This window comes from Topomyia yanbarensis, chromosome 3, assembly GCF_030247195.1.
Source record: "Topomyia yanbarensis strain Yona2022 chromosome 3, ASM3024719v1, whole genome shotgun sequence".
Classification (NCBI taxonomy): domain Eukaryota; kingdom Metazoa; phylum Arthropoda; class Insecta; order Diptera; family Culicidae; genus Topomyia; species Topomyia yanbarensis.
Window position 1 is genome coordinate 315,875,286 of NC_080672.1, and position 72,089 is coordinate 315,947,374.

The 72,089-nt window shown below is 39.1% G+C and overlaps 2 protein-coding genes across 7 annotated transcripts in view; both read right to left on the reverse strand.

Moving 5' to 3' along the window:
- Positions 1–7,742: 7,742 nt before the first annotated feature.
- LOC131691378 (G-protein coupled receptor Mth2-like) lies at positions 7,743–50,628 on the reverse strand. Of its 2 annotated transcripts, none has more exons than XM_058977713.1 (5): positions 49,875–50,628; positions 49,657–49,807; positions 8,562–8,984; positions 8,139–8,499; positions 7,743–8,075 (listed from the first exon to the last, which is right to left on the reverse strand). In XM_058977713.1, the coding sequence occupies exons 1-5, from the start codon at positions 50,361–50,363 to the stop codon at positions 7,949–7,951; spliced, it is 1,551 nt and encodes a 516-aa protein (XP_058833696.1). In that variant the 5' UTR covers positions 50,364–50,628; the 3' UTR covers positions 7,743–7,948. The 2 variants fall into 2 exon arrangements, with proteins under 2 accessions (XP_058833696.1, XP_058833695.1); XM_058977712.1 differs by lacking the exons at positions 49,657–49,807; positions 49,875–50,628 and adding exons at positions 24,878–25,013; positions 25,083–26,133.
- An 18,459-nt stretch (positions 50,629–69,087) lies between these two features.
- LOC131694128 (G-protein coupled receptor Mth2-like) overlaps positions 69,088–72,089 on the reverse strand; it is a 175,535-nt gene continuing 172,533 nt past the window's right edge. For 4 of the 5 annotated variants that reach the window (XM_058982569.1, XM_058982566.1, XM_058982568.1 and 1 more), the window contains exon 8: positions 69,088–69,886. In XM_058982569.1, the coding sequence (XP_058838552.1) occupies positions 69,679–69,886 (208 nt within the window). In that variant the 3' untranslated portion in view covers positions 69,088–69,678. The remainder of the gene's footprint in view (positions 69,887–72,089) is intronic. The other variant, XR_009306412.1, reaches the window with a different exon arrangement.

A 72,089-nucleotide genomic window follows, 5' to 3' on the forward strand; every position in this document is an offset into this window, starting at 1 on the left:
ACCGAATCAGAAACACCTGACTAGAATATTGGTAACAATTGATTTTCTATTCCAGAAACGTAGTCGGTATAGTTGAGTAGATCACGAAAAAGGGAAAATTTCCATCCACCAAGCAGCTATTTTAGGCAGTGCCGTCAGTACGAAGCACCCAAAAAACCTGAACAAATATCAGGAGGTTTTGTATACACATAAGTCTCGCGTGTTCATTTTATACCATTCTTTACTTGCTAACCGAACGAGCACCATCGAATCTCGGCAGTGTTGGCACTGAACTCAGTAGAACCGAGTGGAAATTTTTCGCACGCCAATACAACTTGCACCCATTCCCTTGATGTGTGCAAGGTTTATCCTGCGCTTTTCACCCTACTAAGTGCAAGCTTAAACTTTGCATACACAAGTGTGTGAAAAGGCGATGAGTTCGAGCCATTCATAAAATGTTCATACAATGATGTATCGCCTAGCGGGTTTTTTTGCGCACTTTTTGCCTTTCTCATGTAAAGAAAGGCTATGCAATCACTCCAAAGATCGATTTACCAACCGAGGCCCGGAGAACCGAGTGTCATATCCCATTCGATTCAGTTCATCGAGATCGCAAAATGTCTGTGTATGTGTATGTATGTGTGTGTCAAATAATGTCACTCAATTTTCTCAGAGATGGCTGAACCGGTTTGCACATACTCAATTTCAAATGAACGGTATAACGCTCTCATAAGATGCTATTGAATTTTTAGTTGATCGGACTTCCGGTTCCGGAGTTACGGGTTGAAGAGTGTGGTCACACAGCAAATTCTGATATAAACTGGTTACCCTATGATGTCCGAATGATGTAATACATGTTGAAATACGTTCAATATTACTTGGATTAGCGGGTCTAGATCACTAATAACCAATTAAGGTTGGAAAGAGAATGGGCCAAAATCGAAAACGAAAAAAGCAATTTTTTTCCACACCGAGTGTTAGATCTTCATAAAAATCAATCAGCTTATGTAAAATGTTGTAACAGTACTGCTGATTGATTTTTATGAAGATCTAACACTCGGTGAGGAAGAAAACTGCTTTTTTCGTTTTTGATTTTTGCCGATTCTCTCTCCAACCTTGAAGTATTTTTGACCACATTGGTCCCCTATGACGGATCTTGATGCCCCCTGGGAACTCGCCAAGTTCCCGAGCTAATGTCACACCTATTTTCCAGCAAACCCTTAACCGATGTTTACAAACTTGATTTCAAATGAAAGATATAATACTCCCATTGAATGCTATTGAATTTCATTCAGTTCTGACTTTTGGTTCCGGAGTTACAGGTTGGCTATTGCGGTCTTATAGGAATTTTTCATATAAACTGGTACAATCGTAATACCTCATACGTTTAAAATCTATTGAAATGAACATCAAATTACTTCGATTCGCAGGCCTAGATTACTGATGGCGAATCAAAAATTATTGGAATGTATTGTCCACTATCGACAATCCCGGAAGTCCCGGGGTTCCAGGCAAATTCCAGATCTAAAGCCACTTCGGTGACGACTGAACCTAATTTCACTAACCTAGCCTCAAACAGAAGGTATAAAATGAAGTTCGATGTTGAACCCTCCATCTACCCCTCCACCTCTTACCTCTCAACCCGGCCCCCCTGTGTTACCCCCACCCTCTCAGACCAACCTCCCACATTCATCCCCTTCATCCACCTCGTATACTAAAATAAGTTAGATGATTCCCGACACATCCTCCCCCTCCTACTAATTATATCCCGTCCCTTCTCCACCATAAAGTTAACATGAAGACAACATTTAACTCACGCTGATTAAGCTATATAAATATTATATGCTTGTTTGTTTCAAGTGTGTCAGTATCGACATGTTGCTTATCAGGTTCGTGACAGTCGTGCACTTATATATGCTCATCAAGTGCAATAAGAATGAAATAGACATTTCCACAATGTTATATTGAACATAATCAGCCATTAAATCATAGTTTGGATAAATTAGAAAGGCACAACTGCACCACTAGGTGGATTAAAATAGGTTTTTTTTTCAATTTTGACGATTTACATTGCGAAACAAAATAAAAAAGAATTTGGGAGCAGAACGAAAAAAATGGCAAAAGTTTGGGGTCCCAGCAAACCTCTGGCGAAGAATTTTTTGAAAAAATTTGGAACGGGGCTTCACAGTTTAAAACCAGTTTTGTAAAATTTTTAAAAATAACATTTTTAGGTGAATTTTTCCAACGAATTGGGCTTGGGAGCAGAAAGATTAAAAAGATGAAAATAATTTAGGGTTCCAACTAAATCGTGAAGAAATTTTTGAAAAAAAATTGGAACGGGATTTCACAGTTTAAAACCAAAGTTTTGCGAAATTTTAAAAAAAGACAAAAAAATTAGGTGCAAATGGGCATCTTTGAACAAATTTTCCCAATGAACTAAGCTTGGGAACAGACCAAATAAAAAGACGGCACGGATTTAGGGTTCCAACTAAATCAAGGCATTCTCTGCCATCTTTTCATTTGTTCTGCTTCCAAGCCCAGTTCATTGGGAAAATTCGATCAGAGATGCCTATTTTCTCCTGCAAAATGTATGTTTTTTAAAAATTTCACGAAACTTTTAAACTGTGGAGTCTTGTTCCATTTTTTTTTAAACTTTACCCATTGATGTAGTTGGAACGCTAAATCCCTGCCATCTTTTGATTTGTTCTGCTCCCAAACCCAGTTCGTTTGGGATTTTTTTTAAATCATAAGGCATTACAATAAAACTTTTCAACATTTTTTCAAAAATTTTTAAGTCCTTGTAACTAAAAATAGTTTAAATTTATTTTTTGCGTTTTTCGTTTGTTTTGACGCTAGATGCGTTAGGCGTAAGTACGTGAGGCATAATGGGCGATTGGCATAATATACGTTAGGCATAATGGATGATTGGCATTATGTACGTTTGGCATAATGGACGATAGGCATAATTCACAAAAATATAAAAGTAAACGCAAGGCTTTAGTTATTATAGAGATTTCGCTTGTTTTTTCTGATCAAAAAAAAATTACGCTTTGCTACACCATACCTTCGCTTAACTTTTTGGGGAGAGACTCCAAAATAAAAAATGCCATGCGAAATATTTAATTTAATATTTAAGTGTAGAGTGTTTTTTTGCTATTTTTATATAGACGAGATGAAGAAAATATCCCTACATTTAACAGTTTTGGTACAACCACATTTCAATCCTCTTAGGTGTATTATCAATACAGTTGCATCCAAATATTTAAAAAAACAAAATAATGAACAGACATTAAGTTTTGCATCCTATGGAAACTGGCAGTTTTATGTGCAGGATCAACATTACGCTACGGATTCTACGTACAGAAATAAACTCTCTCTCATATCATAGTTCCCATAGTTCTATTCGCAATGGCCTCAAGAATACAATCATTGTACTTAAGACTACAGGAGATAATCAATATAGAAGGAGAAATATTCGTATATTCGTTGAGTGAATAATAAAATGCACCAATCGTTCTTTCATGAGCTGTTCATCAAGGTTATATATTTTCTTCTTGGACAATTACACCTTGCATGCACGAAGAACTAATCTAAGTTAATCCTTACATGCCCAACTTTTTTCTAGCGTTCATAAAGTTCAAGAAACACGAAAAACCCGCTTTGAAAGTTTCTTCTTTGGCAGTGCTGGAAGCTGCTCAACACAATTCTCATAGAAATTTTTCAATATTCTATATTCTAGGGAAAGATAGTCAAAGACAGTCCAAATTGATACGTTTTGTCAGTTTTCAATAATAGAAAATAATGAAGATGTATCAAAATTTCAATTATCAACGTTAACTGTAAATATCTCTGGTAGTACTGGTCCAGCAGAGTTATATCAGACTAAAAGGAATAACTTCAGTTCTTAGTTCTGATAGTCCCAGTTACTGGTTGTTTTTGTGAGTAATTTCTGCCTAAATCAACAGTTTTAGCAGTTTAAAAACGTTGTTGTTTTCAAACAACATGAGCATGAAGGGATTGATGTGCGTTATTCATACCCTAATACAAAATAGACTGATTTTAACAAGATTATTTAGCCTATTTTAGAGATGCCTAACGGGGGTACACCCCAGTTCTCCATACACAATTTGGTTTTAATCTGTGAAGCCCCGTTCCAATTGTTTTCAAAAATTTCTTCACCAGGAATTTCCTGGGACCCTAAACTTTCGCTATTTTTTTTTGTTCCGCTCCCCGATCGTTTGTTGAACAGTGTTACAATTCCTTCAAAGATGCACTTTACCATATTTGATGTCTTGTTTCCTGTTGTTCTCTGCTACGAAGCATTCTGCCTCGGTGATGGAGCTCATCGACTCAGCTCGACAAATTGGGACAATGTCTGTATGTGTGTGTGTGTGTGTGTGGGTATGTATGTGTGTGCACTAATGTTATGTAATTATCTCAGTAACCGCTGAACCGATCTTAATGAAATTAGTTTCAAATGAAAGGCCTAACGTTGCCATTTGACACTATTATTTTTTGCGTTTCGATATGTTGTTTACTTTCTGAGTTATGAGTGATTTTTTCAAAACACAAAGTGGTTTTTAGCAAATAACTTTCAAACAAAGCGATCACATCGCGCATACTTTATACAAATAGAAAACTTATGAAAATACCTTTCTAACAAGCTATAAATTGTCAAAATCCGTATTTTGTCTAACACTTTTTAGAAAAACGGTTTTGGAACCCTATATTAAAGGCGTTGTTTACTTATATAAAGGCTCGCACAGAATGAAGCCAAATCTACCAATCGAACATGTCACCGGCTACCTATCGTGCAAAGTAAACAAACATACTTCTTCAGCAATGCCCTCATGCGTGCTCGCAAGGGAAGTATTGTTATTGGCAGTAAAAATATTACAATAATAGGAGTGAAAAACTATTTGTTTATATATTTACCTTTTCCCATTTCTTATATTGCTTACAAAAATCAGCAACGTTAACAAGAACGTGATGAATGCATATTTTAATTGATTCACCGAACCATTGAACGACTATCAGGCTTATTTTCCCTTTTTTGTATAGTTGATAAATTCACAAACGGAACGTTACAAAACACTCTATTATCTAATTGCGAATATTATGACATTCTTCTTCAATGATATTTATGGTAAATGATTTCATGAGTGTTGCCAGGTTTGATGAAACGTTTTCATTACAAGTGACGAGACTCGTGACGTCCCGAAATATTCTCTCCAGCGCGATAAAAAACAAATACGGCTTTGCACCGCTTCGGTTCCTAGGCCTCGGTTATGCATCTAAGCCGCATCGAAACGGTACCCCTTAAACAGAGGTTCCTGAAGGGTATCGGATGGTTACTGGAACCCAGTAAAGTTCAACCGTAAAGGAGCCGGAAATCTAGCTGGTTCTAATTCCTTTTCAGGCACCAGTAACAAAAGCGATTCTAACTAGTCGCTCCAGCACCCCGTTGAATTCTAACGATTTCACCACCTGGGCGCCAGTTTGACGATATAAAATGAACTTTGTTTACTTTCGACAAGTTTTGATTCGATCCAACAACATCCAGCCCTCTTTAGAATGTATCCTGCAATATGGTACACTAGATCGTCAAAAATCTTCAGAATACTCTAACTCCACAAGATCCATCTGAAAAAAGGAAGACATTTTAGGCCAAGACTATGTTTGGTACCACCTGGTTTACTTTTTCTTCCATCTGTTCATTATATTCTTTTTGATCTGATCTGATTTGATTTGTTTGATTTACGGATGCCTTCGGTTAAGTTGATTAACCATTTTATATCGTCCAACTTATAAGATGATGAAGGAATTTCAGATATAAACTAAAGCAACTTCAAGTTATCTTTAAATTGAAGAGCAGTTGGACGTTATTTAAGCAGTATTCTTGCAATAAATTTGCACTAAAATTTCAAGTAATAATTAATTTCATTTTCTAATAAACAATTATTCAGTAAATTAGTATTAAATGTGAAATGCGTGGAATAAAATGATTTGTTAAATAACATTAAAAAATAAAAATCAACGCATAGCCAACCCAAGATACTGCAAAAGTCTTGTTTTGGTATTATAGTATACCATTGGACTTCACTGCAAATGGTTATTATTGTTCTGTCACAGTGACATGGTTTCCGCTTAAAATAACTTGAAAAATCCGCTTAAAGTCCTGCGTTGACTCAAATTCTTTGAATAAATTTAAACACCTTATTCATTGATTAAATAGCATTCAATAAATCAGATGAAATAATGTTTGAAATGGTTTTCGCTGGGATTTTCCGTTTGCCACGATAAAGTTGCTTAATTTTTCATTCAGAATGAATTTATTTTGTGATTTGATCAAAGTCACTCAAAGTTACAGCAAATATTCCGGTTGCCAGAAAAAAATATATAGCCTGTATTCCACGCAGTGTTGCGAATTCCTCTGTACGGGACTCTATATTGTATAAAGACTCTACCCTATATGTGCTAGAAAATAATTATGTATGAAAGAGTTAATTTAATCCATATTATTCATATTATTTATTTTATTATTCCAATTTGTTATGGTTTTATTCATATTATTTATTTTATTTATTTTAATCATTTTATTAAAACTATATTCCCAGTTCACATATTTTATTCAGTTTCTTCATTTTATCAATTTGGTTTAGCCAGTCCTTTTTGTTATTGTATGACAGCTTGTTATATTGAAACAATTTAATTTACTTTCTTAATTTCATAACTTTTTTTAATGCTGTCTAATTTTAATTTGAGCTAATTTGTTTTATTTATTTTATTAATTTGATTTATGTTAATCATTCTATCCATTTTATGAATTACTATTTTTATTTTAAATTTTATTTTGCTTTATTTTTTTCTTTATTTTATTCAGTTTATTCGAAGCGTTATTCGTGCACATCTCACATCTAGTTGCTTGTAAACTTAGCGTGTGATCGGCAAAGTAATGGATAATACAACAGTGATATGTGTAAGAAATGTCTCATCTCACTGATTGGTGGATTAAATCGGTTTTTGGTTAGGGAAATCTCTTTTTGAAAAAATCTGTAATCCTATTTGCGTGATCGGGATTTGAACCCAGATGAGCTACGTACAAAGCAATTGATTGACCAACTACGCTCTGCCCGTCCCCTAATCTAAACGTTGTCCCAAATGGTGTAGTTGTATGTGTGACACTTCTGTAAACACAAGATTTATTTTCACCTTGATCAACTGTTCTACCTTGCGCACTGTAGGTTTAAGACGGGTTTGCGGTCTGTGGTTTACTCATTCCACTCGCAGTTGGGGGCAACGGGCCTTTGCTGTGCTGTAGTTTACTCGTACACGCTATAGCCACAGAGAACAGACATATAAGCTATAATAAACTTTCCCGAAAAACCTGCGTAAACATTTAAATGAAAATACGTTGAAAATCTCCATCGCATACAGGTTCGCATGCGTGACTCACCATTGTATCCAAATTTGCACACAAGTCCCGTATAGCGATTGCTGGGCGATCGAAGCGCCGACCAGTGGCAAGTTGCTACTTGCTGTTATCATTTCAAAGCGACAGTTTTATTTCTTACACAAGTTGAAAACTTTACTTGCATGTCAGTTCTCAGTGCTATAGCGGAGCGCCGCGGGTTTTTTGCAATTTGATTCCGCACACCTTTTACGATACGTAAGACCTATATCATCCAAAATAATTATGGAGCGTTTTGTTTTTTGATACTGTATACATTACGTAAACAATAATTTATTTTATGTAAAGCTTCCGTACGCGAGTATTGTGTGTCTATAAAATTGATGTCATACATTGTAAAAGTTCAAATACAATTGATTGATTTTTAAAGCGATATAACACCTTTCGTGTGCGCCCCTAAAATGAACGTGTACTTAATAATCAATATCGACACAAATGCTTCTGTATTTCAAGCGAGTAACCCGTACTGAAATTCCTAGAATCCATCAGAGCAAGACCTCAAGCATTCACCGGCGGTTGCGTAACCGTAGAATCCTGAATACTGGTAAATTTAGTGGCTCCCGTCGATGAAACCACACTCGCGGATGTAGACTTCCGCCGTCTAAGTTCCTGATGGTTGCCTATTCTGTCAAACATAAGAAACACATCAAAGAATCAATGCTTCCAAAACAATTGAATTCCCACATACCTTTTCACTACCAGCTGTCTCACCTTCTGTTTCCAAACGAAAAGAAAAAAGATAATCACGCCCAGCAAACAGTTGCACACGTCGGACACGTAGAAGAACCAATCGCTGCTTCCTACTGCCCAGGACACGATTTCAAATGTCCACGTTACACCCATTACAATAAACAGCCGCAGATAGAGGCTAAACCTGTGACGGTCCTTTTCGAATTTACTGTGCCGCCTCGAGCCATTCCGCAAAGCCACGTCCGTGGCGTGCTGAATTCGAACGATTCGGATGGCGGTTACCACGAAGAAGTACAAGTTAGCCATCACCAATATTAGAAGCGGGAGGTAGAAGTAAATAAATTCGACCAGTTTATCACCTGAAAAAGAGAAAAAATCATTCTGTGCGTTTGTCAATGTGACATAAAAATAAAATACTTACGGAAGATAAAACAACCGTACTCTCCGAACCGAGGCCTATACTCCTCCACTATTAGCTCGGTATGATCAAAGACCAGCGCAATTATCAAGATCACCGTTGGGCATCCAAAAGCGTACAGTGCGTAGTGAATAAATCGTTTTCGTTCATTTTTTATAACCACTCCACTGCTGAAGGTCCAGAATATGTCGAAACACATCACGTTGAGCCAGAAGAAACTTACCAGAACGGAAAAGTACAGCATGTAGCCCATAACGTTGCACGGAATAAAGGAGCAGTGGAAGTTTATCAGCAGCAGCATCACGTAGGCGAAAGTCAGTGCCAGGATGTAGCATATCAGCGATTTGCCGTGAATGTTGCGGAGCTCCGGTATGCAAGCGTAGATGAACAATGTGGCCAATAGAAAGGGGATGGATAAAATTATTCCTGAAATGGTTAGATATTATTATAGTAAACTAGAGAAAGTCAAGATTCATTTAGGAGAATCAGTCCTAAAGTGGACAGTTTAAGGTTTAACACTGCAATCCTAGAAATAAATTAGATTTTTTTTTCAACGAATCTAGAAATTTCTTCTAACTTGAAAATGTAACCCTAAGCGGAATATATATTTTATTACAAGTACTTCTTGTGGAGTAGTAACGGAATATGTTTAGAAAAAAAACCCTACTGTAACTTCAATTGCCAGCCCCAATTCTCCTAAATCAATACTACGGTTCGCACAGATTCTTTTGGAATTTTTTTACAGGTGTCCTAGAGAAAAAAAATGTAACCATTTGGTTTAAATCTGTGAATCTGAGAGGCCCCTCTGGACAGCTGCAAGATACCACTTATTTTTGCCCAGAAAATCCGTCATATTGCGACTAAATACGGTTCGCTTTGTTGGATAAACATCCTCAGGAAAGTACCGTGGATTTAGGGAAGCAATTATCACCAAAACATTTGTTTTGTAATTTTGTAACCTTCGTCGATACACCACAGGTAGCTTATCAGGCACTGTGGTCGGAAATTGGAAAAGCTGTTTTAATCCACCTAGTGGTGCGATTGTACCTTTTCCATTTATCCAAAGTCCGGGCCAGCGGAACACGTGGGTAGTATGGGTAGTATTACCCACTCGAAAATTACCGAGGGGGGAATTACCCACATGAAAGCTTAGAACAAACCAAAACCTGATGTGTCTCTGAGTTCAGATCAATATGCAAAAAATATTAACGCAATTTTATCTAGACTAAAGATACAAATATTTTTAAAGGCTAGATATACAATTAGTAATTTTTAACAAGAATAATTATTTGATTAAAAATTTCAACAAAGAGAAACACTAGCGGGCTTTAAATAAGTAAGAAAAAAGACATACACTAGAGGGATTGATTCCAACAATAGTAACAGAGACCGTATCAGGGAAAGTGAAGAGTGGCAGACAACAGTGACAAGGAGGAAAAGAAATTAAATTTTCAATTTTTGGCAAACGGGATATCACTGTCAGAACATCATTAACCGAATCGCCGACTGGGTTTTTTGAAGCCACTGGTAACTTTTGGGATCAGATTTCCAGGTAGCTGTTAGCATGACACCCAAACGAGAAAAGGTAATTAAATTTGAATACCTATCGTGTTTAAAAATGAGAGATATATACGAGAGATCGAGGATATTTGACTCATCTCGCGCTGAAACGAGGCCGAAAGGATTCGTTTAACGATGATCAGGCACTAGAACACTAGGCGCACGACCAGACAACATGATTAATGTTGTGATAACAGCCACCGCAAGCGCAGAGACCGTTCTCGATGACGTATAATGATTTGACATGACCCGAGATGTCACACGAAGGAAGCCGAGACCTTCCTCTTTAACCAAGGTTGTTGATACTTTTGTGATTTCTAAATTGTCACTGTCCCACGAAATTTGCCTATTTTCGAGTGTCCTCTGACAAGAAATGTTGAAAAATTCGTTGAAGTTACACGATCTTTCATAAGAACCTCCTTCTAATACCTAAGTGCCCGCCTTCTCATTACCGGGAATGGAGAAATTATGTAAGAACTCAAGCTAATATTTGTATCTGGTTATTCGTCGGGTATTCATTTGGTCTGACCTTTAATCATAGTGTAGAGAATCAAGCTAGTCAAAACGCTTCCACCGGAAGAATTTCTTTTTTTGATTCGATTGTTTCGGATATAGTGGAATCAATCAACTTCAATATCTGGAACCAATCAAAGACTACCCGAACAAATTCTTAAGGTTTCAAACACCATACAGCCCCTTAAAAGGACCATAAATATGGTCTGTGCCAAGTTTCGCAACCAACGAAACACCATAAAATGGGGTCAATACCCCATTAATATGCCAAAATCTGGATATGCATGGGATCTACCGGACCATGATGATGGTGTTTTCAAGAGTTGATCCCATTCAAATCACTATTAACAACACCATGCAGTGGGTGTGAAATTGTACTATGACTATGGGGGTATTATTGGCTTTTCGCTTGCTCGGGTAATCCGATTGAAATAATAGCACGTTTTGATCCCCAAAACGCTACTACATAATGTTTTCTCGGCTCTGGCATATAATGTTACAATTACACCATCAATCTTTACTTCCAGGGCGGGTACGTAGACAAAGTACTTATTCGTATACGCCCAGGTGTTTTTTTATTCATTTCGTTTATTTGATAGGCACAAATGCGTTAGCTTGGCGGTGCTCAATTCTCTTGTTTTTACATTTTGGATATCTCAAGTGGTGTTTTGTTCGATCACGCGATATATCTATGACGTTAAATAGCTTCCCAAGTAACAATTGAGGTTTTATAATAGTTTTATGTAGTATGCTATAAAACTTCAATTATTACTTGGTTTATATTTGGTCCGGAAGAAGACTATCCACGGGCCGGTTGTATTAGATGGATACGGTTTGCATTGAAATGGAAACTTATCGGCATTATTTCGCCATCGGAGAAATATTCAAATCGTCCTCCATTAAGCCTGAAAGGAAGTCGGTCGTCGGAGTTACCTTCAAATTAGCCAATACTATCCTGCTGATCACAGTCATTAGCTGATTATGTTCAATATAATGGTTTAAATGTCTATTAATTTCGTATTATACGTATCTAGCACGTATCCCACGACCACCACGAATGTCCACGCTGACACACTTTAAACAAAAAAGTATAATATTTGCTTAACTTAATCAGCATGAGTTCAATGCTAACTACATGTTATCATATTTTGAAATACTGGGGGAATGGGTTTGGGGTATTCGTCAGAAGGAATGGGGTGGATGAAGGATATGCGAGTGTGAGGGTGGTCAAAGAGGAGGCATGGTGAAAAAGGAAGGTGTAAGAGTAAGGAAGGGAGTGGGGCGGTGCAACACCCAACAGCATTTCACACCTTCCATTTCAGACTTGGTTTGAGAAAATCGGTTCAGTTATAACCAAAGAACCGATGAGACTTCAAATGTGTAATATGCCCCAAAGCCGGGGCTTCCGGAATTGTCGATAGTGTTCAATATATTCAAAGAATATTTGATTGGCCATCTCCGATCTAAACCTGCGAATCAAAGTAATTTGTTGACCCTGTCAATAGATTTTTAGCCTCGGAGGTATTACGATTGTAACGGTTTATATGAGAAATTTCAGTGTGACCACACAAACCAGCCTATAACTCCGGAACCAAGTCAGATCTGAATAAAATTCAATAGCAATCAATAGGAGTGTCATCTCTTTCATTTGAAATTAAGTTGGTAAAAATCGCTCAAGAATCCGCTGGAAAATAGATGTGGCATCAACTTAGGAATTTGACATGTTTCCTTGGGGCATCCTTGGTCAAAGGTACTTTGATTAGTCATTAGTGATCGAGACTTACAAACATTTTAATACGTATCGAATCATTTGGTCAGCATGGTGGTACCAGTTTATATGGGAATATGCTGTGTGGGCGCACTCTTCAACTCGTAGCTCCGGAACCGGAACCCCGATCCACTAAAAATTCAATAGCGGTCGATGAGAAAGTTCTTTCTTTCATTTGTGACTAAGTGCAAATCGGTTCAGCCATCTCTGAGAAACAGAGGAGACACATTCACACACATACATACACATAGATATTTTCAACAATGGTGGACAGGAGTTCAGGGGCTTGACGACCCCATCCCCCTGGACCAACTGCAAGTTTGGAAGTCTTGCTAGGATTTGGTGGGGCAAGGCAATGTTGGGCTCTGCTAAACCTCTCTAAAAAGCCATATAAATACGAAAGCAGCTCCGTCGAAGCAAGTCGGTGCCACTTTTTCTAAGATTTCGTCCAAGACTTTAGCATGAAGCACCCTAACCCAACTGGAGTATCAGTAAGATCCTAATTACGGCATAGTGGCGGCACAACATGGATGTGAATGAAGATTTCATCGAAATTTATCCACGGACCGACAGCCACGCTATTCATGCACGCAGGAATACCGGATGGCAAACCGTAAAAATCGTAAGAGAAAGGAGAAAAAACAGAAAGAAAAGAAGAAAAAGAACCCCTTCAACTGCGCCGACAGAGGTGACGTACGCTGCGATCCTTAAAAGGGTGAGAAAGGAGCCCAAGCTGAAGGAGCTGGAGGAGAACGTAATTAGAACCAGGCGCACTCAGAAAGGGAAGATGCTGTTCGAGGTGAAGAAGGTTAAATTGATGAAGAGCTCGACCTATAGGGAACTTGTGGCAGAAGCGGTGGGAGAAGAAACGAATGTGAGAGCTTTAATTCAGGAAGTAGTGGTCGAGCACAGGAATCTGGATGCGATCACCACGGAAGAAGAAGTGAGGAGCGCACTAATAGAGCAATGTAATCTGGAAAAAGAGCAGATGTCAATTAAGTTGAGGAAGTCACAGCAGCGATACCCTTATCGCCAGCCACAGCCAACCAGCTTATGTCGACCGTTAAGATCAAAGTCGGATGGTCGGTGCGCTCGTTACGATTGATTCCTAGAGTCAATAAACAACCAGAGAAGTGTTTCGGGTGCCTGGATTTCGGCCATCAGGTAAGAAACTGTGAAGGGTCGGACAGATCTGATCTGTGCAGAAAATATGGGAGAAGGTACACATTGCTAGAGACTGCACAAAGCAACCGAAGCACATGCTCTGCACAAAGGAAGGCGGAAAAAACCACATGACGGGAGGCTTTTGATGCCCAGAGTACAAAATGGCGAAGGCAGGCCAATGATCATGGACATAACCCAGCTTATTTCCAATCATTGAGACAGCAGAAACGAAGTGCTACGATGCAATTATTGCAGAGCCGTATCGTGCTCCTCCCGATAACGGTAACTGGATGGTGTATAGTGCAGGGATGGCGGCAATCCAAGTAATGGGCGTTTTCTCCGTCCAAGAGGTGGTGGATAATACACACGAAAGCTTCGTGATCGCCAGGATCAACGGTGTATTCGTCTGCAGCTGATATACTCTCTCAAGATGGACAACAGTCTCGTTAGTCGGACGAACACCGGTTGTTATAGCAACAGTTATAGGAGAGGGAAACTGGAGTGGGGTAGCAGGTTAACCAACGGAAGAGGTTACAGTTTGTTGGAAGCCCTGGCGAAGCTGGATATAAGGCTGTGCAATGAAGGTTCTGCTAGCAAATTCTGTAAAGACGGCCGGGAATCCACCATCGACGTAACATTCTGCAGTGCATCACTGAGGGATAACATGAATTAACGAGTTAGTGAGCAGTGCACACATAGCGACCACCAGGCGATCCACTATACCATTGTGTGGCATCTTGGGATTTCCGAGTGAATATTTGTACCAGTGTAGAACATAAGGAACGGGATGGAAAATGTGAACGGTGAACTCAGAAGAGTGCAAGCATTGCGTGTGTGTAGACGTGTTGTGCGATACGGACGAGAATAATAAAAGAGAACCGTTTGTGAAGTGCATAGTTAAGTGTAATCTCCGAAACTTCCCCTTTTCACATTGGCGACGAGAATAAAAATGTAAGTATTTTATATTCCACGAAGCTTGAATAAATAGAAAATTTCTGTCGAAACGAAATGACGGGCATTATTTGCATTTTTACATCGCGATTGTAAATGGTAGAGCGAAACGGGGCCCCTGCAGAGAGTAGATTTAAAGTGGAAAAACATGCCGATCTAAATTCGTAAATTTTTTTATCAGCCGGGATAAAATATATTTCATGTTATGTTCATGTGTTTATTTTGCTTTCTGTACCTACGTGGATCGTGTGTTGCGATGAAAACAATGTGTAGTTAACAAAACAAAGTGAAACAGCAAGAACAAATTGCTTAGTTCGTATTAGAATTAGGTTATGTATGAGTGATGCATAATTCAATGGCAAAACATGCGGAGATGGTCAGGTAGGTAAAATAAAATAGAGCTGGGCGATTGACATGCACTGAAATAAAATATGCAATATGATGTTTTATTTGAATTTCATCACGAATAATATTTTATTAAAATTTTGAATAAAACTACGTTTTCTATTAATGGGAAAAGGTAAATTTTACGTGATTTAATTATGTTATCAGGGAAGAAATGACATGTAGTGTACTAACAGAGAGGGAAGGTTCGCCGTGTGTACTCGGTATTAATAAATTGGAAGGCGGGTTCGCCATTAGCATATAAATAAATAGCGGGATCGCTATTGAACAGAGAGCGGTGTCGCTACAGAACAGACCGGGTTCGCTGTACGTCAAGAGTGGAACAGAAGATGAATTCGTAACGAGCAAGCGTGTTCGTTATTAAACAGAGAGCGGCTTCGCTATAAAATAGGGAGCGAGTTCGCTATAACATAGAGAGCGGAGTCGCTACATGATAAATCGGGCGGTTTCGCCGTGAGTTCGCTAAAATGAAGGAAACTGAAATAAAATGTAGGTGAACTCTTGAAACGCAAGCAGGTTTGATGTATTGAGAAAAAGATGGTGGGATTATCATACACAAACGGGTTCGATATTTACTATTCAAGCCAGCGTTAAAAAAAATTGTCGAGCTGAAGAAAAATCATCCTAACATGAATTTAGAAGTTGCCTCATAACTGACAGTTATCATGACGCAAAAAAAGAAGAATATGACAACGTTAGTACGAACGTAGTTTCGACATTTCTAATTATACAAATGATGCCGTCTTACGTGATTTTCTTAAATTGAGACTACAGCAAAAGTTTCATTTATGTCTTTTTCATTTTATTGGACAGGGCTGGCAGCGATAGCCGAATTAAACCTTTCCTGTCTTCAATTGAATCCTCGCAACTTCCTTTGGTTTGGTCAAAATGGAAAAGAGATTTGGAGTCCTTTTTCGAATCGGAAAAAATTGAGTCCCAGTACGAAAAAAGATCGAAATTACTGTATTTGGGTGGTTCCGATTTGAGGGACATTTATGATAATTTGCCGGAAATTTCGAATGTGCACCATGTTTTGAAAGATCCACCGTATTACGATGTGGCCATTGCCAAGCTAGACGCCCATTTTGAACCATTTCGTCGGCAAATATATGAGCGCCATCAGTTCAGACAAATTTACCAAAACACATCTGAACGCTTTTCTGATTTCGTTTTGAGACTACGGGCACAGGTGAAACGCTGTGAATACGATAAACCAGATGAAATGATCATAGACCAGATTGTTGAGAAATGTGCGTCTAGTAAATTGAAACAGAAAATGTTGAAGAGAGATATGAGTTTGGAGGACGTTGAAGCTCTAGGCACAAGCCTAGAGGAAAGTGAGAAAAAGGTCAAAGAGTTCGGAGGTATAACAACAAGAGGTGATATTCAGAAAGTAAACAGTTGGGGGTCTTCCAACGTGCAAATCAAAATGTGAATCAATGGGGTCTGGTCACGTCGAACAGGTCAATTGAGGGCACAAAGCCAAACAGAAATACGACATCTCAGCGATATGGTTTTCGTTCCGAACCTGTCTGTTTTGCATGTGGAAGACGTGGACATGTAAAGGGATCGAAGGTTTGTCCAGCCAGACAGGCAGCTTGTATGCGATGCAAGAATATTGGACATTTTGCGAGACAGTGTCTTAAACGTCCAAATGCAGGGCAACCTATGGGACATCCAGCTAAGCGTGTAAGATGGATTCAAGGGCCAAACGAGAAGGACAAAGGAGATGGGTTCATTTTTTATGCGATGGGGAATAATATCTTCCAATTCACTGTTGGCGGTATTAAAATTCCAATGACGATTGATTCAGGAGCGGCGGCCAATATTATTAATCAGGAGACTTGGGATACAATGAAGCGAGCGGGTGTTCATGTATGGAACATGACTGCCCGGGTAGATAAACATTTTACATGTTATGCTTCAGAGACACCCATGAAAATCGTAGGAAGTTTCATGTCAATTATCGAAGGCGGTGGTAGAAAAACTGCAGCACAGTTCTATGTGGCTGAAAAGGGACAACAATGTCTACTTGGAGATGACACAGCGAAACATCTTCAAGTACTTAAAGTGGGCTTCGACATTGGAAACGTTTCAAACAAACCACTCAAAGAGTTCCCCAAGTTTAAGGGCGTAGTGGTAGAAATTCCTATAGATCAAACGGTACAACCAGTACAACAAGCTTACCGCCGTGCACCTTACGCTCTGGAAAATAAGGTAGAGGAGAAGCTGAGAGTATTGTTGGCGCAAGGTATTATAGAAAAAGTGAAAGGGCCGTCTCAATGGGTTTCGCCGATGGTGCCAATTTTAAAAGAATCGGGAGACCTGCGCTTATGTATTGACATGAGACGAGCTAACCAAGCAGTGCTACGAGAAACACACCCCTTACCCTTGGTTGATGAGCTCCTAGGATCTGTCAACGGAGCGATGGTTTTCTCTAAGATAAACATTAAAGATGCGTATCATCAAATTGAAATTTCCGAGAAGTCAAGACCGATAACTACATTTGTAACGAAGAACGGACTATACAGGTAAATATCGCTTAGAGCATTAGATCTGATTTTTTTTGTTTACTGAAGCTATGGAGATAGTAAATAAGCAGTTTTTGGAATTCTAAATTAAAACTAAATAAATACAGCAACAGAGTTTATTGTACTTTTTATTTTTCTCGTTATCTTCACTTTTGTATTTATAACGGAACAGATTCAAGAGGCTCATGTTTGGCATCAGCTGTGCTCCTGAAATATTTCAGAAAACAATCGAAAATATTCTGGCAGGTTTGCAAAGCATCATTGTATATCTAGATGATGTCGTTCTTTACGGGGCAACAAAAAAAGAACATAGCGAACGACTTCAAGCACTTCGAAATCGCTTAGATGAATATGGGATACTGCTCAATCACGAAAAATGTATTTACGATGTGGAAGAAGTTACAGTTCTTGGGCATGTTTTGAATAAAAACGGGATAAGGCCCACGGAGCATCGAATGGCAGCCATCAAATGTTTTCGAGAGCCCAAATGTGTTTCAGAGCTAAGAAGCTTTTTAGGATTGATAACATATGTGGGTCGTTTCATACCGCATTTGGCAGCGAAAACTGAGCCACTTAGGCAATTATTGCGAGGTGATGTGGTATTTCATTGGGAAAATGTGCATCGTAAAGCATTTAATGAAATCAAGGAAGCCATTTCGGACATCGGATATTTGGGATTTTTTAGTAAAAACGACTTAACAAAGTTGATCGCGGATGCCAGTCCTGATGGTTTGGGAGCGGTATTGTTACAAGAAAATACTATTGGAGAGACTAGAATTATTGCATTTGCAAGCAAAGCCTTAACAGACCTCGAAAAGAAATATTTCCAAACTGAACGCGAGGCACTGGCACTTGTATGGGGTGTAGAGAAATTTCGGCTTTATTTGCTCGGAAGACATTTTCAGCCGATTACGGACTGCAAAGCGTTAAAATTTCTATTCAATTCGAAATCTCGTCCATGTCCTCGTATTGAACGGTGGGTTCTCCGTCTACAATCATACGATTATGAGATCATACATGAGCCAGGAGCCAGTAATCTAGCGGACGCACTATCTCGTTTATCATTAAGTACACCAAAAGCATTCGATTCTTCAGGCGAAGCGTACATCCACCGCTTGCTGGAGTATTCAGTGCCCAAAGCAGTGACTCTAGCAGATGTTATTGAGTTTTCACGCGAAGATGCGATCCTCCAAGAGCTTCACAAGGCTTTGGACATGGATACATGGGATGAGCGTGTTAAGGGTTACAAACAGTTTAATTCCGAGCTGCATGTCGTGGAGGGTGTTATTATGCGAGGAGATCGACTAATCATTCCAGAAAAACTACAACAAAAAGTCATCCTCTGTGCTCATGAAGGCCATCCAGGGATGAGTACCATGAAAAGAAGATTGCGGCAGAAAGTGTGGTGGCCAAAAATTCATGAACAAGTTGAGAAGTGCGTCAAAGAATGCAAGGCTTGTACTATGGTATCGACTACAGGTCCCCCGGAACCGATGAAGCGCTCGAGGATGCCAACTAGAGCTTGGTCGGATGTAGCAGTAGATTTTCTAGGACCACTTCCCAGTGGTCATAATCCATTGGTGATGATTGATTATTTCAGTCGTTTTGTGGAGGTGATTGTGATGAAGAAAATAACCGCTGACCTCACCATCCAAGGGTTATTTGAAACATTAGTCGTTTCGGTATCCCGGAAGTACTTCGTTCTGACAACGGTCTCCAATTCACAAGTGAAACCCTCAGGGAATTTTGCAATGAATACGGTATTGTACAACAGAAAACTACTCCTTACTGGCCACAAGCTAACGGGGAGGTCGAAAGGATGAACAGCACTATCTTAAAACGGTTGCGTATTAGTCAGGAATTTGATTCATCTGATTGGAAGTGGGACTTAAGGAACTTCTTGCTCATGTACAACTCAACACCCCATTCAATCACAGGCATCGCTCCGTCGGCATTAATGTTCGGACGAATACTGAGGGACAAACTACCGAGCGTACAGGAATCAACAGAGAGACTAACTGAAAGCATCAGAGATCGGGATTGGGAGAAAAAGGTTGCAGCAGCCGAGTCCGCAGATATAAAACGTCGAGAGAAAGTAAATGAGTTGAAAGAAGGCGATCCCGTACTGGCTAAAAGAATACAGAAAGAAAATAAACTTGCTAGTAATTTTGGTCATGAACAGTTCCAGATAATCAAAAGAACCGGGACAGATGTTGAGCTTAAGTCGTTGGAAACAGGGAAGACGTACCACAGAAATGTTTCGCATCTCAAACAAATTACTAGAGAACCGAATTCACAAGAATATAGCTCATCGAATGTTGAAGGAGCACTGGATATGGCCGAATTTCCTGTATCATCGGATCAGACAATAAAATCACGTGAACGCAGAGAACAGAGGGTACCCAGCTATCTACAAGATTATGTCACTACGGTTGAGTCTAAGGATAAGTAAGGGGGGAGTGTGGCATCTTGGGATTTCTGAGTGAATATTTGTACCAGTGTAGAACATAAGGAACGGAATGGAAAATGTGAACGGTGAACTCAGAAGAGTGCAAGCATTGCGTGTGTGTAGACGTGTTGTGCGATACGGACGAGAATAATAAAAGAGAACCGTTTGTGAAGTGCGTAGTTAAGTGTAATCTCCGAAACTTCCCCTTTTCACACATTGGTCGGAAGAATTGCATCGTAACGCGGAGATTGAGGACTGGCAAGCGGAAATAGGATCTTTTTGTGAAAGCACTTCGTGCTGACAGCCTCGCTCAAATTTCGAATGTCGATAAGCTGTCGGAAACATCAGCGAGGACATGTGATGTAATATTGCCGAGGAAAATGGAGCCTAAGAACTGCCGGTGTCCGGTGTAGTGGTGGAACGAAAGGATCACCATCCTTCGTGCTGCCTGCTTAAAATTCAAAAGACGCGTTCAGATAGCAAGATCTGAGACAGTCAGAGAAGAAGGTAAGGTAACATTCTGGGTCGCTAGGGCCGCTCTTAAATGCGAGGTAGTGTTTAGTAAGTCCATCTGCTACAAGGAGTTGTGCAGAGAAATAGACGCTAACACCGGGGGCAGCGCTTATTGTGCCGTGATGGCTAAGATGAAGGATCCAACGACGCCAGCTGAAATGTGCGCTGACAAATTTGAAATTCATCGTGGAGGGTCCTTTCCCGAAGTACCTTCACCGTAACTTAACGCAAGCGGTGGAAAAGCTGGTTACAAACGAGTCTCCAAAGACGAGCTCTTTACAGTGGCAAAAAGGCTAAAAGCAATGAAAGCTTTCGGTCCGGACGGTATCTCTAACGTAGCACTGAATACCGCTATTCTGGCGTTTTCGGACATACTCAGGATTGTTCTACAGGAACTCCTGGATTTCCAGGATTAATGGAAGATCTAAAAGCTGGCGTTACTGCCAAAACCAGGGAAGCCACCAGGGGATCCAGCATCGTATCGGCCTGTATGCCTGCTGGATACTTGGTCCTCAACAGGACCGTCAGGTCGGGTTCCGGAAAGGGATGGATGCCATCGGAGTCATCGCGAGCGCCGAGAAAGCATCACAGAAAAAGAGAAGTGGGAAATCGCTACTGCGCCGTGACGTCAAGAGCGCGTCCAACAGCGCCAGTTGGGTGGCGATCGCCGTAGCGCTGAACAGAATGCGGGTTCCGGACTATTTGTGCAAGGTTCTGAAAAGTTTGCTTTCCGAACCGAGTACTGGTCTACGGAACGAACATGGGGCAGGACGGCGGGACTACCTCAGGGCTCCATACTCAGTCCAACGCTCTGAAACATAATAAACAACGGGGTGATGACACTGGAACTACCCAGGGGAGCCGAGATCGTCGGCTTTGCAGATGATGTTGTCCTGACGATAACCGGCGACACCCTTGAGGAGGTGAAGATGTTGACGGCAGAGACAATAGGCATCGTGGAAACCTGGATGGCTGACGTCAAGTTGCAGCTGGCTAACCACAAAACCGAGGTAGTGCTTGCCAAAAACCGAAAAAAAATCCAACGTGTCGTGAGAAGCATCAGCGGACACTCAATTACATTGGTACGTACCCAAAACCACCTGGGTGTGATGGTCGACAATCGGTTAAATTACAACAGCCACGCCGTCTATGAACGCTGCGAGGACATCGGAGGCGTAAGATGCAGCACGAAACGTCTCCTGGCTGATGTCCCATCCTCAATACTGAGGTATGGCGTAACGACCTGTGCTGCTGCACTGAACTCAAAGCGGAACCGAACGAGGTTGACGAGCACGTTTCGCCTAATGGCTCTTCCATGTAGCAAGTGCGTACAGAACGATAATTTCGGAGGCAGTATGCGTTATTGTCGGGATAACTACATCACTCTGGTTCAGGACGTGGAATGCTACCAGCGGAGGAATACACGCAAGGAGACCCTTCAGAACAGACTCATTGGCTAAGTGGCAGAAAAAGTGGGATAACACGGAGAAGGAAGGTGGACCCTCCGACTCATTCGAAATGTGTCGGTGTGGATGCGTAGGAATCATGGAGAGGTGAAATTCCATTTTTGTCCGGATATGGATATTTCCAGTTGGACCTGCATCGGCTTGGACATGTTTCGTCACCTCTCTGCCCCGAGGAAGTGAACGTGCAAGCAACACCCGAACACGTGGTCTTAGAATGCCCTAGGTTCGAAGAAGCTCGAAGGGGGATGCCCTAGGTGACAGTCGACAATATCGTCGAAGAGATGTACCACGATGAGCGTATCTGGGATGCGGTTAACAGAACTGCAGAGGAAGTGGCCAAGGGACCAACAAAGCAACGCCGCTGACTAGAGAGCCGCCGTAAAACAACAAATCGGGTTCGGGAAAAATTCCGCCGCCTAGGAACTCTCTGCCGGAGTAGACTAGGTATATCGCCGGGGAGTATTCCGAGTAGACCGCGTCGAACAGCCAGCAACGGATCGTTGGGCGCCAGTAAATCGGAAGCTATGCGCCACTCAGAATCGTTGGACAAACCTTGGCACCTATTGGCTGGCCCGTTTAGTAGCCTAGGTTTACCGCCAGGGTCTAGATCGAGTAGATTGGGACGTTTCATGATTTTCCATCGGGAGCCAAAACGAACCGATTATCTTCCATGGCTGCTAGATGGGGGTTGAAAGATAGCGTGGGGATGAGGGCACTTGACCCGCTGCTGCTGCTACTTCCTGAGGCGATCCGTTCGCCACGCCGTCCGAAATGCGAATTAGCTTCGATTGGAACAGCACCGCTGTTTATACCAATCGAAGTGGGGAGAGAACTCGACTCGCTCACTGCGCTAGCCACTGGGAGAATGGAGAGAAACTCGACCCGCTGCTGCTGCTGTTTCTTCGACACGTTCGCTTCAGCGTCTGTTGCAAGAATCTCTCTGCTGGGTGGCGCAGTTAATTTATGTGTTTTAAGATCTCCACGTCGCACAGTGATCACCTTCCATGCAAAAGTCGGACAAAACCCAAAAGTGGCCCAAATTCGATGAAAACTTCACATCAAGATAATTTTGGGACGCTGAATTCAAATTTGAAGATAATTTTTTGTTTGTTTTTTATTACCTCAAAATTTTGGCACTTACGGTTGTTGGAAAATTCAACATTTACGAATATAAAGTGTTCTATATCCGAAAATACATTTTCAAAAAATTAAGTGTCGTTAATTTTTTAGCAGAATACACATTTTTTATAATTGTTGGTAATGATAAGACACATCAATAAATTATATTACGAACCCTGGGTAATCAAAGGCTGCCATGCGTCTACTTCAGACATATCATGAAAAATCACATACATATTTCATACCTCGGGGCAGAAATTTTCGGAAAGTACACTAATTTTCAACTATCATGAACAACAAGTAATCCTTCCGAACTGTTTCAAAAAAAGTACAGCCACTTTGAACATCATAAGTTTAATTTATTACACGATTTATTATTTGTTCTTCATGTCTGAGCGAGAAGAAAGGCTTCTATCAACTAAATCGAATGGCAACTATAAGTCCAGCGAATAACCTTTCTAATGAAACCAGGTCGATCCTAATCGGAATCTTAACTAAAAAGATATATTCATTTTAATAACTTAGGTTTGAAATCAGTTTTTCTCAGAATTCATCATCTATTTCACCTTTGAAGCTCTGTAAAAAATCGAACTTTCGTCCTCAGGGTTTAATATTTTGAGAAGGCTCTATTTAACCTGTTAAGAAATAGGGAAAAATGTCAAATTATGAAAAATCAAAAATAAAATTTTGAGATTTTGTCCGGCTAGGCGACACTGTGCACACATACGACCAGTAAGAAATAACCAAAACGAAAGAAATGAATTACATTATATGATTGTGGGTGGGAGTAAATTTAACGAAAGTTTAATATTCATCTTCATAAAGTTGTTTTTTTTATTTATTTTATCTTATTCTCTACAGGACGAAGGGAGGTGGCTCACGAAAATAAGCATCGGGATTGGGATCGAGATAAATCCATAGCCGAGCAATGCATAGTAGGGTAGATACAATTGACTGGTAGCTAATTGGCTCACGAAACAGACATCGGTACTGAGATTAATTCCCCCGCCGGGGAATTTGTAGTCGGTAAATACGGTAGCTGGTAGCCAAACGGCTCAAGAAAGCGGGATTCGGTGTCGGGAGAAATTCTTCTATCGTGGAACTCTCAGTCAGGGTAGGGTGAATTCACTGCCGGGGACTATTCGAGTATGTCGTGATTAGACTGAGAGCTGAGTGATTCACGGGAAAAGGAAAAGGCGCAGCCATTTCATGGAGAAATTGCGGCTCCGAAATACCCGCGGAAAACTCGTGAGAAAAAGAAAGATTTGCGAACAATCGGTTAGTTTTACCCCAAAACCCCCCTTAACCGTTTCATTATTGAAAATTGGTAGGTTACAATACAAAATGTTTAATATCTCCACGGTTCGTGAATGGATTTTAACAATCTATCGGTTCAGCCATTGCGGAGATCATTACATGACTTTAATGTACTGTACATACATACAGGCACACACCCTTACAAAAATTTTCCCAATTTGTTGAGACAAGTCGAGTGGTAATGAGACTCGGTCTTCCGGGCCTCGCAAAATTTTGAGTGAATCTTATAATTTTGTTGTAAGAAATGTAAAAAACCCGCTTTGGAAAGGGGCTGGTGTTTAAATGATGTTTAGGCCATTAACTATCTAACGTATATTGCGTAAATTGCAAAATAATCTATTTCCTTGCGATGCAGTTGAAATGTTTCATAATCAAGCTGATGTTTCCTCATTACAAGACTACCTGCTTAATTGTCAGCTTAGCCGGTAATTCGATCCATCCGAAATACCACATTGAAATAAGGATCAAAACCCACTTGGTCTGTAGTTCCCGGAAGAACTTTCTGAACACAATACCAATAAAGTAACTGAAATGACGTATCAATCATAAACCTTAGCACCTACCGATGGAGTATGTCACTTTCGCTTGTTCGATTAGGGGACACAAGTATGGAACGGCCGTACCGACGTAGTCTGATATCGCTAAACAGTATTCGTCTTGTGGTATGCTAATATCTTCCACCATTTGTATTGTCCCATGCTAGGAAAGGAAATTCAAACAATTAGCGATATTTTCCACACTGTTCCTACCAGTTCCAGTGGCCCTTACGTCATCCATGTACCATTCCTCCAATTCCCCAGGAAGCACCCCAGGGCAGGGTTTGTGATGCACGAATCCAAAGTTTGTTTCATCCAGCAGATTGGCAACACGCATACCACTTACGGAACTAATGTTCGCCCACACCTTAAATGGTAATCCACTGACGGCCTCATTACAGATTGTTCTTTCGCCATCACTGGAAAACCACTCGCCCACCGGACAGCACAGACGTACGCAATTTGTAAGTTGACAAATGCATCCTCGATAATAACGGGGAACTTCCACAATTTCATCGTAGCTCACGTAGTCGTAGTTTATTAGAGCGTAATGTTCCGGTCCGTATTTGAGACCACCGTAGAGAATATTCTGCTGGCCGTCTCGTACTCCACCACTAATGTTCACTGAGTCACGAAATTCACAGCGAAGTTGGCCATCGCTATAAACAGCATCGACTGCTATGATTAAAGCGAGGAGACTAACTGATAAGAACGAACCATTCGTCATCGCACTAAGTAAGTACCACACCATGCGACCGCTCCACTCAAAAAACACTTCGCGTCTACTGAGCCAGTTGCGTATTTGAGCAAAACTTTTGTTTCTGTCCACCCCATAGAAAATGGTATCCAAATTTTGATCCAAAAATATCGCCCAACACCCGCCGGCTATCAATAGGGGTAATCGTACACAAACACGCGCCAGCTCTTGGAACTCCTCCGTTTGGGTAAACCTAATTGCTTTAGCACCTGCGGCCAATCATCTTCATGGCATCGGAATAGCTGCTACCCGCTGCTACGCGCCGATCGGATATGGATATTTATTTATTAACACTTTTTGTGTTCGAAACGCAAGCTCCGACGGTTTATGTTTACACGACCGTCATCGAGGAACGCGATTCACGAACCGCAACCGACCTCCCCTCCAGGCGTGGATTGTAATCGTTCGATTGCGCGGACTAGCCGATGTGCATTTCCCCGAATAATAACCGGGCGATGCAAGAATAGGAGTGCTAACCCTTCACGTTAGCTCAAGCATCCCCAAACGAAAATTGACTTTAACGGTGCGTGGCTGTATTTGGACTGGACGATACAATGTACTGCTAGTACGGGGAAGTGTGTCGTCGCGTTGAATGTGAGCTACTCGCAAAGATAAGCCTTATTCTGGGTAGGGCTCGTATCGTATGGTGTGTTGATACTAGCCCACCACCGTTAAGCAGAAGCATGTGCGAGAGAGTTTTGCTAGTATCATGATATGTTGTGGAAATATGTTTTGAACGCGGCGCGCTGGGATGGGGTTTTAGAAAGCCAAATTTCTGTCAATCTGGGTATTATCTTGGACTTAAAAATCACACTTTATCATACGGGAAATGATATAAAATAATTTCATACAAATCTGACAAAGTAACTAATTTAGCGTTTTAAACAGACTTTGCAGCCGATTACTAGCGTTCAGGGCAATTATGGTTTGCTTTTGCTATTTGTACCTTTCAATAGAAATCACTATTCGGGAAAATGAACTCTAAAATTGTTGGACGACAGTATTAGTTTTTTGGAGGTGAAACTCTTGGATGCTAATATTTCGCGATTTTACTTACCAAATCCTCTGTATAAAAAGACGAAAAAAGCTATTATCTCCGTTCGAAATAGAATAAAAATCTGGTAAAACTTATTTTCTGCAGAAAAAATCACTTTTCGTCTCACCCAGAATAGAAGCTAAAAAATCACAGCTCCATGCCTTATTACTTATCCATCCAACAAACAGTACAATATATTTAGAGATGGCCAGGTTCGGATTTTTGAACCCGAAACTGGGACCCGACCCGAACCCGACGGTTCTTTCGAAATTGGAATTTTCGGGGTCGGGATTTTGAACAAATCAAACTCAAAAATAATACAATTTCTTCTCTTCAAATTCGCAAGCTGCCCGAATTATTGAATTTTTTGAACGAGCATTCATAAGTAAGCATTCAACAATAAGTGTTTCACATCTAAATTCTCTTTATTTATTTTTTATGATAAACCAAGTCAAAATAAATTTTTCGAAAGATATTGGTTCACTATGGAATATGACTTTCGTCATGCTTTGAAGACGATACTTACGCCGCGTAGCGTAGTTGGTAAACCGATTGCCTAGTACGCAGCTCATCTGGGTTCGAGTCCCAACCCCACACATAGGGTTAGAGATTTTTTTAAGAGATTTTCCTAACCTGAAGAGGCGAATGACCTTTAGGTTAAAAACTCTATAATCAAAATAAAAAAATCGCAGGTATTCGAACAGTTTTCAAAGGTGTCGCGAGTGCTCCACATAGCAGTAGGTATCTTATGATACATATTGAATTAAAATTGTTCATAAAGATTTAACTGTGTATATTGTTACACTGAAAAAAACTAAGCACATTCATGTGGGAATCTATTAAATTATTTCAATCCACAAACACATGAAATGCACACGGTTGCCATTTGAATACCCATTCAAGGGTGGACAATATGGATTTCAAATGGAATTCATGCGAACATTGTGTGAAAAACATAGTGGCGTAGCCAGGGGGAAGGGGGGGGGGGGTGGTTTGGGAGTTGAACCCCCTCTCCCCCAAACCAAAACTAATTGAATTGAAAAAAAAAATATTGGGGGTGTAAACTGGTCAAATCTTTTATTTTTAAGATTTAAATAATAATTTTGGAAGTACTACGATGGGATGCATAAGAAAAACGGAATGCGGAGACGGCGTATGAACAACGAATTGCAACAGTAGCTTGGAGAACCACCCATTGTTCGCTCAGCGAAGTTTAGGCGGCTGCATTTTTTCAGAATGGTGAACAACTCAATAAAATTGTTCTAGAAACTAATCGTTCTCAACACGTTGCATTCAAAATCACTAAGCATGCGTTGATCTCCCATCAGTAAGCTCCAGGTCTAATGAGCGATTTGTAGAAGATTAACTTCATCCGGTGTCGTACATTCGTCGATCGAAGGGTTTTTCGAAGCCCAAAGTAACAATGTTCACCTGCTAGAATACGTTTCTAAATTTCTCTGTTGGTGTCATTTATTTTTTATTCAAATCGTTTATTTGATAAGGCACGTTGCGTTAGCTTAAAGGTGCCAATTTTGTTTTGTTTTACATTTTAAATTGCTTAAAACTAGGGGATTACACATTAATTTTTTTAAAATGAAACTAATGCGATTTTATAGCTATCTTATATATCTACACAAGGGGATAATATTGTTTTCGTAAGATTAGGGGGGTCATTTAGTTTTTGTGGCAACATGGTTTGACATTTTTATCAGTGAGATTATTGGAGCAAATAATGTTTAATTAAGGGGGACAATTTTTTACGACTAACTTAAAACTAGGCATAACTAGAGGGCATGATTGAATTTTGTAAAGATTCGTAATTATAGTTATTTTTGTGGGTAGTAGAGTTGGGCAATTTCAACGAGATTATATAATATAATAGTTAAAACTAGAAGAGACAAGAAGAGCTAAATGCTTCGTGATGATATTGGGGGGGGTAGGGGTGTTACTTCTGGGTATAAGAGTCAGGGGAGGGAGGGTAGACAAAGATGGCAGGGAGAGAAAATTATTTCAGTTTCAGGCATCGTGAGATCAACGGATGGATTACAAACTCGGGTGGCCTTCATCAGGGGAATCATGTACTGGGACGCCGGGTGGTCCTCCTCAAGATGGCAGGGGTTTTCCCAGACGATTTCGTAGTATGGCTCAGATGTGGATCGGCTACATTTCGAGTTAAGCGTGTTATGTTCGTTCCGTAGGTCCCGTGTTTGTTGGCTCATTCGATACAGATGGTTTGATACAGGTGGAAGAGCGTTCTGAGAATGATAAGGAGATAACAAGGGGCAGTTAGACTTGTATATTGATGGTTTTCACAAAGGTGTATATAAGGGACATATAGAGAACATCGCGGCTTGCCAGCACATCTCGAACCGGGACGTTGGTTGGTCTTCCTCGGGCCCGCAGGGTATCCATTAGCCGAGACCTAGCGGAACTGTACTCGGTGCACGCCCAGACAATGTGCTCGATGTCGTGATAGCCGTCGCCACAAGCGCAGATACCACTATCCACGAGCCCAATACGCCGGAGATGTGCATCCAGCGTGTAATGGTTTGCCATGAGTCGGGACATCACACGAATGAAGTCACGACCCACATCCATCCCCTTGAACCAAGGTTTCGTCGATACCTTAGGGATTATCGAATGTAGCCACCTTCCCAGCTCTCCACTGCTCCACGAAGTTTGCCAACTTTCGAGGGTTCTCTGATGAGTAATACTGAAAAATTCGCTGAAGCAAATTGGTCTTTCGTAAACGTCTCCTTCTAAGGCACCCACCTTAGCTAAGGAGTCTGCCTTCTCATTGCCCGGAATGGAGCAATGAGAAGGGACCCATACCAAGGTAATCTGGAAAGAGTTGTCAGATAAAGCACTCAGTAGCTCCCGTATTTTCCCCAAAAAATACGAGGAGTGCTTGCCTTGTTTCATCGAGCGAATAGCGTCAATGGAACTGAGGCTATCCGAAACGATGAAGTAATGGTCTGCGGGTAATGTTTCAATGACTCCAAGGGTATACTGAATGGCAGCTAGTTCTGCGGCGTAAACTGAAGCAGGGTCACTGAGTTTGTAGGAGGCGGTGAACTTTTGATTGAAAATACCGAAGCCAGTGGATCCTTCGAGGTTTGATCCGTCAGTATAAAACATCTTAGAACAGTCGACTTCTCGGAATTTATTATAAAAAATGTTTGGAACCACTTGTGGGCGTATGTGGTCCGGAATTCCACTAATCTCGTCTTTCATGGATGTGTCGAAGAAAACAGTAGATTCAGAAGTATTTATGAAATGCACACGGTTGGGATTGTAAGAAGAAGGGTTAATATTCTGCGCCATGTAGTCAAAGTACAGGGACATGAAACGGGTCTGAGAATTGAGCTCAACAAGCCTTTCGAAATTTTCAATCACGACCGGGTTCAAGATATCGCATCGAATGAGCAATCGATATGAGAGTTCCCAAAATCGATTTTTCAACGGGAGAACGCCCGACAGCACTTCGAGACTCATCGTATGGGTCGACTGCATGCACCCTAAGGCGATACGCAAACAACGATACTGAATTCTTTCGAGTTTGATGAAATGTATGTTCGCGGCGGAGCGAAAGCAGAAGCATCCGTATTCCATTACCGACAGTATCGTTGTTTGATACAACCTAATTAGGTCTCCTGGGTGGGCACCCCACCATGTTCCGGTTATTGTACGAAGAAAGTTGATCCTTTGTTGGCATTTCTGTTTCAGATACCGAATATGGCATCCCCAAGTACCTTTCGAGTCGAACCAGACCCCTAGATATTTTACTGTGAAGACCTGAGCGATAGTTTGACCCATTAATAGAAGCTGTAGTTGTGCTGGTTCACGCTTCCTTGAAAATACAACTAGCTCAGTTTTCTCCGTGGAGAATTCGATACCCAGCTTAATAGCCCAAGCAGACAAATTGTCCAGGGTATTCTGTAATGGTCCTTGTAGATCGACAGCTTTGGGTCCCGTAACAGACACCACGCCATCGTCTGCAAGTTGCCTTAACGTGCAGGAATTGTCAAGACATTCATCAATGTCGTTGACAAAGAAATTGTATAAAAGGGGGCTTAGACATGAGCCCTGGGGAAGGCCCATGTAGCTAAATCGTGATGTCGATAAGTCACCATGCGAAAAATGCATGTGCTTTTCCGACAACAAGTTTAGTAAAAAGTTGTTTAAAGTCGCTGAAAGACCATGCTGGTGCAGCTTCTCTGAAAGAATGTTGATCGAAACTGAATCAAAAGCCCCCTTAATATCTAGGAACACTGATGCCATCTGCTCTTTGCTAGCATAGGCCATTTGAATTTCAGTTGAGAGCAACGCAAGACAATCGTTCGTCCCTTTGCCTTTGCGAAAGCCAAATTGTGTATCTGACAGTAAGCCATTTGCTTCGACCCAATTGTCGAGGCGGGATAGGATCATTTTCTCGAACAACTTCCGGATACAGGATAGCATTGCGATCGGACGGTACGAATTGTGGTCGGAGGCTGGTTTTCCTGGTTTTTGGATGGCGATGACCTTCACTTGTCTCCAATCGAGTGGGACAATGTTAGCCTCGAGAAACTTATTAAATAAGTTCAACAAGCGTCTTTTGGCAGAGTCAGGCAGATTCTTCAACAAGTTGAATTTGATTCTGTCTGGCCCCGGAGCTTTATTGTTACACGACAAGAGAGCAAGTGAGAACTCCACCATCGAAAAAGGTGTTTCGTTCGCGCTATCGTGAGGAGACGCGGCGCGGTAAATCTTCTGTGCCGGGGCGGAATCCGGACAAACCTTCTTGGCGAAATCGAATATCCAACGGTTTGAATATTCCACGCTCTCATTAGTACTGTTTCGATTTCGCATACGTCGGGCTGTTCCCCAAAGAGTGCTCATCGATGTTTCTCTCGTTAATCCGTCGACGAACCGGCGCCAATAATCGCGTTTTTTGGCTTTCATCAAACTCTTCATTCGCTTGTCTAACGTCGCGTACTGTCGAAAACTGGCGGGTAACCCGTCGTTCCGGAAGGTCTTAAACGCGGCGGCCTTCTCTGCGTACACGTCTGAGCACTCTTTATCCCACCAGGGATTGGGAGAACGTTTTTGTATGTTCGCGCCGGGTACTGGCCTAGTCTGAGCTTGATTCGCGCTGTCGAGAATCAAGCCAGCCAAAAAGCTGTACTCTTCCTCCGGAGGAAGTTCTTGGGTAGATTCGATGTTGTCGGATATCGCGGCAGCATAGCTCTTCCAATCGATATTTCGTGTGAGGTCATACGAAATATTGATTGATTTCAATGGCCTTGAACCGTTATTGATTGAGACTACAATCGGCAGATGGTCGCTGCCGTGGGGATCAGGAATTACCTTCCACGTGCAATTTAACCGCAGCGATGTTGAGCAAAGGGACAAGTCTAAGGCGCTCGGGCGCGCTGGAGGAGCAGGAATCCGTGTCATTTCACCCGTGTTTAAAATTGTCAAATTGAAGTTATCGCAAAGATCCTGAATTAAGGAAGACCGATTATCATCATAGAGGCAACCCCATGCTGTACCGTGAGAGTTAAAGTCTCCTAAAACTAGTCGCGGTGCTGGCAGGGATTCTAAGATGTCTTGTAGCCGTCGGTGCCCAACCGCGGTGTTGGGGGGAATATATATGGAAGCTATGCAAAGGCTTTTGCCTTTGGTTGTTACTTGACAAGCGACAACTTCAATACCTGTTATCGAGGGAAGGTTAATTCTGTAGAAGGAATAGCACTTTTTGATCCCCAAAAGCACTCCTCCATAGGGGGTGTCTCGATCCAGGCGAATAATATTAAAGTCGTGGAAGTTGAGTTCTATGTCGGAAGTTAACCAAGTTTCACATAATGCAAATGCATCGCAACTCAAATTATTTATTAAAATTTTGAAGGAATCGATTTTCGGGATGATACTTCTGCAATTCCACTGTAGAACAGTGATCAAATCCGTGACCTCGTTCGATGAGTTAGCCATCGAAGGATACAATCGCTGCAAGGAGGGGCCATTTAGCAGTCAACTGCTTCAAAAATGTTCTCACTGTAGGGAGAAATGCTAACATAAGACTTTTAATAGGATCAGTAATATTGAAAGTTTTTATTATCCAGTCCACTATGTCCGAGAGTTTTATAATTCCAGTGCTGTGATTACTCTCGAACTGAAACAAAGGAACACTTGGGATTTTTGATGTTCCTGGAAGTGCTGGGAACTCCTTCTCTGAGCTTAATCCTCCGAGACCAGGAGCTAATTGCTTCGGTTTGGTTGCAACACTTCCAATAGATGTGACTTTCGGAGCCCCCTCAAGGGACACCTTCTGGCCTTTACAAGGAACTTTACGAGAGGAAGTGTTCCTCCTCTTCCTATAAATTCTAGGCACCCTAGTAGATGTTCCCTCTTGTGGGTTACCAGCCTCGCCCTCGTCAGGAGGCAAGTGAGTATAGATGTTTGCTGAGGATGGTGGCGTAGCATTCTTTAACATTTCTGCGAAAGAATGTTTGGATCGTCCCGCAAGGGAACGTTTCAGTTTATCCCCGCGTAGTTTGTACGCGGGACATGCCGAGATATCATGCAGACTCTCCGCACAGTAAGGACACTTTTCGGCTTGCCTACTGCACGAATCATCTAGATGATTCTCCCCGCATTTTCCACAGCGGGCCTTATTGCTACAATGGGTGGCTGTGTGACCCAGTTGTTTACACTTTGTGCAATTCATGACCCGCGGCACAAACAGACGCACAGGCAGACGAACCTTGTGCAAGAGGACGAAATTTGGCAAAGCGGTACCAGCGAAGGTCACCCGATAAGAGTTTGATTGGGGGTACGTTTTTGAAACATCCCCCGCAACTACTACTGAGTGCAAACGTTTGCACTCAAGTATTTTAACTGGCTGAAGTAAGCGGTCTCTGAATCGGCCAACCCCGTACTTCAGCAGATCCTCGCACGTCAAACTCTCATCGGTTACGACGCCTTCGGATTGTACTCTTACAGCCGGAATATACACGTTATAATCCCGCGTAAAGTGCTCACAGCAAGCAATATCGTTTGCCTGCTTTGAGTTGGCTAGCAACACCCTTATCTTGTCCGAGCGGACCTTTGAAATTTCGGTCACAGCCGAGAACCGTTCCGTCAGGTCTCTAGAAATCTGAAGAAGATTCAGTGATTTAGTCTTGGGCCGAAAGAAGACCACAAATGGACCAGTTGAGAGTTCTGGATAGCATTTGGGCCGGGGGGGAGCCTTAGAAGTTGAACCCGATTCAACTTCCATTTGACCATCCGGAGAGGGAACCATAGAAAACGTCAACGCACGGGGTCAGCGCCCGCGCAGACGGAAGAAAGCAATAAATGTGTTACAAAAGACAAAAACCACTTAGCTTTAAACTGGTGTCCAACGACGAACCGATCCAGCTTATACAGCTGGCTATTGTTTAATCCTCACACGCGAACAAAAGACTGAGGACCGAACCGAACTGGCAAAATAACCTTGAATGCGGATTAAAACTATTCTTTATCGCCTCACACAGCACTACGGACTAGAAAAAAACAACCTCTGTCTCGATGGAGAGCTCGAAAACGAATCTGTTGGTGTCATTATTGGCGTTTACTGGATGAGCTCAAATACACGAGCTCACCCAGTAAACGAAATGGCGACTAAGCGGGTTAAACATGCCGACGAGCGGTAGGAAACATTGTTCTAGGCAACCCGCTGTACCTCTATAACAATCCGCCCTAATTGTGTGGGTATCAACCAACTCGATATCATCGCCATCGCTTCAACCGTCAGTCGGATGTACGTTCCCACCATCGTCTCAAGATTGTGTGCCACAATATTGACGTTGCCGGCGAAGTTAAAAAGCTGAGCAGACTTCCGGAAAACCGTATCAATCCTAGCTCCCTTTCCGAGTTCAAAAGGACTCGAAAGTATTTCTAATACTCATTACATATCACTCGATCTATTTTCGCTGGTCCGGAAATCCGTATTTGGGAATTATATGCTAGTTTTCTCAACGAACTCGCTTGCTAACGGTGGTTGGCGGCGACAAGGAATTTGGGAGAACACCTTCAGCAATATGATTGCTCGATAACTATTTGCAGTAATCCCGCTTAACATCCTTTTTAAAGATGGGACATACTACTTCCTCCATCCAATCTTCCGGTAAAATCTGTTTCTCCCAGATCTTTAAAACCACCCAGTGGAGTGCTCTACCCAACGCCTCTCTTCCGTGTTTCAACAGCTCACATGGCAGTTGATCATTGCCAGCTGCTTTATCAGTCCTCAACCCGCTCATCACCTCATGAATCTTCGGTATATCTTGCATTGGGAGTCTGTCATCGGCTGCGCATGTCCCCAGATTGATTCTTGAGATACTCTCATCGTCTACTTCTCTTTCCATGTTCGTCATAATACACTTATCGATCAGCTCACACTCGTTCGTGAGAAGGTCTCCATTAGTATCTCTTTATATGTCAGCCTGTGGCACATAGCCTTGACTTGAGCGATTTACCTACTCGTAGAATTTTCATAACTCTGTACAGATGCTCCATCGCCTCGGTATCCCGATCTTCCTGTAGGCGATTTCGAATCTATATTCACACTGTGGGTGGTGCGCACATTTGTGATGCTGGAGAAAAATTTTCCGATCATTAGAACGTGGTCGATTTGGTTCTCAGTTTGTTAATCAGGTGATCTCAGAGGTGAGGCTCATGTCGCTGATGAGGAGCTTCACATTCTGCCGCGGGCTCAAAATGCGCGTAAAATGCATCGATGCTGCAGTTGTATAAATGGCCTTCGATCTACACACATTTTTTCTCTGATCGTCTGGTACTTCATTACACGTTGGCGCATCTTGCCCAGCACTAAAAAGCTGATTCCCAACTTGTTTGTTGTGCCTTGGCTCCAATAGAATGTAATCGCGCGATGCCCGCTTTTCCACACATTCTGTCCTGCCATGCAAAGTTCCTACAATGATACGTCCTTGAAGTTGCGAGTTTTCAGCTCATTGTGTAGGATTCGTTCGAACCCAGGGAAGCAAAAAGACTTACAGCTCGATATGCCAAGTTAACAATCGTAGTCCTGTTTTTGTTACGTGGGCTTTGATCGATTATTCCGATCCGCCTTATCCTCCTGATTCTCCGTAACGTGGTGTTTTCCGGGCAACTTATTGGGTTTGACACAACCTCCTGTCTCCTTGGACAGCCGCGCGGGGTTTCTTTGCCACCTCACGTATTCAGTTCTGTGTACGGTAGGATTATAACGCACATGCAAAATGCACCTTCTCATTTAGCTTTTACTGCACAAGACGGTAGTCGATGCCGGGCTACAGATTAAATGTCATCAATAGACGCACAGGAAATCATGAGATAGGAGCTTGTTAACACTGTGAAGTATTCACCATTTGATGACCAACCTTCGAAGTTGATGGTTTCGAAGTTTTGTGATGTTGACCGTAAGATATATTCCATTTTAGAACTCTATGAAGATATGAAAGGTATTCTTTTTGCCTTTCTCATATAAAGAAAGTCTATGCAATCACTGTAAAAATCGACTTTTTAACCGAGGCCCGGAGAGCCGAGTGTCATACACCATTCGATTCATTTCGTCGAGATCGGCAAATGTCTCTGTGTGTGTATGTATGTGCGTGTGTGTATGTGTGTGTGTGTGTCATTTAAACTCACACAATTTTCTCAGAGATGGCTGAACCGATTTTCGCAAACTTAGTTTCATCTGAAAGGTATAACGCTCCCATAAGCTTCTATTGAATTTTTAGTTGATCCGACTTCCGGTTCGGGAGTTACGGGTTGAAGAGTGCGGTCACACAGCAAATTCCCATATAAACTGGTACCACCATGATGTTCAGATGATGTAAAACATATTAAAATTGATGTAACATTACTCTAGTTTGCGGGTCTGGATCACTAATGATGAATCAAAGCAGCTTTGACCACATTGGCCACCTATGACAGTTCATGGCGCCCCTGGGGAACCCGCCAAGTTCCTAAGCTAATATCGCACCCATTCCCAAACGAATTCTCTACCGATTTTTACAAACTTGATTTCAAATGAAAGATACAGTAATACCATTGACTGCTGCTGAATTTCATTCGGTTCTGACTCTTGCTTCCGGAGTTACAGGGATGTTAGTAAGGATACACTGGAATTTCCCATATAAATCGGTACAATCGTAATACCTCAGAGGCTAAAAACTATTGAAATGGTCACCAAATTACTTCTAATCGCAGATCTAGATCACTGATTGCCAATCAAACATTCTTTGAATATATTGTCCACTATCGACGATTCCGGAAGTCCGGAATTCCGGGCATATTCCACAATTAAAGTCACATCGGTTCATCGGTGATGACTGAACCGATTTTCTCAAACCAAGTCTCAAATGGAAGGCAAAATATGCAGTTGAGTATTGCGTTCTAACCGAGGCCCGGAGGGCCGAGTCTCATATAACATTCGATTCAGTTCGCCGAGATCGCAAAATATCTGTGTGTATGTGTGTATGTATGTATGCATGTATGTATGTATATATGTATGTATGTATGTATGTATGTATGTATGTATGTATGTATGTGTGTGTATGTGCGGATTTGTTAACAAAATGTACACATCGGTTTCTCGGAGATGGCTGAACCGATTTTTACAAACTAAGATTCAAATGAAAGGTATAATATTCCCATAGGTTGCTATTGTATTTCATTTTCAACCGACATCTTGTTCCGGATTACGAGTTGAAGAGTATGGTTACAAAATAAAATTTGTTGATTTGTCCACATCGGTTTCTCGGAATTTTCTGAACCGATTTTGACAAACTTGATTTTAAATGAAAGGTCCATCAGCTGCTGTTGAATTTTGTGTGGATCCGAGTTCTAATTCCCGAATTACAGCGTGACACGTACGATTACGCAGCAAATTCCGATTCTAACGAATTCTGTGATGAATGTAAAAAGGTGAAATTTTTTCCAAAATGTAAACATAACTGTTGAATTTATAGATCTAGGTCACCAACAGTCATTCAAAGTCTCTTTGGCCACACTGGCCACCATCGATGGATCCTGAAGTATCCAAATTCAGAATAGTGGTTATATTGGCTTCTAGAAAAATGCTAGGTCGATTTGATCAACTTAGTCTCAAATGAAAGGTGTTGCGTCCTCGGAAACTGATATTAAATTCCATCTCTATCCGACTTCCGGCTCCGGAGTTACGGGTTGTGGAGTGCGATCATATAGAAAACTCCGATTCAAACCGATACCGCGATGAATGTAAAAAGGTGCTCTTATATATACTTACCAAGTGTAATAAGAATGAAAGACATTTCCATAATGTTATATTGTACGAACCAGCTATTAAATCATAGTTTGGAGATATGAGAAAGGCACAATAGCACCTCTAAGTGGATTAAAACAGGTTTTTCAATTTAATATTAATGTAGCTGTTTTTTCTTTTACAAAATTTTAGAACTCGAATAGTGATTTTTTTCTTGTATATTTGTCATGTCATGTATAATAATAAAATGTAATATATTCATTTGAAAGCTTTTAATGAATATAAACAACGCAAACATTCACGTGTTCATGATTGAGAAAGGCACAATTGCACCGCTAGGTGGATTAAAACAGGTTTTTTAAACGAGCTTTCATGAGGGAGCATGCAACAATAAGTTGTTCACATCTAAAATCTCTTTATTTATTTTTTAAAATAAACCAAGCCAAAGAATATTTGTCGAAAAATATTGGTTCACTATGAAATATTAATTTTGAGCCGATACTTACACCGCGGTCGGAGTAAACGCGTGGAGCTTGGCTAAAGCGTACAGCAATCAAAGAGAGAATAAATCTACGGGAAGTAGAGACAATACAAAACTGTCTATTTATTCGCTCCGGTTCGACAATCACAAGCATGGAGCGGGCATAGCGTAGTTGGTAAATCGATTGCCTAGTACTGGGTTCGCGTCCCAATCCCGCACATAGGGTTAGAGATTTTTCTTAAGAGCTTTTTCTAACCTGAAGATGCGACTGACCTGTAGGTTAAAACCTCTATAATCAAAAGAAAAAGAAATCACAGGCTTTCGAACAGTTTTTAAAGGTGTCGTGAGTGCTCCAAATAGCAGTAGGTATTTTTTGATACATTTAGAATTCAAATGCCCAACTTTTTCTCGTGCATGTAGGGTTTCAAAACTATTTTTCTTTGAAAACGGTGGGGTCAAGAAACACGAAAAGCTTTTTTTAATAAAGATAGGTCGTCGCTGTTGTGCTATCTTATGACAAACGCCATTTTGGGGTAAACCCAAGATATGCCACATTACTTGTTTGAAAAATCTCTACTAAGTGGCGTTTTCAGAATTCAGAAATTCTACTTGGTTACTTAGATATTGCTAGAAACATGATAAGAAATTGTGAGTTTTTTGCTTCAAATCACTATATCTAGGGATTGGCTCAAGTTATATTGAAGCCTTAGACGGTTTTATGTGTGAAAATGTCTGAGGAACACAATGGCATAAACATTTTCGAAAGAAAATTATACGAGTTGTGAGAAAAACACAGTTTTAGTTTTGAACTGGAAATAAAAGATATTTGGCAACACTGTAATCAAGAATAACAATTTTTTCTAGATTCCCTGACTCATTTCCTTTAAAATGCATTTCACCGAATGTTTATAGACCATATGAACCCAAAGATATGAATAAAAGTTAAAAAGTGATGATTTTTTTCTATGAAAAATTTTCCATGCACGATTATGACACGTCATACAAATTTTGTCATCAATACACGCCTATGACACGTGTGAGTGCGACTTTTGTTTACATTTATAATAAAAACTCACAACATAGTCAACCGATCTTCGTAATATTTGAGAGATTAATGCAGAATAGATAGAAGCATCAATTGTCTTCTTTGGATTGTTGATACCATTTATAAGTTTCAAGATATTCAATCTCAAACTTTAAAAATCGTTTCTCTCGAAATGTGCTGAATGGCGCTTGTCATAAGATAGCACAACAGCGACGAGGTGCTTTCCTCGCAGTGCTAGAATCTGCTCATTTTTACCTTCCAACGCTCAATACAATTCTCATAGAATATTTACAATAGTCTAATTGCGTGGAAAATGTAGCCAAAGACAGTCTAAATTGATAAGTGTTATCAATTTTCAATAATATTGCAACATAACGAAGATATATGAAAAATTCATTTTCTGTCGTCAACGTACCCTGTTCCTGGCAGCACTGCTTCATCGGAATCCAATCAGACTAATTGCAATAACTTCAGTTCTAGAGCTGGTCCTTGAAACTATTAATACTCAAAAGAAAGGCAATAGTTACATTTATTAGACTTACTTGTTTTTGTGGGCAAATTTTGCCTTAATCAAAAGTTATAGCTGTTTACAAACGTTGTTGTACACAAACAGCATTGGCATGAATGGGTTAAGATTTAACTGTGTATATTGTTAACAGAAACATGAATAAAAATGATAATTAAATTTAAATGCAGCACGATTTATATATTCTTAGCATTATTGCGATCCACAAGATTCCTAACGCTATTGATGTAACATCAAGAACGCGTCAGAGAATCTTGATTGACACTCTTCGACACTAGTTCGATCATTCCAACCAGTAACGCGGGTGACATCGTGTATACTGTCGAATACGAATTACCAATCTCCATAGCTCCATTTAATACATGTAATAAATTATAGTAAACTACTCTTTCAGGAATGTTTTTCGATAAAAAAAATCAAAAAATTTGGTTCAGGTTGTTTGAAACTGTCACCATTAAGTTGTTTGTATCCCCACGAGTTAGCCGTCGATTTATCCTACTTTCCGATTAAGAGATCAACGATTTACAAGTTTCTCAGTACATTAGAAATTCGACGTTCAATAATAGTAAATATAAATTCCACTCGCCAGTAATTCATTTTTATTTATTTATTTTATTTGTTTTAGTTATTTTATTTATTTTATTTATTTTATTTATTTTATTTATTTTATTTATTTTATTTATTTTATTTATTTTATTTATTTTATTTATTTTATTTATTTTATTTATTTTATTTATTTTATTTATTTTATTTATTTTATTTGTTTTATTTATTTTATTTATTTTATTTATTTTATTTATTTTATTTATTTTATTTTTTGGGGGGGGGGCAGCGAAAAGCCCGCTGGAGTTGTGTTTCATTCATTTAAACTTTTCCTGCAGCAGGCATAAAACCTCCTCATCTTTTGCATCAACAGATTACAAATATCCAAATGATACATATGAATGCCTAATTCTACAATAAATAGTAACATTAAACAATTGCTAAATTATAACTAACACTAATGTTAAAGCTAACTGGACACATAATTAATGAACAATCGCTTGGTAACGCTACGGGACAAGTTAAAGTCAAAAACATCAGAACAACGATTGAATAGATGACACATACAGGCGAATGGCTCATTATGACCGTAGTTGGTTCTGGCGAAAGGAATGCGGAAGAAAGTATTATATCGAAGAGTACGACGACGGATATCGAGATTTAACATCTTCAGATCTGCACGTATCGATTGTTCTGATCTAATCGATACGTGCCTGCAGTAGATCTGCGATTAACGTTGCTTTGGAAACATTTAGAATTATTTTTTTTATATTTATACTCATGGGATTATATTTGACACATCTACATCTTAAAACAAGGAGTTCAGACCGATAGACAAATAATATTAATGCAATTTTATTGAGACCATGGGATGCAGTTAGAAATATTTTTAATTGTGTAACGCGTTTAGGGAGGGAGGGGGTACGAGAAGTTGTGACATGTTGTGACACATGGGGGAGGGAGAATAAGTTAGATCGTTACGTAACATATTTTTACTGAACAAAAAATTTTTTTCGAGGAATTTGTTTCGTAATAGGGGAGGGGGGGATAGAGAAATTTGTGACAATTTGTTACATGGGGGGAGGCGAAGTCAATTTTGGGAAATCGCGTTACGTAATTTATGAATGGTCCCCAAGAGAAACAATAACAATTTTAGGTAATCAGTAGACTTTTTATAAGCAAAAGATTGTTGATTCCAACATCAATAGCAGAGAAAGCGGACAAAAATAACAGGGATAAAAAGAAATTAAAATTGTAGCTTTGTAGCAAACGGAAGATCACTATCAGGACATCATGAACCGGATCGCCGACTGGCCTCCTTGGATCCGCTGAGAACTCTTGGGATCACATTTGCAGGTAGCTGTTTGGCAAGTCAACCAAAACAGAAGATATAAATAAATTTGGAGGATAGCCAGCACATCTCAGACTAGAACCAGGTCGAAGGGATTGGTTTACCGGTGATCTGGCGCTACATATATAGAAAAAGTTGTGTAAATTTACGTCTCCTGACCATGACATATACGAGCATCAAAAATTATATTTCGTTTGATTTTAATTTTGCATGTCGTTGAATTTTGTGAGTCACGTAATTTTACTCCACATACGTTTGCTTAAAATATGAAGGAGTGTAATTTTATGGCACTGCGCATGAAAAGTACATCTCTCATGTAAAATTAAACAGAACAAGGTTATATTTCGTCATTGCGTCAATCACGGTTTGTTAGATTGTGGCAAGTTTGGAATTACCTCAACGGTAAAATTCAGATTTTTTTGGTGTGTAGAATACTAGGCGCACGACCTGACAACATGTTTAATGTCGTGATATCTGTCATCGCAAGCGCAGATAACACTCTCCACCACTCCGGAGATGCGCATTCAACGTATAATGATTGTTACGCGAAGGACCTTCATCCTTCCTTTTCAACCAAGGTTGGTTGATGCCATTGCGATTCCTAAACTTCCATTATCCCACAAAATTTGCCAATTTTCGAGCGTCCTCTGACAAGAAATACTAAAAAATTCGTTGGAGCTGTGCGATCTTTCACAAATATTCCCTTCTAATGCCTAAGTGTCTGCCTTCTCATTACCATTCTAATCTAAGTGCCACGTTTCTCATTACCCGGAATAGAACAATGTGAAAGAATTCAAACTAATATTTGTATCAGGCAACTAGGAACAATTTTAACATGAATATTCTAGGAACGCCCATTTTTCCTCCTGGAAAATCAGGAGTGCTTTCCTTGATCCATCGATCGAAGCGCCTACTTGGAACTGTAACGATGTGGACATGGTCGTATAAAACCATAAGTTTTGTGGGGAGAATGCTTAGCGCGAGTATCTTTGCTGTTAGATAAATTTGTGTATTTGACGAACAAATATTACGTTTATCTACATTATTATATTTTGATCGCGAAACGTCTATCATTTGAATGTGAATCTACGTGGAATGCTGTTGTCGCCGATAAAGGATTCTTAGTTTCATGAATTCGGATCAAAGGCCGAATCGAGTACACAGCGTAGGGCCCAGCTGCCAGACGAAATATTGTTTCTCTCGTTAATGCGCTGACGAACCGGTGCCAATAGCCACATTTTTCAGTTTTTATCAAGTTTTTTATTTGCGTTTCTAAAGTCGCGAGTGTTCGAAAAAAATGGGCGACGTCCAAAAAGTCCTCATAGGACCTTTTCGCATACAATTCTGTGCATTCTCTGACAATAACGGAGTGAGAAACCGTCCACGGTTGTTAGCGCCGGATATTCGTTTTGTCTGACCTTTGATCGCAGTGTAGAGAAACCAGCCAGTCAAAACGTTGGACACTTACATCAGAAGAATTTCTTATTTGGATTCGATTGTTCCGGATATAGTGGACACGTTTCTCTTTCGATCAATGAGCACAATAATGAGGTAGAGTACAACGATAAATCTAACGTGCTTGGCCGGTTATCAGAATGAATAAGATAGATCGGTTATCAGAATGAAGACAACCCCATGACATAGCGTGGGAGTTGAAGTCTTCTAGAACCAGCTGAGGTGCGATGTATATGAAAACTATATCAATAAATCTTTACCTATGATTCGGATTTAAAAAGCGACACGTTCCACACTGCATTTTCCACACTGTGCCTTATTTCGACAATTGGCCCGTTGTTTGCAACGACAGCAGTCCATGCCCCGCAGTACCAAAATGCGAACAAATAGACGAACCCCGTTCAAAAGAACAAATTTTGAAAGAACAAATCCGGCGAATGGCTCGAGATGAGGCTGATGGAAAAAACATTTTACTCCACGATTTTTGCTGAACGCAATTGCATGCATACCAGAATTTTTACTGACTGAAGCACAGGAATCTGGAAGGAGCTCTCCCTATTTCGCAATTAGGGCCTTCTCGGAAACTACACCATCAATCTCTACTTCCTGGGCGGGTACGTAGACAAAATACTTTTTCGTACACGGTCGAGTGTTGTTTAATTGGATCACGCGATATATCGATGATGTTAAATGGTTTGTCTTTGGTCCGGAAGTAGACCATCCAGGGGCCGGTTGTATTAGATATAATTAGCATCGAAAATGAGACTTATCGGCATTATTTTTGTCATCGGAGAAATATTCAAAACGACTATCATGCGGGCTCCGGTACCCACGAAAGAAAGATTTTATAGCAGGGAACGGAAAATTAATGCAACCGAACTTAAAAGAATGGAGTAATTGGTACTGAGCTGTGGAACATTTGTAGTATCTGTACAAACACATTTTCGCTGAACCCTCAGACATACAGCCCTGTAACAGAGGGTGTTTCCAAATAGCCACCAGATATTATCAGGGAATTTTAATTTTCACTTACAAACGCCATGGCTGAACTTTCGTCAGTACGGATAGAAATCACGCCGGCCGCCGGCTCTGATCGACAAAGTCCTCAGCGACTCGAAAAATAAATCCTAGGAGCTAAGATGCCTTGGAAATAGTGTAATTTATGTGTTCCTTAAAATTCAGTTTGGAGTCCAACAGAACTCTCAGATTATTGACGGGCAATTCCCGATTAAGTATAGTCTGTGAAATATTACAGTCGAACACTATGGTTGAATGATTTCGGGTGAAGGAGAGCATTTAACAGGATTCAACTCCACCCTGTTGATCTTCCACCAATTTGTGAAAATATCCAAATGAGACTGCAAGAATTCGGCATCGATGGGTGTTTGATAATATGGAATAGTTTGTAGTCGTTAGCAAACGATAGTTTCATGCATTTAATCGAAAGATTTAAGTCATTCATTGAGAGTAAGTGGGCCTAGATGACTGTCCTGTGGAACTCCAGAGCTTGCAGCAAATGGGGAGGTCGTTTTGTCGCCAGTTTTTACAGTCATTTCACGTCCGAACAGGTACGAGTGGAGCCAATTTATAATAGAGCCGCCAAATCCAAGTCTGTCTAGCTTGGAAATTGTTATCTGGTGATTGATTTTGTCGAAAGCTGCGGAGAAGTCAGTGTATAGGCATCTACTTGAAGTCTTGCTTGCAATGAATTGATGACGAATTATGTGTAAGATACTAAGTAAGCAAAAGTTTATCGCTTAGCCATAAAACAGTGTTGGGTTTCAGATATATAATCGGAGCAGTTGTGGGTAATGAAATTCAGAACAATATTTTCAAACAGTTTTGATACTGCGCATAGGGAAGCTATCCCACGATAGTTTGCGATGTCTCATTTATCACCTTTTTTGAAGACTGGAAAAATGTACGATTGCTTCCAAAAAACTGGAAAAATGCAAAGAAATAACAACATTCAGAGTGGAACAAGTAAACTATTTGCGAAGTTCTTCAGCACAGCAGCTGGGATTCCATCAGGTCCGGTACTCATCGAAAACTTCAGCTTAGAACAAGCTGAGTTAACTGTTGTAGTCCTAATAATTCGATGGCAACCGATGGGGGAGCGTAGCGGGACTTTATTGGTAGCATCAGAGATTTGTTGGCCAGTTAAAGTTTCATCAGAAAAAACACTGCTGAAGTGCTTACGAAATAAGTTGCAAATATCGAGAGAATTTGACGATTGGATGCCGTCAAGTGACATATGTGCGGGTAGTCCAGTTTCCTTTCCCTGTTCACGTCATTTAGCGTACTTAAAGCGATTTAAATTGGAGTTCGACCATGGTGGATAAATGAGCTTATGACGTCTTCTTCGGGATGAATTGATCGATTGCATACGAAGAAATGTGCGTCCATAGTAACACAGCAGAATTGCAATCGATGTTAGACAATAGAGAGCTCCAGTCTAAAGTTGAAAAGAATTGGTTCATTGCGACAAAGTCATGCGAGTGTAGTCATCGAGGAGACTCGAAGTAACTGCCGTCTTTAAGGAGCATGCAGCATCCGGATATAAAGAACAGCGGGTCCATTTGATACCGGGAAGATTGAAATCTCCTATTACAATGATCTTATCATTCAACATCAGTTGGTCGGTTATCAATGGGAGAAAGTTCAAATGCTTGTCGATTAGGCTAGCATCTAAAACACGGTCGAGCGGAAAATAAATCACACAAGCAAAAAGAGTATAATTTGCGGGTGAGAGAGAGATCCATAATTGTTCTGCGCCAGCGGAATTTGTAAGAGGCACTGCATGTGATTTAAAATCAGCCCTACAGGCAATGAGGGTACCACCCTCACGTTTCTTGCGACTATTTTGTTCATTTGCACTGTGCACTGTATAAGAGGGACCAAAACAAATTTACCGGGGCAGATTTAATTGGACACGTATGGTGTTACTTCAGGTTCGAGTTATTCTATCATTCTTAAATGAGCATAGTATCCATCTCAGGTGCCTAAAATTAAAAATCTTCAGAATCTTTGGTTGATATTTCGAATTAACAAGACGGATCGGGTTTCCGAAATTTTAAATTTTCTGGTTTGGGTCGGGTTAGGGTTTTAAAATTTTGATATTCTCGGGTTCTGGTCGGATTCGGGTCGGGTGCGGGTTTTACGAAATTTTCATTCAAGAGTTCGGGGTTTTTCAATTTTGAAATGTTCGGGCTCGAGTCGGTTTCGGGCTCTCTAATATTCACCTTTCGCTGTGTAGTGAAAATAAGGGACGCGTGGTGTTAGTTTAAATTTATAATCAACTGAAATTGGTACTAGTTATTGATGAGATGAACTCGTAGTACAAAATCCAACTTTATCAACTACAACCAAGACAAACATCCTGACTTTAACAACCAAAGTTAAAATTCGGACAATTGTCCAGCCAACAACGACATGTAACCAACCAATGAATATTGAATCATCAGCGACTGACCACAGTGGGAAAAAATTGAGCCAAATCGCCAAATTTCGAAAAGGCTGGATGACGTTTACCAGAAAAGGTGTCTTTATGTAAAAAGTCTGAAAATTGATTACTAGTGCTTAGAACGACCGCACGTTGCTCTATCATGCCCGTTTTGCCCTAATTTCCCTTTTGTTTGAGCTTATGTTCAAATCTAAATATATAACTCGGAAGAAAGTTGAAAACGGCTGACCAAAATTAGTATTTCTTATGTAAAATCGATTGAAGATAATTAAATTAATCTCGCGAAACATTTACACCCATTTTATTCCAATTCTTCCCAGAACTAAAGTTTGAAGTTAACCTTGGTTTTATATTTCGGTAAAAGACTATATGCGACTGATCAAAAGCGATAACTGTTATGTATAAAAGTCCAAATTATCGTTTGAATATAGTTAGACTGACCGCCCGAAACGTGTGTACCCGTTTTACCCCAATTCTTCCCATAACGCAAGTATAATGGTAGACCTGCCTCTACACTTTAGAACAAGACTGAATGCAGTAGACCAAAAGTAGTATACCTTATGCAAAAAGCTGGGGAATAGATCAAAGATAGTTAGAATGACCGCACGAAACGTTTATATCCGTTTTACTCCAATTCTTCAAATAATACAAGTGTGAGATATACCTTATTCCGAATTTCAGAAAAAACTGAAAGCGGCTGATCAAAAGAATTGTATGGTTCTCAGTGCTTAAAATGATCGGGGTTGAGGGGTTTGTAGGGTTCAAAAAAATTTCTTTTCAGTAGCAAGTACTTTTTCGTACCAAAGCTGAAATTTCTTAGAGCAGTAAAGTAAACACAACAGTAGGGTTCGTCGCGGTGCGGATGTGGGCGGTAAATGGATTGTCCGCACCGCAACCGCAAAAAAAATATCAAAACCGCACCGCTTACCGCAACCGCACTTTATTTACCGCACCGCACCGCGCGGTAATGCGGTAAATGCGGTATTTTTTTATATTTTTAAAAATTGTGTTGAAAAATTGTACATTTGTGTAACCATATATAATAAAATGTTAGTTTTATTCACACGAAATTTAACTTTAAGAGACTCCTCAGAATGTAATGTTTAAGAAAAAAAATCAACTTTTGCATTTTCTATTAATAAAACTCCGTACATTTAAAAAGCAAACATTATACATTCAAATACGTTGTACTGCAGTAATAGGAAAACTTTTATTTTAGCAACTCTTCAGTTAATTGAAAAAATGTAATAAAAATGTAACAAGAAATGAAGTATTTTTTTCTTTAAATTGTCACATTTTCAATGTGTTTGACATATGACAATAAAATGGATGATTTTCGCATTTACGTAGTAAAAACCACCTTTCATTCTTAAAGGAATTTCAACAAAAAAAATTTTAAAGTCGAAATACCAGTACTTCTATATAGTAGCGCATATATTCCAATACAGTGAAATAAAAACAATGTATTTCATCAATAAGAACGACGCCATATTTCACGAAAAAGAATTGCTCTATACATTACATCTAATCAGGAGTTGGGTCTCAACCGGTACAGAATTATTGAACATTAGAAAAACTGCAAAAAATGTATGATTTGTAACACACAGCAGAAATGTTATTAAAAATAGGGGGTTTTATGGACGAAATATCCCAAAACTCTAACTTCTGCATTTTCAAGAAACATATGTATTATCATTCAGAAACTAAGATTGCTCCCTTTAAAAATATATGAAGTGTAATTTTCTAAAGGCTAGTTCTAGAAAGTTCTAGCATTTAATGTATTTTCCTATAATAGTTTCCCAAAGAGCCAATGGCAAAAACTTCAATTAAAGTGGACGGGAGTCAAACGATGTGGTATTTGGCAAAAATAGTTTCAAAAAGGCTACAAAATAGTCTTAACCCTCCAGCACACGCGCCTTTGTATTTTGTTAAACACCTTCCGAAACTCAAGTGAAATCTTCTTTCAGCAATAGCGGTTGCTCATTCGGGGAACAATTCGCGCGAGTGCTGGAGGGTTAACTGAAAAATATTAAGATTTAATTTGGTAGAAAACTATCGTAAATTTGAATGGAAGTACGCGAAAAAAGTTATGTAGCATACTTTTTGAGAAAGAGTCCAATAAAATTGACTGCATTGCATTGATCACATTGAATTTACACAACAATCAAAGAAGATAGAAATACGATGTTGATGAACGAATGATAGAATAATCAGCCCAATTTGGACCTCTTCTAATTTTGGACGCTTTTCATATATTTGTATTCTCTACTGCCAATTACTCCAAATTCGTTTGGTTTGATGAAGATAATTATATTCTTTGGGTTGTGTCGCAGCATAATTAGTTCATATCTAATTTCTTTAAATTAATCAAAATTCACAGTTGAAAAATTGATATCGGAAACGATTCATAATTCAACGATTTCCAACAGAAATCGGGAGAAGTGATGCACTTTTAAATTGGATTTAAGAGTAAAAATTTATTGTTTTTAAATGATCTAATAATTTTGTCTCTATTTGGATCTTGCATTTTATGTATTTGAAATGGTTAGTTTGTGAAGTCTTACTTAGAAGTATAAAATAACTAGTGTCCAAAATATGTCGTAAAAATAATAGCGTCAAAATATTTCGTACACAGCTAGATTTTCTTTCGTAATAGCAGTCTGTTTATCAATTTAGAATAACCAAAATTATCACTTTATCAATTTTTTTTTGCGGTGCGGTTGCGGTAAAACCGCGCGGTAAAAGCTCTTTCCCTCACCGCATTTGCGGGAAAAACTGTCTTACCGCACCGCAGATTTTGTGGTGCGGGTGCGGTAAATACCGCGCGGTTGCGGTAATTACCGCAACCGCGACGAACCCTACACAACAGTCACTAATAATTACCAACAGTTGACGAAATTGATAACTCCTTTTCTTTTTCACCGTTATTCTGGGGGCAGTAGTACAGCTCAGCCAACTCTCCGTTTTCTCCTGCAAGCAAGCAATATTCATGTTGTAGAATCCTGGCATCTCCCAAAGAACTCACATAGCCTGTCTGGAAATCCAAATATAGGTAGTGATAGGAAGATGTTTTTTTTTTCAATTCTAGCAATGCAACGTACAAAATTCATATCCCACTCCTCCGGATGAGCATTGGACAAATCTTCACATGCTTCACTTCGCAGAGCCTTGAAAATAGCATGTTTGGTCATCAGATCAACCTTCTCCGTACGTCCATCGTCGGATACCATGTTGACTATAATCTGGAAGGCTGGGATTTGACACGATGGATAATGATCCTCGTAGATAATTAATTCAGTAGGGCAGCACACCCAGACACAACTCTTCACCTGGCAGACACACCCCCGAATGTGGTCTGGAACATATATTTGCGCGCCACTCGCGTCGTAACTATAATTAACCTTAGCATAATGTAATACATCATAGCGAACACTGTCATGCATTATGGAGCCATCCCGTTCCAATGCACCATCCGTTATGTTTACTGAGTCCAAAAAATCACAAGGCAGTTTTAAATTTCCGGCTGCCACAAACAAACAACATGCGGCCAAAAACAATCCTGTTGAGCAGATCAAATCTTTAATTACCATTTTCGACCGATTTAACTCGACACTATATCATATGTCACTTCATTGGGAGTTAAAAACTAACTAACTGTGGAGTACGTGCCGATTTTAATGCTTATGGTTAGGGGAAAATAATCGCAGATCTTCTCCGCACATGTTGTACTTCTATTCCGTGACACAAAAAGCGCGCCTGGTTCTTGTTCCCTGTACGAGCGCGTAACTCTGAGGAATAGGTCAGAACACTGGCAAACGCGGTGACGCACAGTTTCGTGAGTCACTTGAGAGAACTGCTGACGCGAATATCCCGAGCAAGTATCGTGTAGGTATAGCAAACGATACGCTATTATCACGGAACGCGCCAGAGCTAAATAAAACTTATGTCAACTACCGTCATTCGAACACTGAAAATGCAGAGCTTGTTTCTACTTATCACGAAACACTGGACACAGCTCGAAATTCGCGTGGTGTAGATGGTGGACTCAGAGTTCGGCGGTACCGGGTTCGAATCCTGAACATACAACTGTGAATCATAGTTTCTCCTGCAATGCATGATTCTAACGATACTTTATTTTAGGAATCAAATGTTAGATCAAGTATACGAAAACTAACGCCTACAAAAGGGCTCTGAAAAAAAACTAATTAACTTGAATCTGTTTTAGTACAGTGGGTCATAAAATAAGGAAGGTATGATGGGGCTTGTGCCTATTTGGGACATCCATAGCACATAAGCGCAATGCTGTTTTCATCATATTCCATTGAAAAAACACTCTATCCTTTGCTTTGTTAGAACACTGTATCATATATCACACTCAATGAAGTTGTGTAAAATATTCTAATCGATAAATGAAACACATGTTCTTGATAAAATTCGATTCACATGAGAACTACACACACTTATCTTGCAAAATGGCTCGTAACGGTTGTCCAAACATACAACCTCAAGAGAAGATCTGAAGAAAATTAAATTTAAATTAAATAATTTTACAAAAATGTATACCTAAATTATTTCATTGGTTTTTAGAAACTATATTACAGTTGCGTCAATATTTAAGTCAAAAAGAAGAAGTTTGAAAAAAAAAAGTCAATACATATAGTTATTAGAGTGGGACTTGGTTATATAAAAAAAATAAAATTTTGCTCCGAGTATTTTTTTAGCTCCCAGTAGGGGAACATGGGGATACTTGACCAAGCGCAAAATTCTATTTTTGGCTATGGCGTCTTCTATTCGTTTCTTATAATTTTTTCAAAAATATTTTTATACTTGTTTCGATCCCTTAAGGTAATTTTAAAAGTTTGGAATAAAAAATCCTTTCCTTACAGAAAATATTACGTGATTAATAAATTAGCATTAAATGATGTAATTTTTTATCAAACTTTGTATGGACATATCTACTCGACTACTAATTACTATTAATGTACTAATATCCCATCTTAATCCTTGTGAAGCAGTGAAATGATTTTACGTGAATTGGAACATCGGAATAGTTATTAGGGTAGAAGTATCATTCTTCGCCCCCTCCCTAATATTCGCCCCCCTTGCAGAACAATTACAAATAATTCTATCTGCTTTACGATCTGGAACTCCGCTTTCGACTATTACTGAAAAACAAACTAAGTCGAATAGAATGTGAAAACTGCCCTATTTTCAACAAAAATATTTCATTACATATTTTTAATCGTAAATAAAGTAGTACCTGTAGAGCACTTACTTCTCTGAAAACTAAAAATGGTGACAATTTTTTATCGCGGGGAAAGTTATATAAATTTTGTGAGTAAGCGTTAGAATATTCAATAGTAATGTTTTTAAGCATTGCAGGAATACATGCCAACGCACATCCGCGATTATTACCTTTCTTTAATTAAGTTTGAACAATTTTAAAAAGTGGCGAAAATTAACGCAAGATGAAACTCAATTCTAATCTTCGCCCCTGGCGAAATCCCATATAGCGTTCTTTTCTTCGTATGAGTTTCTATCTTCGCCCCGTTCCACAGTGGTCACAAAGTAGACTATTGATTTTAGTTATGTGAAGTCTTTGAGGAAATTTCTTGAAATAAAACGCTCTTTTTTCAATCACATCGGATCGTTGACTAATCCCCTTAATAGTTAGTTACGAAATTTATTTTCTTCAATAATTCAGATAGAAAAATACTCACTTCAATTAAGTTGTAGAAAAATTTACCAGGAAGATTTCTTTCGGAAACTCTTGGTTTTCGAGATACAGGGCGTTGTTTGTGAAAGGACCCTCAAAAACAGTTTTTTTTTTTACCATAACTTCTATTATGGAGCTTCAAGCGATTTCTGATGTTCTAGAAAGTAATATAGACGGCTGAAATAGACAATTTTCTAAAATACCATAACCTGTTTTCGCTTCGCTTCCGTTATTTACAGAGCTAAGGTCAACATCTCCAAACCGAGTAAAAACGGATAAACTACCTTTTTTATATACTGAAAAAATAAGAGCGCCCCAAGACTGCTCTCTACCTATTCAGTTGCAGTGAAGATAATCAGATTCTGCAATCTATCTTTGAATCTAGCGCAGTTGTTTTCGATTTCTATAATATGTTATTAACAATTCAATTAAAGTATATCAATTATGATTAGAAAACCTTTTACAAACGTAATGTTTGATGTTTTACGAATGTATATTCATGATATGCGGATTCTAACCAGCACCGAGCAGGTTTCTAGGCTTTCTCTGTAAGGAAGACAAAACCTATCAAAATACAACCTCTCCATTCATTTTATCATTGTTTATAGAGAAAAAAGCCAAAAATTAATTCGTTTGGACAGCCTTAATCAAAAAACAAATACAACGGAGTTTCTGTCTGTGATTAAGGGGTTTTATATATTGAGGTGCAGGGCAAAAGGGAAAAATTTGAAATTTTATGAAGGTATGTAGCCATATTTATATCAAATACTTATTATATGTCTAGCGTAGTACAATGTCTATTTTGCAAAACCCACTTGTGAACATGAAAAAATATTAATAGGGTGGGTGCTCCTATAGTTGAGGTGCACCAATAGTTTCAGTAGTGGGTTATACGCCTAACTAAGGTACCAACTATCAACAAATATTTTTTTATCGATTCATCGCACTAAAATTATGCGACAACAAAACTGGTATCCTTGAAATTTGCTCAAAAAACTTTTAAAAAATTGATGTTCTTTGAATTTTGAATAGGTGCTCCCTTGCACCTATAGTTGACATAGTGTACCTATAGTTGCAAGTCCCATAAGAAATCAATGGGATTTGCAACAATAGGACCAGAAATTACTTTTGGTACATGTGTTCCTACAGTGGTACAAGCGGTTTTGAATACATAAATTGGTTATTAAACAATCTTTATATTTTTCCTATGAAGTAGGGATTGAAAGCTTTCGTTTAATGTATGAACATTGCCAATAGGTCTATTCATAGATTTTTAGCAAAAGTTTTCCTTGAGTATGCCACTATTGGTACATCCACCCTAATTGTCGAAGTTATAACCAGTTCCACAAAAGCGTGTTTTCTCTAAGAGATTTGCCGTGACTACGATTGCTGTATAACAGCTCAATTGAAAACATAAAAACAAAAAAAAATTCTGTACAGGCACTTGTGGTGTCCTTGAACTATGCATTGTAATTTTTTTATTTTTGTGAATGGGGACGATTTTTCCAAAAAATCCACTATTTTTCTATTATCACTGAGATTTTTTTTAAAGAAATTCATAACATTGATATGAAAATTTTGACGAAAAAATGGAATCATTCAAGGACACGACAGCTAAATTACAAACAATTTAAAAAAAGAAATTTGACATCGGTTGAAAACATTTTCGGCAATCGTAGTCACAGCAAAGATGTTTTTGGAAAAACATGATTTCGAGATAATCACGTGCAATGTTTCTAGTATATACCCGGGACCTCATTAGGGAATAGTGAAATACGCTATAACGGTTCTACTACTTGGATATTTATAATAATTTGGAAAAACATTCTTAAGAACTTATACTGCCGCTCTACGTATAATTGTCTCATGTGTATTGGATATTCCATTGCACACGGAGTAGTTTTACGTATAACGATAAGAAAGACAAAAGAATAGTTATTGTTTCGATTTTTGTATCTACACATATATCCTTTCAATTTAAGTGAGCATCTGTAGTCATTTTGGCCATATTCGAAATATTTGAAAGAACTTGAAATTGTTGCTCCAAGTCAACTACCAAAAAATATATCTGTTTCATTCATGATTTACATAAAGAATATCAGTTGATAATTCCAAAATGATTTTTAAAACATATGCTTGACATATTAATTTATGTATCCATTGCATCTGCTGCAAAACCGGAGGCAAATAAATTTTTAATCCTGTGCAGTTACGAAAATGCCTTGGGGTGTCTTGATTTTTCTAGCATTTAGAGTATTTTTCTAGTAATGTTAACGAATGGTTTGTTCGTTTTTGCACGTTGCTATTCTCGTTCGTTGGCGCGTACATCGCCTTCCTTGTTCGCGCGAAATATCGAGAACACTCTTATGGCGTTTTCGTTTTTTCTTGGTGCTACACCGGTGTAGTGTAAAGAAAGAGATAGACTGATTACACCCAAGTTTGAATGAGTGTAACACCGACTACACCGGTGTAGTGCACTGTCAAAAACGAATATGGCATTAGTAGTCCATGCTCTTCGTGCATCCACACTCGCGTGTGCTCTTCAACGCATTTCTCGCTTGCGAGATAACAAAGCACACGAGACTTTGCGAGAAAAGCTTCCTGGATATGCCCTACATACTAGATGAAGGCTTGGGTTTCTCGCGAGCATTCCGACTCGAGATTTTGCTTCACCCGGGCGCGAACGATGAAGAGCGCTAGGCATGCTCTGCCCATGATCGCAAATCAGTCCCATAAAGATAGGAAATCCCATAGAAGACGGGTCAAATATGCGATCATGGGCAGTGCTATTCGTACACGCTCGCGAACGAACGGACTTGGAGTGCTTCTCGCTCGTTTCGCAACACAACACAACATAACAAGACTACAAATACAAGAGCTTGTAAGTTAACGTATTATTTGTTTGATAGTTAGTTTTTGAAAATATATAATCTGAATTTGTCTAATCTTTTCTCTATTACCAATTCTGTGATATTGTAGCATGATAGAAGTCGTGAAATTGTGCGTGGGCGCACAGGGGCGAAGAATAGAGCAAGAGGGGGGCGAAGATTAAATTTAGGGGGACGAAAATTGAATCACATCTTGATTCAGAATATTGTTATTTTTTCGTTAATTTAATGTTTTAAATCACTTTTATTTAGGATTATTGGATACTATATGATACGTGATGAGAATGATAAAATAAAATTAGTTAGAGCAATTCAAAATTGTTGAAATTTAAAGTTTTTCCGCAAACAAATGCTTTAGGGGGGCGAATTATAGTACATTTACCCTACTAGAATTTGCATGACATTGAACGCAATAACTAATGTTGGGGAGACTTGACCAAGATTTTATGGGGAGACTTGACCAAGTGGAAATTAGCTGAAGAAAGATACAAAATTCCTGATATTTATTATGCTTTGGTATCTACTTTTAATGTTATTCACGCCATAAAAAAAATCCCACTTCAAACATAAGTCTTTATATTTCAGTATTAGTAAACAAAGTTAGCGATAGTAGGACTAATTTCGTGACGTGTGAACATGTAATGCAAGCAGTACAGTTAATCCTTAAAAAGAAATGCATTAAAAAAATTGAAATTTAATTTATCATATGAAACCCTTTTATATTTTTTACTGCTACCTAAGGATCTCGATAATATGGGAAAAAATAATTACAGTATATTTTAGGTCATTATTTTTTGTTATGATTTTTCAAAATTCTCTTGGTCAAGTCTCCCCACGCCTTGGTCAAGTCTCCCCGCAGTGGGGACCTGACCTGACCTGACCCAAAAAAAACGATCACAGAAAAACTTTTGTAACTTTTCAAAAATTAAAATTAAAATTCTGAAAAAAATCATGAAGGCGCCCAATAACTTTGCACATTATATCCCAATGACTTTTGAGGGATTGAAGGCTATTTTAGAGATTTATGCAGTTTTAGCTGAAAACCTGGTCAAGTCTCCCCATGTTCCCCTACAACTCTGCAAATTTTTAGCTCGATGCGTGAAACTATATTTTTGCACCCACGGTTTAAAGTTTACATGGGATTTCGTATGGGGAAATCGTCTTTTGCAAAATAATTCTTCCAAGAGTCACCCGTTACCCCCTAAAAATAAGTAGATGTGTAGGAAATTTGTCAAGGAAACAAAGTCTAGAAGACCGCAAAACGATCTGATGCTTATAGAAAAAGTTATTAAGCAAAAACCGATTGATGTCCTGAAGATTGATGAAAATTTCACTTTTCGTAGCTTCACTGCTGCTGACAGTCGAATTATATACAATTTTTTTAACTTTCTCTCATTATGTAAAAAGAAGCCAATTTATCCCTCGAAACTCTTGCGAAGTGGTCAAACAGTATAGATAAATGTTTTAGACACATTATGGGAAGATTGAAACAAAATTTCGTATAATTGGGCAACCAACAGCAGTGGTGCTAGAAAACATGAATATTTTATCAATCGTCGGAGCATCAATCGGTTTCTGCTTAATGTTGTTCTAGGACCAAAATGGGACCGAAAAAGTTGCTCGGAGTTGGAATCTAATTTTTGTCCCACTCTAATAGGTACGTCAACGCAACAAATTATGACAATCCACATAACTAGTGATACATATACAAGCATGTAAAACAGGGCCGGCGGATCACGTGCGTAGTATGGGTAGTACTACCCTCTTGAAAACAACCGAGGAGAAAATTACCCACTCAAAATTTTGGAAGAAACCGAAATTTAAGATTAGCACACAATCCACCCGTCGGAAATTCTTGATGTACAACCATTTCATTTTTTATTCAATCCTTATTTGATCCGCCACGTTTACGTTAATTGGATGAAGCCAATTTCTTTGTTTTACCATATAAATTTCAAGAAAATAGGGGATAATAACTATACTTTGTTGTTTTTTTGTTCAAATTTGGCTCTCAACTGAAAACACTCGTTTAGATACATTAAACGACACAAGATATAAAATCTCAAGCTTACAAAAGACGGTTTTTCTAGCCAAGTGCGTTTGTCATAAAATAGCACAACAGCAACGCACAAATCCTTAAAAAAAACTTTCGGTTCATCTAACCCCACATTTCGCTACATCAAGCAGGACGTCTAATTTCTCATAGCTACACATTTGGCCTATTGGGTGGAAAAATTCATAAACACATTTTTTCTTCGAATGTTTAATTCGTGCAACATAAAACCGCCCCACATAAATGGCGGAATGCTGCCTCCACTGAAGTATGGTTTCATATCACTGCACGTTCAAGGTTTTCAGAGTCAAACAGAATGCTTCGTCAATAGCGCACCATTATGCTCCTCACTCTAGAAAGGTTCAAAGCTGTTGGGATAACATTGCCTCACTCGCCACCGAAAGTAATCCGTGGTTGAACAGATATTTAATTTTCTCAAACGCTCCGTCAATGAAGGAGCATTCTGTTTGGGACCGAACGCAATGGTTAAATCCTTAAAAAGTGGGAAGGGGCAGCTAGGAAAAAACGCGAGTTGTGTTCAATCGGAACGATTTCATGCAGTTGCTTCAGTTACAGGCACGAACGCTGTTTCCGCGGAATTGCACGAACTGCGTCATCTTATTGCCTGACGGTCGGTCGAAGTCCTGACTCTTTCATTTGCATAATTACACATATAATTTAAACGCCATCAGTCACAAAATGTATTTATAAATACTGTAAAAGCTCACACTACATAACAAACTAAAAAGAAGGCATTGTTGCATATAACGGTGATACATGAGTGGTAAAACTAAGCAATCTTTACTATTAAAAGGTTATGGGCTTAAAGCGCGAACACGAAATTATTGCGACACCGAAAATGTCATGCCAATTGATAGAGAATCGCAGTAGCCATACGCGTCGGATGGTAACAATTTTTTCGATCTTGTCAATTTTGTGAAAAAGACTCTCGGAACAAATACTTTTTCCGATGCTTACGTATTTTGAGCTATTGAGCCGTGAGTAGATGTCGTGTGTCGTGAATGAGCATTATTGTGATTTTCGTGAAAGAGTGAACAAATGATCAGTCGAACCAAAATTAGTGTTCAAATTAGAGAATTTTTCATTCCAAAGGAGCTGAAAAGGGCTTTACCATTTGGTGGAGAAGCTGCCCAGCCCTAGCTCGCCCGCTATCGTTTTTCGCGAGGACTCAGAAGAAAAAAGGATGCAGAATAATTCCGGTGATATCTTTCTATTTTTAATCTTATTTTTCTGAATATTCAACACTACATATATGTTTGATTACAATCTTTTCTGGAGGATTAATTGGGTTTATTTGTTCCCACGAACAGTTGTGACTTTCATACTAGTAGCCGAACTTTTTTGTGCGAATTATACTATATTTTATCATATTGACAGACATATATTGTTACAAACAACTTTTAACAGTGCCCGTGAAATTCAATTATAAACTCTTTTTCCGTATGTCACATACACACCTAGAAAAATTAGTGTAAATTTACGTCTCCTGACAATGACATATACGAGCATCAAAAATGACTTAGTTTTACGTTTGATTTTAATTTTACATGACGTTTAATTTCGTTATTCATGTAATTTTACTCCTCATACAGGGTTTGTTCTGAATGGTAGGAAGTGTAATTTTAAGTCATTGCGCATGTAAAGTATATGTTTCATGTAAAATTAAATGGAACACGGTAATGTTCTGTCATTTCGTAAATTACGGTTTGTTGAATTGTGTCATGTTTGCAATTACGTCAACGATAAAATTCAGATTTTTTTGGTGTGTATAGTATAGTTGCATTTCCTGCGAATCGTTATGTTATCGTAAATTATATCATATTAAACATTCCCCGCATTGATAATTTTATTGGTGGGTATCCAAGGTAAACTTGATTCAGTAGTGCAACTACTTACTATCTGCTTTGATTTTATGAGTTCCATGAGTACATTACATATAATAACTTTTATCACATACATTATCTATCTATACGCCATGTCCGAAGGTCGATAAGTTGCCAAGACTATTTTGTCTCGATGGATACAATGGGATCATGTTGGCGATATTGGAAGTAAAACGATGTTCTATTAAAATCGGATTTGGGGACCCAGCATTACTTAACCGGTGAGTTCGTTCTAATTACACTAGTTTACAAACAAAAAAAAGTTGCGAGAAGAAGTGTTTTCTAGGCTCATTTTGAGCACGAAAACATTGTTCATTGTTTTTTCAGGGGAGCGATTTGGAGATTTTTTGAAAAACATTTTTTCATCTTTTTGTTGCTGGTCTAAATCCAGTGAGAAATGTGTGTCGACTACAAGTATATATTTTCAGAGTTACATGCGGCTAAAGTCGAAACAAAAAAATAATTTCAAAAAATCACGAAAATTATTCTTGTCAAACTTTGGTCGCTTGAAACATCAATAAATTTATATTTGGTTTACACATATTGCATAGAGCGAGTAAAGACGCTTTAACCTAGGCTTAATGAGCCAGGGCAAGGTGTAAATACCTCTGTCCCATCCCAAAGGACCAAAGGAGTGACATTAACCTTCTTAGCCAAGTCACTCCCAACGATTTATCCTAACTCCCTATAAACTGAAACGGTCGGTACGGTTGTCCTCGTTTCTTCCTCATTCAAGTTTCAAAACGATTCGTTGGTTGAATTGTTCATTAAATGAATAATTCAACTGCCGTATAATATTGAAACATCTTCAAACCCAACTCTGCACAGTAGGCCTGGCCGTTTTAATATTAGCGATATATTACATATTATATGCTTCAAATGTTCATATTGACAAGAAAAACACTAAAGTGTAACTGCAGTGTTTTCCATGATGCTTTTCAATACTGGCTGTGTAAGGGTTAGAATAGAATAGAATAGAATAGAATAGAACACCGAAAATGTCATGCCAATTTTCTTATAATTTTTAAAATCAAGCCAAAATTTTAGGGTAGTTTTATACATATATTTACTTCAAAAATCAAAAGAAAAGTTAATCGATGGAGCCTTGAGTGTAAAATTGAACGCATTTTCGCTTGATGCCCTCCATCAAAGTCTTTACAGTGTCATCCGGTACCAGTTTCTCAGTTTTTTTTCCATTTTCTTGACATGTCCTTCTCATCTTTGACTGCCTTCTTGCTCTTCCGAAGTTCCCGCTTCATCATTGGCCTCATAACACTCCAGGACACTTTTAGAATAGTGACATAATGCCAAATCTGGCCAAAATAGCGGAGCTTCGTCGTGCTGCTACAAGAACGGCAAAAGACGCTTCTCGAGGCACTCAGATTTGTAGATCTCGCCATTTACTGTGCCCTTTGTCACGAAAGGCTCACTCCTCAGTCCGCAAGAGCAGATGGCCTGCCAAATGAGATATTTGGACGCGAACTTCGACATTTTCTTCTTCTTAACTTTGTCGTCCACATAGAACTTGCTCTTGCCGGTGAAAAACTCCAACCCCGGAATTTGCTTAAAATCGGCTTTTATATACGTTTCGTCGTCCATCACACAGCAGCCATATTTTGTCAGCATCTTCTTGTAGAGCTTTCGTGCCCGAGTTTTAGCCGTCGATTGTTGCCGCTCATCGCGGTTTGGGAAGTTATGTACCTTGTATGTATGTAGTCCAGCTCTCTTTGCATTCTGGACGTAGCTCTGCGACATGCCGATCTTTTTAGCCAAATCACGGCTTGAGACGTTGGGATTTGCTTTAATCATCCGCTTCACCTTTCCCTCCGTCTTTTTGTTCTCCGGTCCCGGTTTTCTTCCAGCTCCTTTGCCGTGGTCCAACGTCAACCGCTCCTGAAACCGCTTTAACACTCGGACGGTTGAATGGTGAATGTTCAACATTTTTCCCAACTGCCGGTGCGACAGGTCAGGAAATTCCAGGTGTTTGGAAAGAATTGGACTCGCGTTGGTTCACCTCCATTTTCGTTAAATCGAAAAACACGATTTCGAGTTTGACAGCATGTAAACAATACACATCAATGAAAAAGTGTGCAAAATTTGGTTGATTTTAACCCAAAGGTAAAAAAGTTATGCCCTATTGAATATGTCGCAATAAGTTCGTGTTCTCCTTTACACCACTGTAGAGAATGAAAACATAGGCATATTATGGATACTTTTCTTAGTACGATGATTTGAATTACTGCTGGCGAAGTGCAAAAGAAAACGCTTTCGAGTAATTTTATCACGAGATGGCGGCTTTGTCGCTTTTTTTTTCCGCCGGCGTGTTTTTTGGAAAGGATCCACCCCAGCAAACTTATCAATCGCAATTTTTGACTTAGAGCCAAGCCAGCTTCTTTAAAAAACATCACCGAAAATGTCATGTATGATCGACACGAAATTTTTTATGAAAAAACTATGAAAATAAAAAATAAAATTTTGTTTCATTGAAATATATTCATTCATTTGGGAGATATTAACGACAAAATGGACGATGGGTATAATAAACGTGAGACATAAATTATCATGTTGCGATGATGGCCTCAGGTGATAAGAACGTGAATGATTGCACTTTTTTTGATGTTGTGGAATTACTATAAAAACTGATTGAACTCAATCAACATTTTATTTATCTCAAATAAAAAAAGCAATACAACCAACAAGTTGAACATGACTAAAATAGCCTCAACACTATTGTTTAAAATTAATTTCATTTATATTAAGGTACGAACGACGCGCATTACTTTGATTTTCCAAGAAGAAAATATATACCTTAAGGAACAGCTTATGAAAGAAAGAATGATGCATTGTATTCATTCAACGAATATACGAAAATTGTGGTTTCTATATTGATTACCTCCCATATTATTCGGTTCAATGATTATATTCTTGAGGCCATCAAAGATAGAACTATGGAAACTATCTGATACGAGGGAAAGTTTTTTTCCGTGTATTGATGCTGTCCATAAAACTGCAAGTTTCCGTGTGTAGGTAGGGCTTAAGGTTTGTTCGTTATTTTGATTTATTTTTCAATATTTGGATACAATTGTATTGGATATACATCAATAAGCTTCAAATGTGCTTGAACCAAAACTGTTCTCTGAGAAATAATCGTGAAATTCTACATAATCGCTCAGAAAATTTTATTTAAAAAATTGTAGTGATCTTTTATTGTTGCCTTTCATTTTTGGTATATCATTCTGAGAACTCTAAAGCACATTTTAAATCAATTCAAAATTCGATTTTTTAATTATACAGTGATGTAACCCCATAAATTTTACCTATTTTCAGAATAAATTTGAGAATATCATTTTTTATTTCGATTTTAACTTTGAGGTCATTAGCCTGTTTGTCTCAGTCCCAGTTGAGCTGCGTACAAGGCAATCGACATACCAACTACTTCATGCCGGGCCACAGCAATGTTTGAAATTGGGAATAATTGACCGCGGTTGAGCACCGATGGCTACAAGACATCTTAGAATCCCGTGGAAGGTGCAATTTAACCCTGATCCCCACGGCAGCGACCATCTGCCGATCGTAGTCTCAATCAATAACGGTTCAAGGCCATTGAAATCAATCAATATTTTGTATGACGTCACACGAAATATCGATTGGAAGAGCTATGCTGCCGCGATATCCGGCTACATCTAATCTACTCAAGAAGTTCCTCCGGAGGAAGAGTACAGCTATTTGGCTGGCATGATTTTCGACAGCGCGAATCAAGCTCAGACTAAGCCAGTACCCAGCGCGAACATACAAAAACGTTCCCCTAATCCATGGTGGTACAAAGAGTGCTCAGACGTGTACGCGGAGAAAGCCGCCGCGTACGCGACAATACGCGACGTTAGAAACGCGAATGAAGAGTTTGATGAAAGCAAAGAAACGTACTTACTGGCGCCGGTTCGTTGACGGACCGTTGGATATTCGATTTCGCCTAAAAGGTTTGACCGGTCTCCGCCCCGGCACAGATTTACCGCGCCGCGTCCCCGCACGATAGCGTGAACGAAACACCTTTTTCGATGGTGGAGTTCTCACTTGCTCTCTTGTCGTGTAACAATAAAGCCCCAGGGCCAGACAGAATCAAATTCAACTTGTTGAAGAATCTGCCAGGCTCTGCCACGAAACGTTTGTTGAACTTATTTAATCAGTTTCTTAAGGCTAACATTGTCCCACATGATTGGAGACAAGTGAAGGTCATCGCCATCCAAAAACCAGGAAAACCAGCCTCCGACCACAATTCGTATCGACCGATTGCAATGTTGTCCTCTATCCGGAAGTTGTTCGAGAAAATGATCCTATTCCGCCTCGACAATTGGGTCGAAACAAATGGTTTACTGTGTAAGTAAATGTAAGTAGCGGTTAGCCCACTACTCGGGTTCTTGTTTGCCCGGCGGACCGTTCTTTCCAGGGTGGCCTAGGTGCTTCTACAGAATTTCGGATTTTCGTTTCACAACAAAAAAGATAAACAAATAACATAAATTATTAAGTTCACCGTGTTTATTTTCTCCTAATTCTCTCCACTGTTGGTCAACTAAAAAAAAAACTAAAAGTTTATAATTTTCTCCTCCCTGTCATCTTTGTCCATCCTCCCTCCCCTGACTCTTATACCCAGCAGCAACACCCCTAACCCCCCCCCCCCCACGCCCCAAATATCTTCACGAAACATTTAGGTCTTCCTGTCTCTTCTAGTTGTAGCTCTATTGTATTACACAACTAATTAATCTCCCCGAATCTTTACAAAATTCAATCACGCCCTTTAGTTATTCCTACTTTTAAGACAGTTGTAAAATTAACCCCCTTCGTTAAAAATTATTTGCTCCAATAATCTCACTGCTTAAAATGTCAATCCATATTGCCATAAAAGCTAAATGACCCCCCTAATCTTACGAAAATTATATTACCCCCTTGTGTATATGTATAAGATAGCTAGAAAATCTCCTAAGTTTCATTTTAAAAAAATCAATATGCAATCCCCTAATTTTAAGTAACTTAAAATGTTAAACAAAACAAAATTGTCACCTTAAAGCTAACGCAAACGTTCCTTATCAAATAAACGAATTGAATAAATAAACAATATGTAAATTTTTTTAAATTCTAACGCATATTTTAACCACTTCTGTGGCACGTTAGTACCAAAAATTCATGGCAAAAAATACAATTTCTAGAAGTCCAGGGAAAAACGGGTACAGAGAATCAAACAGAAGGTATACTTATGTAAATTGGAAATTTTGTTGATTCATTGATTTCAACCATAACTACCAGCTGCACTGAAGCATGCAGGGATTTTTTTTTATTTTAACTTCCCAAATGTGTGTCACAAGGTTAAAACGATTCTTTCCCTTTCAACGCATCTTGAAAACAAGCCTCTCTTTTGTCATCCCTATATCACAGCGTACCTATTAATTTAAGACACTTTTTACATTAAAAAAACCCAAACAAATGAACGACTGGGAGAAGCTTCGTCATATTTTGAAAGGAACCGTTAAATCATTATTTTAACAAACTACCAAAAATGGTGTAGTTTGTGTAGTTCAATGCAAAAGAAAAAAGATATCCTCAAAAATAATTCTTAAGTAGACAGTATTCGAAGAAGTTTCTTGTGGACGAGTTTGTAATGACTTTGTTTCCACTTACTTGAAGTCATTTATTTCGCTTCTCAGTTTCCGAGATATGTTTTAGATCGATCAAAGGGTCATAACTTATAAAATTGGCTGTCAGAAGGTACTGGCAAATCAATGATTGACATTGATAAGTGATCAAGACACAATCAGACAACTTGATTTTTTTTTTGGTGCTTAATCCAAGCGGTGGTAGGTAGAAAATAAAGTACAAAATATGCCCTGATATCATCATATCAAAAATTCGGCTGGTATATTAAAACGGATTATTACTATATTGAACGATAAATAGCATGCTATGACTTTTAAAGCATGCAAGACAAACACTTGGTGTCTTCAGCAAAGTTGTTCGCAAAAGAAAGAGCTATAAATTTGCAGAAGACATCATCTGAATATAATCACTTGAAAGAAAATTAATAAAAATATCTCACTTACAGAGGCATCAATCAGTGAAAACATAATGTCAAAAGAAAGAGCATATTAAATCAAATAACTTCTCCGAAGATGCTATTAACCTCAACTTAACCGTTTTGGCGGTATTGGGAACGAAAAGAATCCATGATCCGTATTTAATGTTAAATATCTCCTTCGCTAATAATCCGATTTCAGCAAACTATAGTCCGTTCAACAGGTATTCGTATATATATCTATGTTGACAATTTCTACAGTAATTTAAAATAAACTGCAAAAAGTGCCTTTTTTGGCCAGTCAAATATCCATATCATAGGAACTAAACATCAGAATCAAAAACAAATTAATAGCGTTCTGTTTGGGTGTGCGTCCTTTCATTTGTAATTAGTTTGGATAACATTGGTTCAGCCATTGCTAAGAAACACGAATGAGAGTTTGTCCGTTACATACACACACAGGCCTTGTCCCAAATCGCCGAGCTGAGTCAATTGGTATATAAGACTCGGTTCTCCGGGCCTCGGAAAAAATCTTAAAAGTTTGTCTATACATTTCTTTAGTAAGAAGTGTAAAAATATAGATTTCTACGATTAGTAATTAAGATATGCAAATCCAACGAAAGCGTTTTTGCGATGAACGAGCAGCACTTCTTAACCACTGAACGCAGCCACTCCAAACTTTGCATATGTGCTCAGGGGATTTCTTGGAATGTTATAGGCATGATTTTTTTATCATATCTATATAGATATAGATTATATATTAGTTACATATAGGTTGTCTTGGCATTACTTCACAGAATCTTCGTAAACAAATATATTTTTATATAAACGCTGTAGGATATACGTAAAAATGCTTTTACTTAAATTTGATTTATTTGTGAAAAATAAAAAAGGTTTCTCCAATTTTTTAATATATTATGGACAAAAGTACAATCATATTAATCTATTTTTGTTTGCCCCCTTTTGAAATATTGTTATTTGAAAACGGGCGCATTTTTCAGTGAAAATTGTGTATAACTTTTGAACCATCAAGATTAATGTGTTTATTCCTTCAGCAAAAGACGCCCCTGATCATGGTCTACAAGTGCACAGGGAAGTACTTTTATGAGAAAAATCACACTAAAAACTGTATGGAGATAACTGCTTTTTGAGACACCCTATGTTATGATATGAAACTCACTATAAAATGAGAACGGTTTGAGATACAAAGTTAGCGTCTTCAACAAAGTTGCTCAGAATTGATTGCTCTAGAATATTGTAAAAGGAAATATTCTATCTCAACTAAAATTTGAAATAATGTCTACAATTTTGTCATTATAACCCAGCTATGTTAAAACTTTTGATAATTTATAAAATACTTCGTGAGCCCTCATATTATACCGAATTAAGTATGGGAAAAATAAAATAACCTCTTTGAAACGTTTTGTTGCGCGAAAAACAAGCATATGAAATTTCATACGTTAGGCTGATAGGGTATCAAAAAATCATTGCAGAGAAATTTCGGCCAATGTCCTTATATTCAACATAAAATCGAATAATATCTTCAACCTTGCGAGATCATTAATTTAGCGGCTTTTTTAATGATGTTAACACTTCTCACCTCTTTCGTGCCGTTTTGTCGCATGATTGGTTCGTTGCATCAAATCATCTTTCCCTCAATCTTTGCAATTATTTTAAGAAAAAGAACATTTTCTTACAAGAATTTACATAAAAAGTATTTTGGTTTTGTGACGTATTAAGCATTTGTTAACCTTGAATGTACTGATTCAACGTCAAAATCAGCGAGAAAGTTTTGAATCCCCTTCGGGTCCTAAAGAAGAAATAGTTTTAGGAAAAAAGATATCGGTGCAGCCTAGCGCATGAAATTTCATACCTTGAACTACCAGCAGAATTTTCACAATTGTTTCACCAATTTCTTCCATTTTTTCGCACTGAGCCACATCTTTCACACCTCTCATGGCCGTTCGTTCTCAGTCCGAAACAAGAATTAGTGATTTTGAAGAGAAATTTAAAAATATGTATTGTTCATATTTTGATTTGAATTTGTCTATGACATTCGAAAACAGAATTAAATTTTATAAAAAAAGATTATTGAACATACACATTATAAATTATAGGGTATTATTTAACGATCACAGAAGAGCAGAAGTTTGAAAACGCCTTTATTGTATAACAAGTATGATCCTGAAATGTTGTTTTTGCGTATGAAATTTCATACGCTAGGTCATAATGGGTTAAGAACCACCCTAAAACCGCTTCAGCCAAAAGAAGCAGTTTGTCACGCACAGTAAATGTTTCAAAGACTCAAAATCTGTAAATCCAAAGATGAAAACGTAATTAATTATTTCCCGCTAATTTCGCTTCCTTAGGGTTACCAAATGGACAGTGAGCAAATTAAGGACATCCCTACCAAATCTATTCGGAATTGGAGACTGAATCAGTTGCCATTTGAGCTAGAATTCTGAAAAAGTCGGGATGCTGGCTTATTTTCCAGCAGTTCAACCGTGACGTTGAATCTTGATCGAGACAAATTGGAATGGTATAATAATAAAAAAAATTGGAATGGTGTAGTGCCAATATTGAACGAAGATAACCACTTTGGCCAAACCTCATATCGAGCTATCCAACAAATTTTGGTTACTTCTGAGTAAAAGAACTTTTGGTTGGAATGTGTCGCAGAGAGTATGCATTAACAAAAACAATCGCTAGAAGTATTTGAAATTGACAATTGAAATTGATTCTCTTGGAATAAAGTTGATCTGAATAATTTGATACAGGGTGATTCATCATGACGTTTTTTGATCTCGCGAAAATTTGAAAAATGGAGCTCCAATGCGTGCTGGATGTAGTCGATTTGTTCGCTAATCATCCAATTACGAGAACTGCAACTTTTACTCTTTGATTGTATGGCGAATAGTGAAGTCAGTTGGCCGATTATGTCGACCATATTATGGTCAGAGTACACGAAACACATTTCTCACAGATCGCTGATTTTCGAAATATAGTTGAATAATTTGAAAATGGTAAGCATACCGTGGTGGCAAACAATACTAAACTACAATAACATGACATGCCCTGTTAAAAAATATCATGTTGAACCGCCCTGTATATGCCCAGGTTTGAGACTAAAAATAAGGACGTTTGAAGTAAAATAATGACGGTTTCCAAAAACCTCCAAAATAAGGACATGTCCTTTAAAATAAGGACGGTTGGTAACCCTACTTCCTGGATCACTAGTGCAGTGTATTAAAAAGGCAAATCCGCTACGGTAATGAAAGCGGTTTCAACTTCAATTCCCAAAAACTCGATCAACTCGGCGTCAACTGAGGGAAAAATGCGATGTTTGATTCTGCGGTGAACCGCTATTGCGATTCCTCCGCGTAATCAAACAATTCGATCAAATCGATGAATAACAAAATTAGGGTGAAAGATAAATTGCAGATTATGTAGCATATTTGTTACACTCAAGTAAATGTAATTTTGCTGGTTTTATTCGAACTGTCTAGGTTTCAAAGCGTCAAAGTTCACTTTAGACTCCGAGAAGCTCTAATCGTTCGCTTACGAATTATCTATCTAATGCAGAGAGAACGGGTAGAAGTTGGGTCGCAAAAGCGGCATTCGAAGACATGGAGTGAATAACGTAATTACTTTTTTATGGTTTTTCGGATATGTTAAATATGAAACAAGTACCATTGTGACGGGTTAGACATAATATTGTTTATACTTGTTGCAATTGGAGGTAGCTTTTTCTGCTAGTGATTGAAACATAAACAGCAATCAACATTGATATTGTTTTATGTAATTCACAACAGCGTTTAATAAAATGCATCATCAAGCACATTCGTTGTCTGGTAATAAAACTCTGGTTCATCATCCTACATATAAAATACTCTCCGCGGCACTAAATTGTTGAGGTTCTTACATTTCTGCATAATAATATATACAACCTATCTACTATTAAGTGTATACCAAATTATATGCCTTACGAGTTACAATTTTCAATAACTTTATGCTAGAATGGCTCTCGTTACTCATAATTTGACACACAGTACTACAATATGTCTTGTACATCTACTTGTACATACATTTTGTTTCGCACATAAATCTACACACTTTGTACTTAGTAATTTAATAAAAAAACTCCAGCTCATCTTTGGCTTTACTTTATTAGCTGTCGTCGCCGCAGTTCGATCGTACCTCATCATCCTGCGAGTGCACTAGCACGCTTTCCTCGGTCATCCGATCCACGCTGATGACGCGCAGCAGCATTGGCTGTGTGCTGCTCAGCCGAACTGGTGCAGCTTTAACTGTTTGGCCGCCGTGTCCGTCGGTGTCGAGGGTGTTCTCGGTCCACTGTGTTCCACACTGATCCGTGTCACCAGTGGTTTCTCCGATCTTGACCCGTTGAACGAGGACGTTATGACCGTTGCCGTCGTGCGCGTGCTGCAGGTTGACAGCGATGGCTCCGGATCGCCCAGAGGGATTCCGAACCTGGAAGCAATCCGACGGGACGAGACGTTAGTGGGATTCATTGAACAGCAGCTGTTTTTCGGGTATTGGATTAGATTATATCAGCGTTAATCGATTAGTGGAAACATTCATAACTGTAAGAAAAACTGTATGAATAGAAGGTTATAGATTAGTTTAAAAATAGTTAGGGACAAACAAAAATGTTATCGAGGATACCTCGTGCTATTAATATCAATCATGTCAATATCCAAAAGTGATTGTTTTATCTGCTGATGTATTAAGTCATTTGAAAGTGTCAATGATGATGGTCATAATTATTTATTCAAAAGGTAGTCCAATGCTGGCTTCTGCAAGACAGTTATAAGGCATAGCAAGCGTTTGTACTACATTCCGTTGCGGAACTTGACCTTCGGTTTCAACGGACTTTTCAGTCGATTCATAGTATTTCCAGCCAATTCATAATATAAGGTCAGTGGCAGTGCTGCGATCCTTTACATCCCCAAGAATCCTTCCTGGCTGGGTACTCGACAGCCAGACAAGGGTGGAAAGCACAACGTTTAGTACAAATAATGAATGATTATTAGAACAAAATAAAAATGATTTTCTTGGGAAATCCAAAACTAATCGTTCATAAAGTTATTACTCGTGTTAAGTGGCGTGTTATTTGACGAAAACGTTGCGACAACAGTGCAATTTAATTCTGTGGTTTAGACTTTCCTCAAGTCCTGTAATTTTTTTTCCAAATAACGTACGCAGGGATTCTCCAGAAAACACGGGAATTGCTATTCGGTCTTCGTCGCACGAAGAGCCTCGATAGAGCTGAGGCTGTCCGAAATAATGAAGTAGTGATCTGTGGGCAGAGTGTCGATGATCCCCAGGGTGTACTGAATTGCAGCTAACTCTGCAACGTAAACTGAAACGGGATCATTAAGCTTGAATGAAGCGGTGATAGTATTATTGAAGATACCGAAGCCAGTGGACCCGTCGAGATTTGATCCGTCAGTGTAGAACAATTTTGTCATAGTCGACTTCTCGGAGTTTATTATAAAATATATTGTGGATCACTTGCGGGTGTATATGATCCGGTATTCCACGAATTTCTTCCTTCATGGATGTGTCCAAAAATCCATTTAAATTAGAAGTATCTACACAACGGACACGATCGGGATTATACGAAAAAGGATTGATGGTCTGTGCCATGTAATCGAAGTACAAGGACATTAATCGGGTTTGGGAATTAAACTTGACGAGCCTCTCGAAGTTTTCAATCACCAACGGGTTCAAGATATTGTATCGGATGAGCTATCGATATGAATGTTTCCAAATTCGACTTTTCAGCGGGAGAATGCCGACCAGCACTTCGAGGCTCATCGTATGGGTCGAGTGCATGTAACCCAAGGCAGTGCGCAAGCACATATACTGGATCCGCTTCAGTTTGGTGAAGTGTATGTTCTAAACGGAGCGGAAATAGAAACACCCGTACTCCATCACTGACAATATCATTGTTTGGTAGAGCATGATCAAGTCTTCTGAGTGGACACTGAGCGCCCCACCATGTTTCGGTTATATAACGGAAAATTAATCCTTTGTTGGCATTTATGTTTCAGATACTTAATTTATCATTCCCAAACACCTTTGGAGTCGAACCATACTCATATTTGAATGTTGAAACCTGAGCAATAATTTGACCCTGCGCTGGTTCATCCATCCTTGAAAATACGACCAACATTGTTCAATTCGTAGAGAATTCGATACACAGCTGGAAGGCCCAAGCAGACAAATTGTTTAGAGTATCTTGCAACGGTGTTTGCAAATCGACAGCTTTAGGACCGATAATAGAGATCACACCATCATCTTCAAGCTGCCTTAACGTACAGGAAGCGATCAGGTTATTCACGTAAAAATTGTAGAGTAGAGGACTAAGACATGAGCCCTGGAGAAATCCCATGTTGCTAAATCGTGATGTCGTTAAATCACCATGCGAGAAATCCATGTGTTTTTCATACAACAAGTTTGGCAAAAAAAACTGTTTAAAATAGGTTAAAGACAATGTTGGCGCAACTTCTCAGAAATAATGTTGATAGAAACTGAATCAAAAACCCTCTATCCAAGAATACTGACGCCTCTGCTCTTTACTAGCGTAGGCCATTTGAATTTCTATTGAGAGCAACGCAAGGAAACCGTTCATTTATTTCTTTGCTTTTGCGGAAACCAAATTGTGTAC

What these genes read in the sequence shown, in the direction of transcription:
- LOC131691378 (XM_058977712.1), bottom strand. Translation starts at nt 25,601, where the DNA reads ATGGTGTGGTACTTACTTAGTGCGATGACGAATGGTTCGTTCTTATCA. An exon ending in GAAAGTGACATACTCCATCG is followed by an intron (nt 8,985 to 24,877) that starts GTAGGTGCTAAG and finishes TAACCATTTCAG; the next exon opens with GAATAATTTTATCCATCCCC. An exon ending in AGACAGCTGGTAGTGAAAAG is followed by an intron (nt 8,076 to 8,138) that starts GTATGTGGGAAT and finishes TATGTTTGACAG; the next exon opens with AATAGGCAACCATCAGGAAC.